The sequence below is a fragment of the Eutrema salsugineum genome, unplaced genomic scaffold, assembly GCF_000478725.1.
Source record: "Eutrema salsugineum unplaced genomic scaffold, Eutsalg1_0 scaffold_1, whole genome shotgun sequence".
NCBI classification, from domain to species: domain Eukaryota; kingdom Viridiplantae; phylum Streptophyta; class Magnoliopsida; order Brassicales; family Brassicaceae; genus Eutrema; species Eutrema salsugineum.
Genome location: NW_006256909.1, coordinates 11,580,539 through 11,652,627, shown reverse-complemented (window position 1 = coordinate 11,652,627; position 72,089 = coordinate 11,580,539). Strand labels below are relative to the sequence as shown.

General features: G+C 32.8%; 5 protein-coding genes across 5 annotated transcripts; 3 read left to right on the top strand and 2 right to left on the bottom strand.

Moving 5' to 3' along the window:
* Nucleotides 1–18,391: 18,391 nt before the first annotated feature.
* On the top strand, nt 18,392–19,937 carry LOC18028131 (transcription factor MYB119). The gene is made up of 3 exons (XM_006414425.1): nt 18,392–18,678; nt 18,849–18,975; nt 19,110–19,937. The coding sequence occupies exons 1-3, from the start codon at nt 18,392–18,394 to the stop codon at nt 19,935–19,937; spliced, it is 1,242 nt and encodes a 413-aa protein (XP_006414488.1).
* Nucleotides 19,938–21,738: 1,801 nt separating this feature from the next.
* Nucleotides 21,739–23,810, top strand: LOC18028130 (uncharacterized protein At4g15545). The gene is made up of 9 exons (XM_006414424.2): nt 21,739–22,150; nt 22,242–22,310; nt 22,479–22,532; nt 22,624–22,663; nt 22,742–22,837; nt 22,917–23,141; nt 23,232–23,274; nt 23,364–23,442; nt 23,527–23,810. The coding sequence occupies exons 1-9, from the start codon at nt 21,839–21,841 to the stop codon at nt 23,617–23,619; spliced, it is 1,011 nt and encodes a 336-aa protein (XP_006414487.1). The 5' UTR covers nt 21,739–21,838; the 3' UTR covers nt 23,620–23,810.
* Nucleotides 23,734–25,446, bottom strand: LOC18028129 (UDP-glycosyltransferase 75D1). The gene has a single exon (XM_006414423.2). The coding sequence runs from the start codon at nt 25,359–25,361 to the stop codon at nt 23,925–23,927; it is 1,437 nt and encodes a 478-aa protein (XP_006414486.1). The 5' UTR covers nt 25,362–25,446; the 3' UTR covers nt 23,734–23,924.
* A 3,459-nt stretch (nt 25,447–28,905) lies between these two features.
* On the top strand, nt 28,906–32,505 carry LOC18028128 (1-deoxy-D-xylulose-5-phosphate synthase, chloroplastic). Its single transcript, XM_006414422.2, has 9 exons — nt 28,906–29,365; nt 29,662–29,787; nt 29,874–30,189; nt 30,277–30,548; nt 30,636–30,909; nt 30,998–31,305; nt 31,390–31,671; nt 31,751–32,035; nt 32,124–32,505. Exons 1-9 carry the CDS (start codon nt 29,222–29,224, stop codon nt 32,262–32,264), a joined length of 2,148 nt encoding a protein of 715 aa, XP_006414485.1. The 5' UTR covers nt 28,906–29,221; the 3' UTR covers nt 32,265–32,505.
* Nucleotides 32,506–33,009: 504 nt separating this feature from the next.
* On the bottom strand, nt 33,010–33,538 carry LOC18028127 (heavy metal-associated isoprenylated plant protein 18). Its single transcript, XM_006414421.2, has 2 exons — nt 33,511–33,538; nt 33,010–33,398 (listed from the first exon to the last, which is right to left on the bottom strand). The coding sequence occupies exons 1-2, from the start codon at nt 33,536–33,538 to the stop codon at nt 33,010–33,012; spliced, it is 417 nt and encodes a 138-aa protein (XP_006414484.2).
* Between the last annotated feature and the right edge of the window lie 38,551 nt (nt 33,539–72,089).

Here is a 72,089-nt window from a genome sequence, read left to right as displayed (position 1 = left end):
TGAACGGATTCAAGGCGACATTTGTGGACCTATACATCCACCATGTGGACCATTCTACTATTTTATGGTAATGATTGACGCGTCAAGTAGATGGTCACATGTTTGTCTATTATCATCTCGAAATGTGGCATTTGCGAGATTTCTAACTCAAATAATCAAACTAAGAGCTCAATTCCCTGATTATTCAATAAAGAGAGTTAGACTAGACAACGCTGGTAAATTTACATCCCAAGCATTTAATGATTATTGTATGGTAACTGGAATCGAGGTTGAACATCCTGTAGCTCATGTTCACACACAAAATGGTTTGGCAGAATCATTAATAAAACGTTTGTAACTTATTGCAAGACCATTGATCATGAGATCAAAACTCCCGACCTCTGTATGGGGACATGCTATTTTGCATGCAGAAGCACTTATTCGGGTAAGGCCAAGTGCATATCATAAATATTCCCCATTACAGTTGGCATTCGGTCGAGAACAAATATTTCTCATCTAAGAATCTTTGGTTGTGCAGTATGTACCAATAGCACCACCACAACGCACAAAGATGGGACCACAAAGAAGGTTAGGGATATATGTTGGTTACGATTCTCCATCAATTATACAATACTTAGAACCGCAAACTGGTGACGTCTTTACGGCACGGTTGGCAGATTGTCATTTTGATGAAAAATTATTCCCGGTTCTAGGGGGAGAAAACAAAAAGATAGAAAGAGATATCAAATGGAGTGTACCATCTCTGTTACACCTTGATCCCCCTTCTAAACATTCAGAACTAGAAATTCGACGAATTATGCATTTACAAAGCATAGCTAATCAACTACCTGATGAATTTGTGGATACCAAAACAGTAACAAAATCACATATACCAGCCGCAAATGTTCCTGCTCGTGTAGAAATACCACAGGAACGCGAAAAAGCAGATGATACACGTGAGTCTAGAACACGTTTGAAGCGTGGTAGACCTCTTGGTTCCAAAGACAAAAATCCTAGAAAACGGAAGCAAGTTGAGAAACATTATGATCCTAAAATGATATAATCTGTTCCAGAAGAAACAAATCATGAATCAGAAAATAACGTCGAACATTATGAATCCAAAGAAAATCATGAGATTTCTATTAACTACATTCATAATGGAAAGATATGGAATCGAAATGACATGGATGAGGTTGACGATGTTTTCTCATACCTTGTATCAAAAGAAATAGAAGAAGAATGAAGATCCAGAGCCTAAGTCTGTATTAGAATGTCAAAAGAGACATGACTGGATAAAATGGAAAAGTGCGATTCAAGTCGAACTTGATTCACTTAACAAACGAGAAGTATTCGGACCAATTGTACTCACACCAAAATCGGTAAGACCAGTGGGATACAAATGGGTTTTCGTTCGGAAACGAAATGAGAAAAACGAGGTTATGAGATACAAGGCTCGCCTTGTAGCTCAGGGCTTTTCTCAAAGACCTGGGATCGATTATGAGGAAACGTACTCTCCGGTTATGGATGCGATCACATTCAGATTTTTAATGAGTCTAGCGGCTAACGAAAATCTGGAGATGCGTCTTATGGACGTCATTACAGCATACCTATATAGATCATTAGATAATGATATTTATATGAGATTTCCTGAAGGATTTAAGATGCCAAAAGCATTAACTTCCAAACCAAAAGAGTTATGTGCAATAAAATTGCAAAGATCATTATATGGACACTACAAGAAAACAATCGTTTTTCAACGGTCCATTACGACGGTTTTTAAATCATCGCAAACTTACAACGATTTTACGACGATCTTACGTCTAATTTTAAAACCGTCGTAACACCGTCGTATAAAAAAATCGTCGTAAACTCGACGTACAATTTACGACGAATTACGACGATTATACATCGATAACGATAGATTTGCTAGTAAATGTAAAATCGTCGTAAATTCGATGCAACATTACGACGAATATACGACGACTGCATTTCGATGTACATATTACGACGATTTTACGTCGAAAAAGAAGTTAGGTGAAAAACATTTAAAACATGTTTACCTAACAATTGTAGATGAAAGATTTTAACGCATAATCGTCGTAAACTCGTCGTAATATTATTGTTGAATGTAAAACCGTCATAAAAAGTCGTCGTAAAAGCGTTCTAAAGCCCGAAATTTTCCTATAAATAGATCTTCATTCCTTCATTCAATCACAACACATCATCATTCAAACATAAGAGCATCTTCATCTTGGAGACCCATTGTAAATCCTTATATATTGGGTTATATTACTTTGAAAAAAAGAAGTAATAATATTATAAGGTTAATTTACTCCATTCACGTGACTAGACGTGACACAAGAGACCACCTCCTTTATTGTCTAATCAATAAAAAGAGATATTATTTTGAGTTTATTTTCAAGATGTCTATATACGAGCTAAGAAGTTGGATGTATATGCGTAAAGATTCAGATGGGGCATTGAAAGAAGAGTTCAAGAATGGGTTAGAAATATTTATGTTTCAGGCTACAAATATGGAGAGAACGAAAGATAGTGGGAAGATGTTTTGTCCTTGTTTGAAATGCAAGAATACGAGGTATACACTAACCAAAACCGTGTGGACGCATTTATTAAATAGAGGGTTTATGCCGCAATATTTTGTTTGGTATCTACATGAAGAAGGATATGGCAGTAATACTCATGGGAATGCTGGTAGTAGTAGTAATTATCAAAGTCATGTTGATATTGATGAATCGAATTATGGTCATCAGCCTAATCAGTATCAATATGATCAAAGTGTAGATCATGATAGGATGCACGAAATGGTGACTGATGCATTTCATGAAACGCATACTGGTAATGCTGTGGAGGAACCTAATGTAGATGCCAAACGATTTTATGATTTGTTAGACAATGCTAATCAGCCAATCTACGAAGGATGTAGAGAAGGCTTGTCTAAATTATCGTTGGCAGCTAGGATGATGTCAATTAAAACAGATCATAACCTGGCTGAGGTTTGCATGGATGATTGGGCTGATCTTTTGAAGGAGTATCTACTGGAGGATAACTTGGCAGCGGGAACATACTATGAAATTCAGAAGTTGATTTTTAGTCTTGGTCTACCTTCTGAGATGATAGATGTATGTGTTGACAACTATATGATGTTTTGGAAAGATGATAATCAGCTGGAGGAATGTAGATTTTGCCAAAAACCAAGATACAGGCCGCAAACTGGTGAGCGTAAAAGGATACCGTACCAACGTATGTGGTATCTCCCTATAACTGCTAGGTTAAAACAGCTTTATCAATCTGAAAGGACAGCTGCATCAATGAGATGGTATGCAGAACATACACAAGTAGATGGAGAAGTTGTTCATCCATCAGATGCAAAGGCATTGAAACACTTCAATATGGTATACCCAGATTTTGCTAAGTTCAAACGGAATGTCTATCTTGGTCTGTGCACTGATGGTTTTAGTCCATTTGGTATGTCTGGTAGACAATATTCATTATGGCCAGTAATCCTAACTCCTTATAACCTTCCTCCAGATTTGTGCATGCAAAGGGAATTTCTTTTCCTAAGTATTTTGGTTCCAGGTCCAAATCATCCGAAGCGAGCTCTCGATGTATTTCTGCAGCCACTCATACATGAGTTGAATCAGTTATGGTATACTGGCGTTCGTACATATGACTGTTCTACGAGGAAAAATTTTACTATGCGGGCTGTGCTTATGTGGACAATAAGCGATTTCCCCGCTTATGGTATGCTATCAGGATGGACTACACATGGGAGGCTATCTTGTCCTTATTGTCTTTATCGAACTGATGCGTTTCAGCTAAAACATGGTAGAAAAACTTGTTGGTTTGATTGTCACCGGAGGTTTTTACCGGATAACCATCCATATCGGAGGAACAAGAGGTTATTTATCAAGAACAAAAGTGTACATGTCCCTCCACCCGTTAATTTAACAGGGCTGATATACAGGCGCAAATCGATCATTGGAGGGCAGAGGAAACAGTAACGCGTGGGGGAAACTGGCACACTCCTGCAAATATGCCTGAAGGTTATGGAGTTCATCATAATTGGCACAAGAAAAGTATCTTTTGGCAACTACCTTATTGGAAAGATCATCTGCTCAGACACAATCTTGATGTCATGCACATTGAAAAAAACTTTTTTGATAACATCATGCATACAGTTATGAACGTAGCGGGAAGAACAAAAGACAATGGTAAGTCAAGATTGGACTTGCTTGATTTATGCAACAGAAGTGAGTTGCATCTACTGAGAAACGGGAAAGCACCAGTTCCTGTATTTCGGTTGAGTGCAGATCAAAAGTCAGCATTGTTCAGATGGGTTTCTTCTGACGTTAAATTTCCTGATGGGTATGTCTCTAATCTTTCCAAATCTGTTGAGAAGGGGGTAAAGTTTGCTGGGATGAAAAGCCATGACTGCCATGTGTTTATACAACGATTATTTCCATTTGCATTTGCTGAACTCTTGCCCAAAAACGGCCATGAAGCTATTGGAGGCATTGGTGCTTTTTTCGGGATCTTAGTACACAAACATTATCAGTTGATGTAATATCACAACTGGCAATGAATATTCCAATCTTGTTGTGCAATTTGGAAAAGATCTTCCCACCATCATTTTTGATGTTATGGAACATCTTCCTGTTCATCTCCCACACGAAGCAGAGCTCGGTGGACCCGTTCAGTACAAGTGGATGTATCCGTTCGAGCGTTTCATGAAGCATCTTAAAGGTAAAGCCAAAAACCTAGCTAAAGTGGAAGGCTCAATTGTGGCGGGAAGCTTGACGCAAGAGACTTCACACTTCACTTCATACTATTTTGCACCGAAAGTACGAACACGCAAAAGAGCTACTCATCGATATGATGATGGAGGAGTTGGCCATACATATGCCGTTGAAGGTGTACCTGACATATTCTCGCCGATCGGACGTCTTAGTGGAAAACTAAAAAATGTTTGGTGGTCCAATGAAAAATATTATCACAGTGCACATACATATATCCTGTTAAATTGTGAAGAGTTGTCATCGTATGAAAGGTACTTTTTAATTAATAATATCTTTATATGAGTTGTCAGTATTAATAACTATATTGTTGTTTTTCTCAGCACATTTGTTGATGAGGTCAAAGAATGCATATCTGGGGTTTCTGAAACTGAAATCAATGATCGTAAAGATCAACACTATGCCCAATGGTTAAAAGGACAAGTACGTATAAAATTTTAATTAAAAGACTACTTTAATTTGCTATATATCCAAATCAAGAAATTAAAGCGGAATTTATTTCTTATTAGGTGGACCCGAATGATCCGGATGAATTTCCAACATGGTTCCATGAGTTACTACTAGGTCCGATGGCAAAAATAACTACAGCCTCAATGTATTTCACTCGGGGCTATGTTTTTCACACATACCGTCACGGTGCAAAGCGGGCGACAACTAACTATGGAGTTTGTGTGAGGGGTGAACTCGATTTTTATGGAGTTCTGCAAGAAATAATTGAAGTAGAGTATCCAGGATTGTTAAGGCTGAAAACTGTTCTCTTCAAATGTGATTGGTTTGATCCAACTGTTGGAAGAGGGGTACGTCTAAACAAGTTTGGAGTTGTTGACGTGAACAAATCACGACGGTACAACAGGTTTGAGCCATTTATATTAGCTTCTCAAGCAGAACAGGTAACGTTTCTGCCATACCCCCGAGTTCGATCAACAGGAATTTCATGGTTAGCTGTAGTTAAAGTGGCTCCGAGGGGCAAGATTGTAGGGCTTGAGGATGTTCCACTTCAACAGGACACTTGCGTAGATCTGTCTGAACCAGATGTTGATGAGGAGATTTTCTTAATAGACCCTCGGAACAGGCAAGTTGAAGATCTTCCCGAAGATACAGAAGAAGAAGGTGATGATGAGTTTGCTGAAACCGATGATGACGATTTGGCGGAAGAAGACGGTGATGGTGATGAAGTAATAGAGGAAGATGAATCTGATTGAGTTTCATGCATTGTATTTAGTGAATGTTTGGGTTTATGTAATTTGTAACTTTGTTTGTTTGAATTTTTTTAAAACCCTAAAATTCGATTTTACGACGGTTTTACGACGGTTTTCTAAACCCTAAACCCTAAGTCTAGGTTTTAAGCCCTGAATGAATAGGGTTTCAACATTACGACGTCGTTACGACGAACCATCGTAATATCGTCGTAAGGTTACGACGGTTTTACGACGAGTACACTATTTCGTCGTAAAATCATCGTAATGTTGAAATCCAAGAATTTGAATCTTTTATATCTTATTGGTTGTAAGATATTTCACAAATGTTTTTGATTGGTTATCTTTTTTTATATGAAATGCTATCAATCTGATCAAAATCAAAAATTTGAAAAAAAAACATACATATTTACAAGTTCATGCATGTTTTCGTAAATGTTAAGTGAAAGGTTATATATTAGATTACGGAATTTCAGTTTTTACTATCTCATGTCACAAATCCATCATACATGCAAAGTTGTAAACCTTTTGTTATATGTTAGGATACAATAACCTTTGCATTGTTCTTCATTCAATATCCCATTTATAAAATTTAAGGTTTACTCACTTTTTTTAAAAACTTCGTAAAACCGTCGTAATATAATCGTAAATTTACGACGGTTTTACGTCGAAGTTCTCTAAAACCATCGTAAAACCGTCGTAACGTTTGCACCGGATAGGCTCTTGATCCGAGGTACGAGGTTATAAATGTTTAGACGTTACGACGATTTTACGACGGTTTTGGGTAAAATCGTCGTAAAACCGTCGTAACGGTCAAACGCTCCCATCACAACACGTGTCATGTCATGCAGTGGACCGACTGTTATACAACCGAATCGTCGTAAAATCGTCGCAAAATTACGACGATTTTACGACGATCACAAAATTTATTTAAGGGACGCGAGTTTTCCCCATTTCGTCGCTCATTCCTCTCTTCTCCCCTCTCTCTCTACAATACTTTCTCTCTCTAAACCCTTACCCACTCCCTCTCTCCCTACTCTCCCAGCCAATACTTGTAAGTTTTTTTTTTAAATTAATTTCATTACATATTCTTTTAGATTTAGGTTCGGAATTTAGATTTAGGTTCGGAATTTAGATTTAGGTTTCGGAATTTAGATAGGCCCGGATTTTGTAAATTTAAATAAATATTTGCAAAATTAGTAACAAATTTTTTTAAATTTTGTAGATTCTGTCGATATGGCTCCTCGGGCTAAGAGATTTCACTACCGACAGCTGGTCGATTCTGACGGTTCGGCCCCGTCTACCTCGGCGACCGGATCAGCCATCCCGGAGTCCTCGGGCACACAACGGACGGTTTCCCAACCGGTCGTTGTACCGCAGCCGGCACCGCCTCCACCACCACCAGCCCAACCAGCAGCTCCCGCACAGGCCGAGCCTGAGGCTGATCCGATCCCGCCTGTACCGTATGCCCAGTTTACGGTACAAGATCTTCTGGCACAGCCGGGTCGTGAGACCATGAACAAACTCGACCCGGATCGAGCCCTGGGCACATTTTGGTACGTAATTTTTTTCCTACAATATTTTTAAATTAATTAATAATTATTCTTATATATTTGAAATTAATTTACTTTTGTCTTTCTATTTGACTAGGTTTACGACCGACAATGCCGTCGGTCGTAACGTTGCGGATATCATCAAAGGGTTTTTCGTACAACCCCATACCAGCTGGAAAAAGCTGGATCAGGCCACACTTGACACTTGGTTCAAGTGTTTTGCGATAAGTAATTTACAATTTCGTTTAATTTTAATTTTAAATTTTAACTTTTTACAATATTACTAACTTCTTTTTTTTTCCTAGCAAAACTGGCATTGGGAAACATCCGCACACGGACGTGTGGAGACGGCCTTCAAAGAGAAGGTTGACGGCGACAAGGCCAAGCCGGCGCCTATGGCCAATACCGTCTAGTACTGGTTGGATCCGCACAACCAGACTACGGCCGCCAAGTGTTCCGATTGTAGGTAAGTAATTAATTCCAATATATTTACATTATTTGTTTTCATTAATTCTTATAATAGATTCTAATGAAAATATTTTTCAGGAACGCTACTGACGATGCGGGAAATCGGAAAAACGTTCCGCACACCTCCGGCCAGAATCCTTTTGCCGGAAGACGGCTTATGATGGTAAGTAAATTAAAATTACTATTTTTTTTGTTTTCAAATAATTAACCCTTATTTGTCGATACTAATTTTTTCATTTTGATTTTGTAGGTCGAAGATAACGGAGGAGAACTTCCTCCGATGACAAAGGTTTTCGCCGAGACGCATAAGAAGCGGAACGGCGAATTCACGGATCCTCGGGTGGAGGAGATCTACAACGCCGCCTGTGCGGCGATCGAGGAGCGACAGACGCAGCTGACTCAGCAGGCGCGTCAAACGTCTCCCGGAGGTAGCTCGGTCCAATCGACCCCGGCGCTGACGGTGGCGACGATGGACCAGATTTTCGAAGAGGTAAATTTAATTACTATATTTAGTTAATGTAACTTTAGTTTTAAATTGAATTTCTAACCATAATGTTTTTAAATATTTGTAGATTGCTCCAAAGAAAAAGGGGCGGGTATTAGGAATGGGGTCCATCCGTGATACCCCAAGAGCTACGGCGACTGGTCACGTCCGGGTCCCGGATCCGGTTATCCGCTAGGAGATCGATCAGATGCGGACCCGTTACGAGACGAGGATCGACCAGCTCTACGGTCTCTTCGAGATCATGGGAGCCGATAACCCGGTGCTCATGGCGCAGTTGGAAAAGCTGCGGGCTGATGGGGTTGTCGGATCGTCTGCCGCTGGGTCATCCACTAGGACGCAACCGCCGGTGCAGACAGACGAGGAGATGTTCTGATCTCTCGGGGTTGAGCCTCCTAGAGCCGGAGATCAGGCGCCGGCAGAAGCATCAAACCGAAGACCCGGCAAGGAACACGTCCAGGACGATGGGGAGGAGGACGGTGACGGGATCGACGATATTGATTTAGATTTAGATTTAGAGCTGTAGTGTTTTTACGTAAATTACAATTAATTTTAATTTGAAATTTTAATTTCAATTTTTAATAAATTTTAAATTGTAAATTATTTTTTTTAATTTAAATTTTAATTCGAATTAATTTTTTTTTAATTTTCAATTATATTAAACGTCGTATAATCGTCGTAATATCTTTATTTAAAACCGTCGTACACTCGTCGTAAATATTACGACGAATTTACGACCAAAATGTACGACGACAAATACGACGATTATACGTCCGTGCTTTACGACGATTTTACGACGAAATGATTAAATACTTTACGATTGATTTACGACGATTTTTGCGTCGTACATTTTACGACGATCTTACGTCGACCATTAACGACCACTTAACGACGGTCCAGGCGAAGACCAAGTCGACGCAATTCGATGTAAACTCGTCGTAAATTGTACGACGCATTTACGACGATTTTGTTTCCCTCGATGTTACGACGAAATGAAACCGTCGTATACTATACGACGATTTTACGACGATTTGTCTATTACGACGATAACTTTACGACGATTTTAAAATCGTCGGTAGTTCGTCGTAATAGCCCTATTACGACGAAATAACGACCATTTTGGCCGTTGTAAAATGATGTTTTTTTTGTAGTGGGATTAAAGCAGTTTGGACGCATGTGGTATAATCGTCTCAGTGAGCATTTAACAAAAGAAAGATACGTGAACAATCCTATATGCCCATGTGTTTTCATCAAGAAAACAATATCCGGATTTGTAATTATTGCGGTATATGTTGATGATCTAAACATTATTGGAACTAAGGAGGAAATACAAGTAGTATCGAACTACTTAAAAGGAGAATTTGAAATGAAAGATCTCGGACAGACAAAGTATTGTCTCGGTTTACAAATCGAGCATTCCCAAAAAGGTATATTTGTACATCAATCTACATACACAAAAAGAGTGTTAAATCGTTTCAACATAATAAAGCAAATCCTCTTAGTACTCCTATGGTCGTTAGATCACTTAGTGTTGAAAAGGATCCTTTCCGACCACATGAAGAAAATGAAGACTTACTCGGTCCTGAAGTACCATATTTAAGTGCAATTGGAGCTCTTATGTATCTCGCAAATTGCACTCGACCTGATATATCATTTGCCATTAACCTTTTGGCTAGATTCAGCTCATCTCCTACACAGAGACATTGGAACGGAATTAAACATGTTTTTCATTATCTTCAAGGGACAGTTGATTTAGGATTATTTTATCCTAAAAACTCAGATGGACAAATGATTGGCTTTGCTGATGCAGGGTATCTATCTGATCCTCACAAAGCCCAGTCACAAACTGGATACGTTTTCACAGTTGGGGGAACTGCTATATCATGGCGCTCTCAGAAACAAACGTTTGTGGCTACTTCCTCAAACCATGCTGAAATCATTTCCCTCCACAAGGCAAGTAGAGAAAGTGTATGGCTTAGATCAATGAGCCAGCATATCAAATCAAGTAGTGGACTTTGCGTTAGTACAGAACCGACCATATTATATGAGGATAATGCTGCATGTGTTGCCCAAACAAAGGGAGGATATATCAAAAGCGACATGACCAAACATATTCCACCGAAGTTTTTCTCATATACCCAAGAGCTTGAGAAGAATAAAGAAATTGAAGTGAAATATGTTCGATCATCTGACAATGCTGCAAACCTTTTCACAAAGTCATTACCTACTTCGATGTTCCGAAAACATGTCCACAACATTGGAATGCGTCACCAACGAGATCTATAAAACGGTTCTAGTCACTCGAGGGGGAGCATGTGAGGTTGTACTCTTTTTACCTTTGCTATAGTTTTTCTTACTGGATTTTCTCTAGAAAGGTTTTTAACGAGGCAACTGAAGATGAACCACAAGGGGGAGTGTTGCAAAGTCAAAACTTTGCGTAAGGATTTGATGATGGAGCCCATTTACTTATCTCTTACAGTAATACTTGTCTGATTTTCTTCTATATATAGCATGTACTTGTCCATTGTAAGATACACCAAAATAAAAATACAAAATCTCTCTCTCCCTGTTTGGTACACATCTCTCTATTTTTATTTTCACGTTCTATTCAAATAACTATGTTAATATTATTCACATATTATGTTGATATAATATACGATATATGATATAATTAAACATGCTGAAGGTTCTCCTCATAACTTCTATTTTTTGTTTCTTTTCCTATTTTATCACTATAATATGTTTCAACACAACATTTCATTGTGCACAAATCAGTAGTGAAGCTAGCCAAAACTTTTACGAGATCGGTTACAATGTATTCTGAACAAATCTTACAGAAGTTATTAAGCTAAATTTTTAACATTTAATTTGTTTTTTTTCAAAAAATACATGTTATATTTTTTTTTATTTTTTTTAATTTACATGGGTCAATTGACTCACCTTTTAATATGCTGCTTCTGCTACTAGCACAAATAATACAGTCTTAAAAGATGTATTAAACTACACCTGAATGAAGGGATCTGCTTTGCAATATATGTCTATGTCTAAGATCTTTAATGTTTTATAACAGTGGACATTTTTCTTTGGTTGGTTCATATGTACTTCACTTATTCAAGCCCCCAATTTTATGACATCCGTCCATTCGTTTCATTTACTCGACTCAACAGTACTCATGATCAATTTTATTTGTTCATTTTTCTTGGCTTGTCTGAGTCACTTCGAATTTAAATGTTATGTTACCAAAATTTAGTTAGAATTTTTTTTTGCTAATTACAAATACATGTTTATCTTTTTTCGGTTGTCAACAAACGCAATTTATATATATATCATTTTGCCGCACATTTCTACAGCATTAATACCGTATTATGCTATTATTCTCTATGCACAACTAATTTATGATATAAAATCTATTTCTGTCGCATAAGCATGTTGATAACTTTTTAGGGCTCTAAATTCGTATTCAAAATATTGCTATATCCACATTTACAAGAATACCAAATTAATATACTTTCAAAAAATCATTTAATAAAATTACATGTTATATTTTCACCATATTTTTTACTAATACGCTTTTGTTAGTTTCTAAAAACAACTTTGACATTTGTTATTTACCTGAATAAATCTTCTTTTGCTTAGTTAATTCTACTAAGTGTGTTTTGAGTTTTGTATGATTGACTGCCGATCTATACCTGTATCAGATCGTTTGATAGAGCTACAGCCTACATAGTAGGACTGGAATTATTATATCCGGTCTCCGATCCGATATCCGGTCTTATCCGTTCCGTAAAAACCGAATATCCGTGTAGTTTGGATCCCGATCCGGATAATGAAATTAAGTATTCGATTATTTCGGATACGGATCCGGATAATAGAATATTTTGAAATCGGATATTCGTTATCCGTTTATTAAGTATTTATTTTGATAATATTTATTGAAATTCATATTGCATGATAATTTTCTATTTCAGATTGTGAGATAAGAACATGAAAATGGATAACACATGGATATGAAGATAAATTAACTTCTCTATTACTTTTTTTTTTGATATGTAAACTTTTAAACTTTGTGCTATTTGAATGCTACTTGAATGCTTTTTAATTTTTGGTATTTATAATTTTTGTTATATTGATACATTTTAATTATATATATGTTATCTCATTATAATTTTTTAAAATTGAAGATTTTTTTGAAAATCAATATCTGGTCGGATATCCGTAAATATTCGGTTCAAACCGGGTGTCCGATCTCCGGATTTCCAGAGTTTTTGGATCCGGATAGTAAAATTGATTATCCGGAGAATCCGGATACCTTGAAAAGTCTGGATATCCTGTTCCGTTCCAGCCCTACTATATGGTAGGAGTAATTAAAACATTTCCCAAAATAGTTGGAGTTTCGTGTCTTAAAACTAACTATTTCATATCTTAAAACTAACTACATCTTGTTACAGCATTGCTTTTAGTGTCATTTTGTCAAGCTTAAACATCTTCAACCAAATTGTTGTTTGGTCTTCTTTTTTGCAAAACCATAACATTTGATAAGAAATTCTGAAATGTTAAGGTTTCATTTGAAAATAGTTGCACTGTTTATTTTTCAAACGAAAATTCTGAAAATATGTAGAGCCTTAAAACTCAACTGGAAGGATTGCTCTTTCAATCACTTCATTATTCATGTAACAAAGTTCCAGATGCTCGTGAATATTAGGGATTATAAAACTTTCTAGAGACATGATCCTGCTGTTTTTTAGCAGAAAAAAAAAAGACATGATACCGCTGCTTCTTTAGCCTTACCATAATAAATAACTTCAGTTTCTGAATAAATTACCTTAAAAAACATCCCAACATGTTTATACTCATAACCCATGGTTAGATACGAATTCAATGAGGCTAAACTAATGGTTGGAAGTAGAATTAAGTAAGTCCTTTCTGCATAGGATTGCTGCTACGTACAAACGAAATAGGCAATGTCTTTATGGTTGCTGTGGATTATATACTCTTGGTTTCCAGCTAAGTGTTAGAGATGTGGGCAGTTAGGTCACAAAAGTCTAGGTGCCTCCTCCTTCATTAACAAAATGCAACTTTTCAACGAACACAAGGGTCTCCTTCAGTACTTGCTCCTGCTGCTACTATGGATTTAACTTCTATACTAGCCATTAACGCTTCAACCACCGATGTTGTTGTACCAATTGCAGCTACAATCACTTCAGACACATCATGTAATGAGGCTGAACCATCAACACCAACCGCCCTTAAAAATTATATTTATCCTTCTACTGTATTATTAAACGCTAACATTACTCCAACAACAGTAGCCTTTGTCCCAACTGAGACAACATCAATCACTAATGTGTCGAGCAACACTACTCCCATCGCCACAGAAACTTCACTATCAACTGGTACTCCTTCAGGTTTGGTAACTTTTTTAACTCCTATATCAGATTCGTCTATTGATGCTGTGTAAAGGAATGTCTTTGGTAGCAATTAATTTGCTGCCTTAGATTCAGGAGTTTATACAAGTTTTGAAATGGATGACACATCTCTAAAAACCTGAGGATGAAGACTAATAAAACCTACGCAAAAGATCCAAAAAATGCAATGGATAATGGTAGGTAAGCAAGAGCATGTTCAATGCAGATGCTTAGGAAGAGTGCTTAGATAATTTTTAAAAAAAATTAAATCATAAAAATAGAATAATTTGAGCATTGATGTTTAAACAAGAGTTGTAAGCAGCGATGCTTAACAGATACTAGCAGACATATGTTATAAAATGAAGATGATTTTAAATTTAATAATTAAATAATACTTAAGCACATTTTTTAGAGTTGCTACCATTGAACATGGTCTAATAGGGGACATCGTAACTTTCTAAAACTAGGTATATGATTTGAAAGTTCTTTTATCCCAAAAAAACAAAACATAAATTTTAAAAAGTTGGCAATACATAACTTAAGAGATAGCCTTTGTAAATGGTAATGTATATTATTGTTGTGCAGCATTCAAAAGTTTCTTGCGATGCTTGAGTAACTCAACAGCGTCATTCTTCTTTTTCTGCCCCATCTTCATGGCTATATAGAGCTTCCTCTGCTTATTAGACATCATCACTGTGGACATATCAGTTTGCGTATAAGGTGCATCATCAATTGATTCTTCACCCTCGCCTTCTTCCTCCACCACATGAGGCGCTACATCAGCTGCACTTCCCGTCAGTTCCATCTTCAGCTCCTCATGGTATTGCTTCTCCAACGCCGCCATCATCTTCTTGTTTCTAGCAGCTTCAGCTTCCTCAGCACGGCTCATAACACCTTCGTTTTTCTTTTCCTGCCCCATCTTCATGGCCTCGTAGTCGTAGATCAGCTTCCTCTTCCCTCTGGACATCATCACCGTGGACATATGCCTAGAGACATTTCCTTCCTTTTTCTTCATGGTGAAACGCCACCAAAGAGGGAGGAACGGATCACAGATGGAGAGAGGAGAAGAAAAAGTTAGGGTTTTGGACAAAACCAAATAGTTAAGTTGGGTGCAAGAAGAACTATATCATGGGCTTCTTAGGGCCAATTGACTCCTCATCTTGTTTCTGTGTATTTTATTACGACAATGGTTGTCAAGGCCCAATAGTCTCATTGTCTCCAAAACAAAGTCGGTTCAGAATGAAGCTGAAGAGAAGCGAGTCGGAATTCATCGACTCAGACACCAAACCACACTTGAGCTAAATCTTGAGACACCGACTAAATTTTTTTTTTTAATATCTGGTAGTAATCTTAGGCCTTCCAACTCAGACTAATCCCCCTTAGTTATGCAAGCTCAAGCTCAAGTTGCAGCTTACATGGTTGGGTAGCCAAAAACTAAATGTGATAATTCCGCATCTAGAGAAATTTTATATTTGGTCTGGATCCACATAGTTGAATCTTTCACTAAAAGAAATCACCCCACTACACCCTTTTAGTTCTGAATGAATTATTTTTCCTAAGAACTCTAGTAAAAACACGATATTCACCTAAAATTTGGGTCTATAGCTAAATCTACATTGTTTGTAAGTTCTATCCTTGCAGAATAAAACAATTCTGTTTGTTCGTTCTAGCTGCCTTAACATTGGAAGACAAATTATCACATTTTAAATATGTATTAGATGTACTAATACTTTACCCCATCCATCTAGAAATTTTGGTTTAAACCCTAAACGTTACTGGGTTAAAGATGCCTCTTCTTTGCATTTTTTTTGTTCTGTCTATACGAGTATTGCAATTGAAAGAATTTTGATATATAAAAAAAAAAATTTGGATCCAAGATTTTTCTTGTTCTTATATAATTCTCATTATTTAGTATGGTAAGAACATATTCTCTCCAAAAAAACACAATCTAACCTGTAATTCCAACAAAAAGGAAGCAGCCATTTGGTCAGTGCTGTATCAACTTAAGCTCTGCTCTGAGAGATGCAACATAATCTTCTTCAGACTATCAACATTAGGTAAATTCAGTTAAGAAAAAATGAAGAAAAGGAAATTTGATAAACTGTTATTTCTCTGCCTCTTTAACTTGAGCTCAAAGATCCTCCTGTAATCAATAGCTGTACAAATCAAGGGGCAGCAAAACAACTGAATTAAAGAGGATTTTTCCATAATCGTAAAATTACACTTAATAATGACTCTTGACTTCTTTATAGCTGTTTGTGCGAGTCATTCAGAATCAGCAACCATTACCACTTACCAGAAGTGTGGTGATCACACATAGTGGATTTGTTAAAAGTGTATTTGCCCAATGGAGACCAAAAAAATTGCAAAGCCTAAGGAAACAAAAGAGGTCAAACACAAGAATTTATCGATGGGATTTAAAAATTTGGCTCAGATGTCATGACAAATTTCCTCCTATCACATCAATGTCAGAGGAGGAAGTTGAAGGATTCGAGAAGGCGACAAACACAGATCCTAATGAGTGCGCATAGGCTCATGCAGTTATAAATTATTTGAGCCTATCTAGGCCCATCTCAAATCTACTAAACATTTTTTACTCTTTTTTTGTGAACATGTTAAAATTCATACCAATTTTCGTTTACAATGTTGTTGATGAAATCAACTTATCACAAAGAGCAAAAGATAGACGGACAGGAAAAAAAGAAGCAGAAATTACAACAATTAACTAAGAGCACACATAGATTGAAAAGAAAGCTCCTGTAGCGAAGGCGATCTGATGTTACTTGACGGGAACGATAGCAAGCAATCTCTCATTAACCTGTCAACTGAGCAGCGACCGATATTGTAGAGGATATGGCTGTGAAAATGCGAGAGTTGCGTTCCTTCCATAAAAGGTAGATGATAGTTTGACACAGCAGCTTGATGATGGATTTCATAGGAGAAGACAAAGATTGTCTTTGATTGACCCAGACCGCCACAGCTTGAAGAGACAAACATTTTTTTACTTTTGGGACCAACACTGAAATTATGGTGATTAACATCTAAAGTTGAGTTTGTTTTTAAACAAGTTTTCTTTCCAAATATATATTAGATACTTTTCTATAAATCGACTTATATTCTTTTAGTCGTTCGTCGATATTGTTTATAGATTATAATATCGCCACATAAAGTATATAGAAAATTACAGAGGATTTTGAAAAAGAAAAAAATGAATTTGAAATTTAGTGACTAATATGTATGTAGATCCATATAGTAACCAATTAAATATCAATATATTCTAGTTATCAATATTTCTTGTCTTTTCAGCTTATTGTTTTAAACTGCAAGCGATATATATAATTTTCGTTTACTTCTTTTTCTCTTCTTTTATAAACTAAAAAAAATATTTGAAAACTATAAGGTCAATTTAATTTTATTAAGAAAATATCAGAATTAATGGAACCTAGTGGATCATTCATCTATTTTCAAATGTACATAAAACAACTCATTGAGCAAACATCAATTAAAAGGTATCTATTTTTGGGATTACAAGGTATAGTTAAAACTTATAAGCAATAGATAAGAATTTCAATAATACGTTATACAACAACAATTAAATGTGTTGGATGGACTTAGACTACTCCTAAATTTATCCTTCTAACTAATTGCAGTCAACTAAGTATATTACAACTAGCTAAAGATTAACTCGGTACTCCGTCCCGCCTTTTTCTCCCTCCTCTTAACTTCCACATTTGTTACTGTCTGAGAGAGAGAAGCTCAAAAGTTACAAATTAGAGCTTATTTTTATTAGCCCTTCATCTGTTCGTTAGCCTTTAGATTCTCTCAATTTACACCATATTATTATTAGCCTTAGGAATTTAGATATTATCGATTAGAAATTTTTTTACGTATACTGCAAAATGAAAATAAAAAAGACTAAATTCATGAGTTTTGTTACCAAACAAATGGTCTTTACAAAAATATTTGAATATTGTTCTATAATCAACTTATATTATTTTGGTCGTCGTAGATATTGTCTTTTCAATAATAATGGCGTCATATAAAGTATATGTAATGAGAAATGAGAGAAGCTTTTGGAGAAAATACCAAATTTAAAATTTACTGACTAATAGGTCAAGATCCATATGGTAATCAAATAAATATCAATTATTTTTCCGTTATCAAATTATGTAGTCTTCTTAGCTTATTGCTTTAACTTCAAAGGCACATAAAAAAAAAATTCATTTCATTATTTTTTCGTATAAACTTCAAAAAAAAAAAAAAAACTCGAGAGCTATAGTTAAGGCTATTTATATTTGAAAGAAATTATTAAAATTAATGGAATTTAATGGGTCATTCATTAGTTTGAATTTGTATAGTAACTCATTAAGTTCTCTCGTATTCCTCCTTGTTACGAGCTAAACTCTCTCCGTCTTTGTACTCTTCTCTCCATTCTACTAAGTTTTTTTTTCCATGGAATATCGACGCCTTGTCCATGGAGAGATTCTTATATGGCCAAAAGAATGATGCCTTGTGTTCCAAGAAACAAGAGTGTTCTAGAGACCGATCGATCGTGAAGAAGACAAGGGAGATGGAGATTAAAAACGACAACAAAGAGAACATGACGTTTGGCCCGAGGAAGGAGAAACACTTGGTCGTTAATGGCCGAAGCCCTACAGAGGACATGGTCATTAAAGATGCAACCAGAGATTATCATAACACTTCGAAGAAGCGACCATACAAGAATCTTATCAAAGGGCAATGGACGGCGGAAGAAGATAGGTATTTAACTATACATATACATAGATATCTGTCTTTTCAGATTGATTCATGCGTCTATATACGAGAGTCTATATATATATATATATGCGTTTGTAGATTGATTCATGCGTCTATATATGAGAGTCTAAAAATATATTTATGCGTTTGTAAATCCGAAAATATATGTATAGGAAGCTGATAAGGTTGGTGAGGCAACATGGGGAGAGGAAATGGGCAATGATCTCGGAAAAACTTGAAGGAAGAGCAGGCAAACAATGTCGTGAGAGATGGCATAATCATCTCCGTCCTGATATCAAGGTTTTTTTTTTTTTTTCTCTAGATCTCTCTATGTATATATAAATATATTTTCTTTGGTTTTATATATAACATAGTATTGTCTTGGTCTTCTAACATAAGTATCTCTTTACGTTTTTGTCGATTTTTTTTCCCAGAAAGATGGATGGAGCGAAGAAGAAGAGAGGATTCTTGTAGAAGCACACACGAGAATTGGGAACAAATGGGCAGAAATCGCTAAACTCATACCAGGACGCACCGAGAACTCTATCAAGAACCATTGGAATGCGACTAAACGACGCCAAAACTCAAAACGCCAACAAAAACGCCAAGCAAACGCAGTTAACAACGATAGAGATCTCTCACCATCAGCTAAAAGGCCATGCATTCTCCAAGACTACATCAAAAGCATCGACAATAATGACACTAACAAGGGCAATGGCGAGAACAAGTATATCATGAATACCAACAGTGTTGTTTCTACACCGAATCTTGATCAGATATATTCTGATGGAGATTCATCATCGTCTGTCCTTGGCGATCCATATGACGAAGAGCTGGTTTACTTACAAAATATCTTTGCAAACCATCCGATTTCTCTTGAGAACATTGGTTTGAGCCAAACTTGTGATGAGGTAAACCATTCTTCATCATCTGGATTCATGATCAAGAACCCTAACTCGCACAGCAATGTTGAGACGCATCATCATGATCAGGCAATGGTCGCAGTTCCTAGTAATACACCGCACCTTGCGTCAGATATCTACTTGTCTTATTTGTTGAATGGTACGACGTCGTCTTACTCCAACCCTCATTTTCCGTCTTCCTCATCGTCGTCCGCGTCATCCACCACCGTAGAGTACGGAGGCCACAGCGAGTTGCTTGTTCCTCAAGCTAACTCTACAAGTGAAAGAAGAGATATGGATCTGATAGAGATGCTTTCTGGTTCTATTCAAGGTAGCAACACCTGCTTCCCATTGTTCTAGGCTTCTAGCTACCCATTTATGCTCGTGTGATGTCATATGATCATCATTATCATTATGATCATTCTCTATCTTTTTTTTTAAATAATTGATTATCTTAGAACTTTCTATAGATCATAAGATTTCAGCTTAATTCTTTTGGTATCAAAATAATGAATTAGGGTTTATGTGCTTCTTTGTAGTCGAAAACTGAATTTCTTCAATTTCTGGTTTAATCTTTCGGTACTTTTTTTTGTTACTTTTCATTTTATTAAGTTATTATGTTATTCAATTAATTTAGTGGTTGTTTTAGCTAGAGATGAGTGAGATATTGATTCCCACTTACGTTACGAAATTGGTATTAATCTAAATTTAAGTCCATTAATTCAATAAAATTCATACTCAAACTAGACTTTTATTCGAAAAGAGTTGAACAACCTTAAACAAACAAAGACATAATAATCCTTATATCCCTTTTCCCCTACATATTTTTCGAAACCTCGGTTATAGATAATATTTTACAAACCACGCGTAAACCGTTTACACAAAACAATGAACTGATATCATCCAATAAACCATAATATACAACCTATTAGACCATCTCCAATGGTGAGAGACTCATAAAGATTTTCATCTTGTTTTTAATATATTTTGTGTTACTTACACATATATGTATATTTGTGAGAGATTTTTAGTTTTTGAACTTTCAATGGTAGGTTTTTTAAACAGAGTTTCTTAAAAAAAATAATTTTTTAAATTATAAAAATATTATAAAATAAATTTAATTCATTAATTTAAATTGCAAACACATACAAAAATACATTAATAAACACAGAAAAAAATCGAAAAAAGAAAATTTGAAATTTTAATCCAAATGTGTTCCACTAAATCACTTTTCAATCATCTATGCGTCCTTCGATCACAAACATCGTCTCGAATAACTCTCGATTTCACATGCATGAAAGAGAGAAGGATGCACCGATAAATAATCTTGAAGCTTCGCCCGATATGTTCTGAAACTTTTTTTCTTTTTTTCCAGCAATAATACCAAAAGAAAAGAGATAGATAAATGGAAAAAAAAAACAAAAAAAAATTTCATCTAATCAGACCTTGCCACATCATAGTCTTTTATGGGTCTCTCAATTCCTCTCATGAGAATCGGTTCTCATCAATTAGACTATTTAATCTTTTTTTTAATGCCAAATTAACATGAGAAACTCTTAACACCCCATTGTTGGAGATGGTCTTAAACCTTACCCAATTTGAAAACCGACTCGAACCTTTTAAATCATTATCTAACACAATAATTCTGAAATCATTTTTTCATATCGAGAAGAACCAAAAGGTTTGAGTTTAAAAAAAATCGAAGTTGATGTGCTGCCTAAGGCGATGCTCAGTTTATTATTTTTGTTTTCTGCCAATTTGGACGTTTTTCCCTCAGTTTCTTTGTCTATATCTCTTTTCAATGGGTCCAGTGAGTTATACTAATTCTATCCATTCACAGATCACAAATTTGGCTCACCCAATCAATACCACACATTATTATGTCATATCACAAACACACAAAAGACAAAGCATACGTGACCACATTCTCTATATCCTTCACTTCTATCAATCATATCAACCATTACATAACCGAACCGGTATCATAACCCCGAACCGGAGTCCTGTTTTCCAGAACCTTTAGCATACGTTAGCAATGTTGCGTGATAACGTATCTAAGTCGATGAATATAAAATTACATAACCAATAAATTGTTTTGTTTAGACTCAAATTTCGTTTTGGAATAAGAAAACCACAATACCGGTCTATACCGTAAGATAACCGAATACGTATAAAGAAAAGTAACGATAAAAACTGAAAAAGAAAAAGACCAAAGAGGAAATTAAAAGAAAAAAGAAAAATCAAAATACGAAAAACGAAAAATGTCAGAGGTAGAGGAAGGAGAAGAAGAAGAAAGATCGAGTGCGGTTACAGGTTCGAGAAGTTTCGATCTTCCCGATGAAGTTCTTCAAGTTCTACCGTCCGATCCATTCGAGCAGCTAGATGTGGCCCGCAAAATCACATCCATTGCTCTCTCGACACGTGTCTCTGCTCTCGAATCAGAGTCGTCCGATCTCCGGGAGCTTCTCGCCGAGAAGGAGAAAGAAATCGCCGAGCTCCAATCTCACGTGGAGTCTCTCGACGCGTCTCTCTCCGATGCGTTACAGAAGCTTTCCCTCGCCGACGGTGAAAAGGTCCGACCCGATTTTGACTTCTGACCCGACCCGAATCGATTTTCAATTTTTCCTTTTCAAAAAATTGTTCATTTCAAAAAAATATCTGCAGGAGAATCTGCTGGGAGAGAATGCTTCGTTGTCTAGTACTGTGAAGAGACTCCAGAGAGATGTCTCAAAGGTAAGACTTTTTGGTCTCTTCTCTTTCTAATTTTGGAATTAGCTGAGTTTTATTTAGTGTCCAATTAGAAATTAACAAAAAAACGATTTTAAGTTTTTGGAGCTTGAAAGATGTTTCAATGGAGGTTACATGGAAATTTGATTGATATTTTTTGCGAAATTGGTGCAGCTTGAGGGATTCAGGAAGACGCTTATGATGTCTCTTCAAGATGATGACCAAAATGTATGAAAATTTCACTTTCTTGAATTTTCTTTGAATTGAAAATTCACAATCTTGAATTGATTTTGATTTTGGTTTGGTTTGGTTTTAATAGGCAGGAACAACGCAAATCATTGCTAAACCAACACCAAATGGTATATACATAGTTCTTGCTTTCTGCTAAATTTGTGAAAAAAAATCTTGATATGCTGATTTTCTTTTGAGAGTTTCAGATGAAGATTCTCAATTTCAACCTTCAAGACATTCATCAATCCAATCTCAAGCTTCTGAAGCTATTGAATCAGCTACAACGGACAACGAAAACGAAGGTAAATCAATCTCAAAGTCTCTTAGCCATTATGTTTTTTGTGTGAATAACGTGCAAGATTTTTGTATTTTACATCGCAGCTCCTAAACCGGGTTTAGCAAACAGTCTCCCATTAGTATCTCAAACCAATACTCCTCGGCTTACTCCTCCTGGTTCACCACCAACACTATCTGCTTCCACTACTCCTAGAACCACCTCGAGACCTCTCTCTCCTCGTCGCCATTCTGTTTCATTCTCCACCACAAGAGGCATGTTTGATGATACTAGATCTTCTATTTCAATCTCAGAGCCTGGATCCCACGCCGGTAAGTTTAAAAAACCATGCTTTTTTCGTGTAGAGGTTTTGAAACAACGCGATTTGCTAACCGGTTTGTTTGTTATCTCTCTGTTTTCAGGAAGAACTCGTGTTGATGGAAAAGAGTTCTTCCGACAAGTCAGGTAAAAAAAAAAGAATTCTGATCAGAAACATTCTTACCACATAGCATTGTCTATAACATATCCCCATCTTGTTCTTGATTCTTGATTAGGAGCCGGTTATCTTACGAGCAGTTTGGTGCGTTTCTTGGAAATGTGAAGGATCTTAACGCTCACAAGCAAACAAGAGAAGTAAGGATCTTAACGCTTACAAGTAAACTTCTTTCGATTTCAAAACTCAGATTCTGAATCGATTCGCAATGGTTTGTTTTCCAGGAAACGCTTAGGAAAGCTGAAGATATATTTGGAAGTGATAATAGAGATCTCTACGTCGTATTCGAGGGTTTGATCACTCGCAACGCTCACTGAGAGTTTGCTTCTTTTATTACACGTAAAAAAATTACTTAAGATTCAATCTGCAAAATATTCAATTTCTTTGTTTTCTTGGCCGTCAAGTAAGACCAAGTGAGACTGACAATTTGATTGTATCATACTATCATTTATGTGCTCTTCGTGTATCTATCAATCTCTCACATCTTCAATAAATTACATCTCATCATCCAAATGATTGTTTAAATTTCAAATGTGATACAAATGATTGACTTGAGTAACTTTGAAAATTAAACTAATATAGTTTTAAATAAGGAATTGATTGAATTCTCCGAGACCGAATCTCACATGTGCTCATCAACAAAAGCTTTGAGATGGTTAAACGAAGATCCTCCTTCTCTCGCCGTCTCCGCCGCTAAATCTCTCCACCTCGCCGCGTTTCTTCTAAACTCCTCCGCCTTCTCCTCCATAACTTCCTCAATGCACCGCCGTATCTCTTCACTCTCCACCACAACCACTTCTTCCTCTTCTTTCTTCTCCACCACCCTCACACCTGTCTTCCAACACTCTTCAAGGAGCTTCGCGTTCGTCATCTGATCAGTCCACTGAGGAAACGCAACCACCGGAACTCCCGCGACCAAACTCTCAAGCGTCGAGTTCCAACCGCAATGCGTCACGAAACAACCGATCGATCTATGTTTCAAAACGCTAAACTGATCGCACCAAGAAACCACCATTCCTATCTCATCGAGCTCTTCTCTGAAACTCCTTATGATCTCTTCTTCTTTCTCTTCACCGTCTTCTTTACTTCTGTACGATTTATCCGTAATCACCCACAAGAACGGCCTACGACTCTGTATCAACGCCTCGCAGATCTCCAAAAGCTGTTTCTTGCTCAACACGGCAAGTGTCCCGAACGAAATATAAAGCACAGACGAATCAGCTTTTGTATCCAACCACTCAATGTACTCAGCTCCAGTCTCCGAATCAGTCCTCGAGGTTATCAACGGACCGATGGGGACGATCTTGGCATGATCAAGAACCGAGCCTAGAGCTTCTTGTTCAAGCTCTTGGAAACTGTTGACGAGGATCTTAGGGTTTTCCTCTTGCTTCAATGACTCCATCTGTGCTCTAAACGCCGCTAGAATAAACGCGTAGGCGTTTGTAGGGACGATGAATGTTGGAAGATCACGGAGACGGAGCAGTGGCAGAGACGGTAATTTAATGTAACCGGAAGGGTTGTTGTTAGCCATCTCTGAGATCGCTTCTTCGTAGCCGTTGAAGTAATGGTAGAAGATGGAGAAGACAGTTATGGGTTGGACCCAGAGAAGAGCAGAAGGGATGTGAAACTCACGCGCTAGCTCAGCGACCCAAGTGAGGAGGAGCGTGTAAACCACGCAAGTAAAAGGCCGGTTTTGACTTCGGTTATCTTCGATAAGTTCGGTTAGGGTTTTTTTGCCGCGTCGTCTTATATCGGACATGTATTGTCCTGCGCTGTCTCTGCGAGATTTGTCGGAGGCAGTTGAGGATTTGTAGCCGTCGTCGTGGCCGTCGGAGTAAGTGGAGAAGATTAGGGTTTCGGGAACGTTTTCTTTGGAGAACATGCGGCGGTTGTAGGCGGAGATTGGGGCGGCGAAGGTGACTCGAGCTCCGGTGATGGTTCCGGCGAGGCGTTTGGCGAGCTCGAGAGATGGGTTGATGTGGCCTTGTACTGGAAATGTCACGAACAAGAAGTGTGGTCCGGTGTGTGATGATTTCGAATCATTGTTGTTGTTATCCATTTTTCTGCTTTTTTTTTTTGATCTTGGATGGTATATAACTCATGAAGATAACAAGTTTGGATTTATATAGAGATTATCACTGACACAGATCTAAGTGAAATGTGAAAGATATTATTATATATTAGTAAAGAAGCTAGAGCAACCCACTAATTATGTACGTTGGACAATTCAATTTTTGTGACGTTAGTGATGACGAAAATTAAAAGATAGATATGAGTAGTACAATACCATTTTGGCCAGCAATATTAAATTATAAATATATGTATGCTATGTAAAGATATTAAACGAACGAGAACATTCAACGTACGTGAAATAATAGGATTCTATAACACTAATTTCGAGATCAGGAATAGAAAAAGACCGAATTGATTGAGACAGTATTTAAAAGTGACCATTTATCATTGATTCACCAAGTCTACTAGTCTTAATTGGCTCGTTAAATCTAAAGTAGGAACTTATCAAAAAAAAAAAAATTGAACAAAAAAAAGAACTTATCACAAAAAGAAAAAATCTAAAGTAGGAATATGTCAAAGAAAAAATACTGTATGCAGAAAAAGAGTTACACCAACGTTTTTTTATAAATAAAGAGAACGATTGGTTAAGTTATGGTCGAAGATCCGTGAATATATGCTTGAGTAAAAACAATGTATTAAAGTGTAAGTTATCAAGAATTTTACAATATTGGTTGATTAGATGACACTAGCAGTAGCAGCAAAGAGAATCACCACTAACTCAACTCAGAAATTATTTAAGATTAATTGAACATGGACATCATATATTGTGAATCGCGTTTCAAAAAAGTGGTTCTTATTATAGAAAAACATGCATCGCAAAACGGCAAAACCGTCTCATCATCATAACATTTGCGGAATTTAATGTTGTTGGTCTACTCTAAAGGTAAATTGTCATGGCCGGTTAATTATTTCACGCCCACTTTGATCAAACTAGTCCTTACATAAACTTTACTTGCAACCTTTCAACGTCAACAAGTCCAAAGCACTGGTAGTACGCCCCTGTATTATATAATAGTCTTAGCATAGTCGGCATGTAGTATTTTAAATTTAACAATCGTAAGATCGAAATGACATTTAGAATGAAACCAAAATATATGTTTTTATTCTAATCTGAAATTAAACGAATTTAAACTTAAAACTTCTTCTTAATCATCATAAAAACTATTATAATAAAGTTTTTTTAATAGAGTTTTTTCAATATAGTTTGTTACAATGCCGTTATAAATGATTATATGTTGTTTAAGTCTAGTTCTCATTCGAAAGTATGGATTATACAGATCTTAGAGTTCTTTTTATGTCGGCAATCCTAGAAATTTTAAATTTAACCAAAAAAGTTAAATCTCTAAAAAAAATTCTATATTTAACAAGAAATAGACACATAACTCACTAGATATCAACTGTTAAAAGAAAACACATTAAGACATCTAAATGAGTACTAATTAAGGATTAATTATTATTTCGGGATTCCTTTGTCATATATATATATATATATATATATATATATATCTTTACTTGGATAAGGTTGATAGAATTAACTTTGAAAGTAATTTCTTTTCTTATAAATTTTTATAAAATTACAATCGTCGACATATTTAAATTCAAATAAAAGATATGATTATTTTATCAGTTTTTTTTATTTTAGCTAAAATCATTTTGTAATGCTGGTGATATATTATCATCATTTGAAATATATAAATGAATATTTTTTAACCGGATATGTAAGTTATGTATTAGATTGTTGTGTTAATTTTGATATATGCATGTACTATCATACTATATATCATTTTAAAACTATTTTCAAAAATAATAATTTTGTTACAATTTGAAAAATTGAAAAAATAAATTAAAAGAACATGTAATGTGAATCCTAATCTAATATAGACTTGATATGAACATAAGTTTGCTCAGTAGATTTTTAAAATTTGTTAGAAATGGGAAGACATAACGTACATTACCAAATGTTTGCAAAGTAAACTCAAGTCTCTACAGTATAAAATTTTGAAGTCTGCAAATATGCGTAGACTTAATGTAAGTCTGTTAGCACATCTCCAAATGCAACTTAATTCTTTATATGAGATTTTGTTTGCTCTAAAAACAATTTTAAAATCTTAAATTTGGAAGTTTTGAATAATAAAACTTTATATTTAAATTTTTATTATTCAAAACCGCAAATTTAAGGTTTGCAATTTTTATTTGCATTTTAGGCTTTACAATTATATATTTCATAAATAATTATTTTAATTTTTATGTTTATCATTCTAATTCAAAGAATTTTATACCTCATAAAAATTTCATATTTATCTTTATAAATTTTATATTTGCATATAAAATAAATTATAAACTGAAACTAAAAATATCAATTTAAAATTTTTGTTGAAATTTGGAAGTATTATGGAAATATTTTTGTATAATAATTTGGTGTAATGTAATAATTTATAATTTAGTTGTGTGTTTTATTTATTTTGTTTGTGTAATTTTATCTTATGTAATGTTTTATTTTATTATAAAGTTTATAATATAATTGTAGTTAATAATATTTTTGAATGTATGATTTTGTTATTTATAAAGTTATATAATTTTTATTAATAACGATTAAAAATAGAAACTATTATATAATATTTTAAATTTTGTGAAATTAGATTTGAAATTTTGTTTTCGGAGATTGGCCAACCTCAAATTTAAAACTGCTTTTCGAGATGTCTTTAAATGTGTGAAGGCTATATATACATTAAGTAGATTTTAAATCAGCAAATAGTAATATTGAACTATTTTTAAAATAAAAATCTTTAAAGTTTTTAACATGTATATTAGCTATTTATAGTATTTTCCAGTTTAGAGTAGCAAATTTTCCCCTATATTTATTTGAGAAAATTTCATATAAAACATCAACTTAATTTCAATGAGCTTTTTAAATTCTCAATTTTTTGTGTGCCCAGAAAAAACTTCAAATATTTTATCTACTTATTTTAAATCCTCAATAATTATCCGTGTGATCATTTTACTTCAATTTGATTTGAGGATTTTGCTTCAATTTTGTCGAGATTTAGTTTATATCGAATTTTATGTTAATCATTGCTTAATCATGACGAGTACTATAGCTAGTTTGTTAACGGATATTTTCGTTTAGTATCGTTTCGTATATAGTGTAAACTAACTATACGAATAACAATTGAAGATTTAAAATGGGTAGAAGAAATACTTGAAGATTTTTTTTGGGCACACGAAAAGTTGAAGATTTGAAAAGCTCATTGAAATTAAGTTGAGGATTTTATATGAAATTTTTCCTATTTATTTTACCTTTCATTTTAGAAAACATATACAAAGAAATTGTACTTTAATACAAATGGACGACAAAAAAAGGAAAACATACATAGAACGAAAGAAAATAGGTAGTATACAACGTACATATCACATATCTATCCAAAACTTGGATTTCTTGGTTGACGTGGCCCAACCAGAATCTCAAATCTCTGCGGATGACGAACCATCTTCAATATCTTTGAGCTTTTTCTCCTTTTCTAAAATATTTAAAACACCGTTACATAAATTTCGTAATACATGAAGTTGGATTTTTTGTCGTTTTATCTCATCACCATTTAAAAAGTCTCAATCTTTTTCTTCTTCTACTCTCCACCATTGTCACCACTCACCACCACCTCCACCACATTATATCAGCACTTAACTCATTTTTTTAAGTGGATTCTAAAGTACAAATTATTGATTTTTCACTGTTCTTGATAATCTCAATTTTTCTTTTTCCTAATTAAGATTCTCTTTGTTTCTTATAAATCGTTTGATTTACTGACATTTTCCTAAGTTTTTTTCAAGACTCTTATTCTTCTCTTGATGGCTCTATCTGCATTTGCTTTTCCTTCTTACATAATTGCCAAAGGAGTTTTAACAGATTCTTGTAAATCAACTTCTCTGTCTTCTTCTGGATCTTTGGTTACAGATCTTCCATCGCCATGTCCGAGACCCAAGAGTTGCCATGTAAGATTCACTTCTCTCTTTCTCTGGTTCATCGTTGGAAAATATTTATTTTGGAACCTTGTTGAATTCTTGGTCAACTGTAGCTTGTTTTTGTTGAGAGTTTGTAGTAGCCCATTTACTAAAATCGTGAATTAAATAATGGGTTTACTTCATTTTTGACAGAAGTCTAACAAATCCGACCCTTTCTCTATGTTAGTTTATTGCAAGTGTTGTGAAAGTTTGCCTCTTTAGTTGTGATTTCTGCAGAAAAAGACATTTTTTGTTCTTATGTTGTTGTCGATTTGGGTTGTGTACAGTCAAACAGAAAGGCAAAAGTGAGTGCTTCACTTGCAGAGAAGGGTGAATATTATTCAAACAGACCACCAACTCCATTACTTGACACAATCAATTACCCAATCCACATGAAAAATCTTTCCATCAAGGTAAAAAACTGAATCGCACCAAAAGCCTTGATCCATCTTGTTTTCAGCTTCGTGTATTGATGTCATTTGGTTAACTCATGTTGCAGGAACTAAAACAACTTTCTGATGAGCTGAGATCAGATGTGATCTTTAACGTTTCTAAAACCGGTGGACATTTGGGGTCAAGCCTTGGTGTTGTGGAGCTCACTGTGGCTCTTCATTACATTTTCAATACTCCACAGGACAAGATTCTTTGGGATGTTGGTCATCAGTCTTATCCTCACAAGATTCTCACCGGGAGAAGAGGAAAGATGCCGACGATGAGGCAGACCAATGGTCTTTCCGGTTTCACCAAACGAGGAGAGAGCGAACATGATTGCTTTGGTACAGGACATAGCTCAACCACAATATCTGCTGGCTTAGGTAAGCAATCCCTTTGATGTCTTCATTGTCTTGCTTCGTGTTGTGGTAACTAGAAAAAGAAACTGAATCAGAACTTTGCCTTTACAGGAATGGCGGTAGGAAGGGATTTGAAGGGGAAGAGCAACAATGTTGTTGCTGTGATTGGTGATGGTGCAATGACTGCAGGACAGGCTTATGAAGCCATGAACAACGCCGGATATCTAGACTCCGATATGATTGTGATTCTTAATGACAACAAGCAAGTCTCTTTACCTACAGCTACTTTGGATGGACCGAGTCCACCTGTTGGAGCATTGAGCAGTGCTCTTAGCCGTTTACAGTCTAACCCAGCTCTCAGAGAGTTGAGAGAAGTCGCAAAGGCAAGCAAATCCCATTTCTTTTCTAGAATGCTAATTAATCCTGGTCTTTATGGAGTGAATAAAGATTTTAGCTTTTGTTGTGTATAGGGTGTGACGAAGCAAATAGGCGGGCCAATGCACCAATTGGCTGCTAAGGTAGATGAGTATGCTCGAGGAATGATAAGCGGGACTGGATCAACACTTTTTGAAGAACTCGGTCTTTACTATATTGGTCCTGTTGATGGGCACAACATAGATGATTTGGTAGCCATTCTGAAAGAAGTTAAGAGTGCAAGAACCACAGGACCGGTACTTATTCATGTCATAACGGAGAAAGGTCGTGGTTATCCTTACGCAGAGAGAGCTGATGACAAATACCATGGTGAAAAGTGGACTCAAATGGATAACGTTTTTTCTTTAGAACCACAAGACCGGTACTAAAACATAGATATTGATTCTCTTTCTTGCAGGAGTTGTGAAATTTGATCCAGCGACTGGTAAACAGTTCAAAAGTAGTAACAAGACTCAATCTTACACAACTTACTTTGCGGAGGCATTAGTTGCTGAAGCAGAGGTAGACAAAGATGTGGTTGCGATTCATGCAGCCATGGGAGGTGGTACCGGTTTAAATCTCTTCCAACGTCGCTTTCCAACAAGATGTTTCGATGTCGGAATAGCTGAACAACACGCGGTTACTTTCGCTGCGGGTTTAGCTTGTGAAGGTCTTAAGCCCTTCTGTGCTATCTACTCGTCTTTCATGCAGCGTGCTTATGACCAGGCAAGTTTCAAACCATCTTCAACGTTTTTACTTTCAGATGAAACAATTTTAGAAACTAATAGAGTATGTGACTGTTTTCTGTAGGTTGTACATGATGTTGATTTGCAGAAGTTACCTGTGAGATTTGCGATGGACAGAGCTGGACTTGTGGGAGCTGATGGTCCAACACATTGTGGAGCTTTTGATGTGACGTTTATGGCTTGTCTTCCTAACATGATAGTAATGGCTCCATCTGATGAAGCAGAGCTCTTTAACATTGTTGCAACCGCTGCTGCTATTGATGATCGTCCTTCTTGTTTCCGTTATCCAAGAGGTAACGGTATTGGCGTCGCGTTACCTCCCGGAAACAAAGGTGTTCCAATTGAGGTATAGCTAAAAATCTGAACCTCTCATATCGGTCTCTCTTCCTTTGATCATTTTGACAAAACAAGAAACTCTCTTTCAGATTGGGAAAGGTAGGATTTTGAAAGAAGGAGAGAGAGTTGCTCTGTTGGGTTATGGCTCAGCGGTTCAGAGTTGTTTAGGAGCGGCCATGATGCTCCAAGAACGTGGATTGAACATAACCGTGGCAGATGCAAGATTTTGCAAGCCGTTGGACGGTGCTCTCATTCGCAGCCTAGCTAAGACGCATGAGGTTCTGATCACTGTTGAAGAAGGTTCGATAGGAGGGTTTGGATCGCACGTTGTTCAGTTTCTTGCTCTCGAGGGTCTTCTTGATGGGAAGCTCAAGGTTTTACAACTTTTAACATATATATTCCTGATCATTTTCGCTGTCTTTTCGAAATCTATGGTTTTCTGATTTGATTAATTTGTTACAGTGGAGACCAATGGTATTGCCTGATCGGTACATTGACCATGGCTCACCAGCTGATCAAATGGCTGAAGCTGGGCTCATGCCGTCTCACATTGCAGCAACGGCTCTTAACTTAATCGGTGCACCAAGGGAAGCTCTGTTTTGAGAGTAGTTAATCATATACAAACACTCTACATGCAACCGAAGGTTTCTTCTTTGCAAAGATTAGTTATATGTTTGGTTTTTGTAATGTAACTTTGTTTAGGGGTGTGATTGAGATCGAGCTGTAACAACCATCTAACATCTTGTAAAAAAAAAATCAAATACATTTCTTTGTCTATCTTCATTAACCTTTTGTTGGAATAGTTGAGATTCTAGATTCAATAAGAAAAACAGTGTTTTAGATATTTTTTTTTTTCTCCATTTTCTACTTTACATTGTAATTGATTTATTATACTTCATCAATTTGTTATTGGGACTCTTTGTTATACTTACATGCTTGTGTTTTGTTTTAAGCTATGGTGTCGTTAACTAAGTTTTTGTTTTCTATTAATAAGAAAATCAAAATACAGTTAAAAATTGATACCTAAGAAAAGTTTCAAATATAATTTTCGTTTTTCTATGTTAATGAGTTTTTAATTTGATAATTTATTTAAAATAGCTACGATAATTTGATGTTCATGTTTAAATCTACAATCTAAGTAGATGAAAAAAAACAGAGAATTCATAATAATTTTACTCGAGTTACAAGATGAGAAGATATGGGAATGCAATACTTGTTATTCTATATCATCTTTACGACAAAGACATTGACTTAAGAATATTCTAAAATGATTTCAAAATTGAAAAATGAAATGAAGACGAACGTATTGCCAAAAACCTTGTAGAAAGGTTTATTTGACAAACTACGCTTACATTATAGTACATTTAGCGTTGGGATTTTCATCACTGAACATCGTATATATCTCACTTTCGCTACGGTCATCACTATTTGGTTCAATAACTATTTCTGGTTCTGCATCTTCTTCCGGTCTCTCATCGTTTTCTACAACCGTCTCATATTCTTTCTCTTTTTCTTCTTGAACCATCTCGGTTTCTTCATTTTTCTCCGGTATAGTTTCAAGTTTCTCATATTCTCTTTTTTGAATGATTTCAGATTCAACATCTTTCTCTTCTTGCGTCACAATCTCCACTTCTTTATTTGTTTCTTTCATGAGCTTTTTCAACAACTTCTCCAGATTAAAACTTCCAGTGACCAAAATCGTTTGTTTTTCTCTATCCACCACCCGTGATTCGACTCCTAATAATCATACATCATTCAAAAAAAATATTACAACATGCATTGCATACCATCATATTACTATCAGTTTTGTTTACTGAAGATTTTGATCAATATAAAAAAATGTTTCTACCTTTGAATTTGGAAATAACGGCAGTCATGATCATCTCACATTCCTCACAATTTGGTATCTTTAATTCGACATCCGATACACTAGAAAATATTTAAGAATTGAGTTGGTTATCAAAAAAAAACTTTCTCAAAGATGTATAAAAATATAAATCACGCTTACATGTTAGGAACCTTTGTTGGTGAAAAGCAACTAAACATCTTCTTAAATTTGAAACTATCAAAGAAATCAAACACTAAATTTTCTCAAGGTAAAATCTTTTCAGAAGCCTAAAACGCTTATATACACGATCACAAATATCAAGCACATACTGAAAAACTATATATTTTTTTTAAAACATATATTCACACATAAAGAATGAAAGAATACTTTAACCAAAAAATAAGATAAATTCACAATACATTATGTAATCATTAATTAGTACAATATATGTAATATTTTTTTTTTCAAATCACATGCACTTATATACACATTATTTTTAAAAGGAAGTTTATCTTTAATTTTCAATTACATTTGATTTTCTAATTATTTGATTACCAAAAACAAAATTTCTCAAATAAATAAAATTTAATATATTTGGAAATTAAAACATAAAGTTTCCTCAATTCTCTTTCTTATTTTACAAATAAATCTTTCATAATATATATATATATATATTAGCTTTCTTGGGTTTTCTAATTTGTTTAACTTAAGAAATTTACTGATTTTTTTTAATATTTCTGTACGTACTAAAGAATATATCATAAAAGAGAACTTGTTTTGAAGTTAAAAAAAGGATGCCAATGATAGATTTCAAGAAAGTTTTTTCTTACAATATAAATATATATATATATATAATGCTAGCTTTGCTTTATTTTTATTTCTGCCACCTCAACCGCCACCTTAAATATCTAATATATATATTTTAAAAAAAATATAAAATAAAACTTAAAATATCTACTTTAAAAATTGGTCCACTGAAACTAAATATTGATTTCAGATTTAAGGTCCAATATCTTAAAAGAGAGAAAAATGCAAAATTCGATTTGTACCTTCTCAAAAAGAGTACATTGTATTCAAATTTCTTAGTCCAAAACGATGAGTAGATAAAGAAAAAAAAATGCATTTCTACAAGTTTCTTTATATCTCCATAGCAAAAAATCTTTAACAAAAAGTTAAAAACTTTTGGTTTGTAAATCCTCCTAAATAAGCCGTATGAGTTGTGTTAAAATAATTCATCTATACTAATGAATTACTGAACTAATTATACAAATCAACTAAAAATAATTCACTTTTCAAAACTTAAAAATTATAAGAAATTTTCTTTAAGAATACCAAATAATTGCAAACACACAAAAGAAGAAAAAAAAAACAAGTAAAAATGAGTACAATGCACTAAAGAAATACACAGATCTTCAGCTAACAAAGACAAATCTATTATCTATGAAATTAATAAGATTAAAATAATATTAGACTATAAAAAAGTTTTAAAAACTTGTTACAATGTCTGTTCGTGACACGAATCACACCCTAGTAAATTATAAACTAAACATGTGTCTACAAAAACCAGAAAAGTATTTTAACAAATCTCATGAAAATCTATTATCCAACCAGACGAGCTAATGATAAATAACTTTATTAGTTGTAGAAAATTATTTTACTATTTTATTAAATAGGGATTATAAAAATAACGCATTTTAGGCATAATTTCCAAAGCCCAATCATTTTGTTAATGAGCTTCCTAAGTTTGCTAGTATGATCAGATTTGAAGGATTAGTTTGACTTATCACGACACTACTATAAAATCTCGGGACGAAAGGGTATGGTCTTTCTAATGAAGGTTCTCCAAAACTCATGGGTAATAACGTTTTTTAGTTTTGTGCAAATCTTTTAGCACTATTTTCTTCTTCTTTTTTTTGACCACAATTTAGCACTATTTTCTTAACTTAACTATTGCCTATTGGTCATTTAAGCTGATTTTATGGTTATGTGTTTCCAATCCTACACAAATTCGATTGATAAGGTCACACGTTACTTAGGCCCCTATCCATACGGTAGGGTGGCTGTGATATTGTATGTCTATCTGATCTGAGTGGTTAGACCGCCATAAGTTAGCAACATTTCTCGAACAAAGTTGATATGTAACATATATGTCTTAAAAGATCTGGGATGCTCCTAAGAGGAGAAATTTTTCATGTTGTAATTTGTAAATATATGACATTTTCTCAAGTATGAGTCTTACACGATTTGAATTAGCCTTCTATCTTTCACACGTGATAAGTTATATTCTTAAAAAAAGAATAACTTTCTCATTGCCTTTTCGAATACTATATCGATGAATAAAATGATTAACATAATATTAAATAATTTTTAAAAGATATATATAATTTTTAGTTTTCCAATAGAAAAATCTTAAAAAATTTAAAAAAAAATACATTAGAATAATCTTCAAAAATACAGGTTTTACTAGAATAATCTTTTTCCAACTTTTCAAACTAAACTAGTCTTTAAAAATTAAAAGTTGGTAAAAGACCTTCAAATCTATATTTTTATTTTTAATAACTAAAATGCCATTGATTTAATTTATTTCCTAAAATTTTGAAAAATCAAAATATTATTAATTTTTATAAAAATGAGAAAAGTAAAATCAAAATATTAAAGAAAATAGAAAAAAAAACTTTTCCTAAACTTTTCCTAAACCTAATCCTAATATCCCAACAAAGGAGGCGACGACAAAAAAAAATGCGATTTCGAGAGTTCTCATCCTCTCCGGCGAGGTTTATGGCAACTCCGGCGACTTCATCGACTCTGTTTTTGTCCTCGACGACCATTGATTCCGGGTAAGAAACCCTTCGAATTTACTCCTTCAAAACCACATTCGACCATTGTTCGAACAGATTCTAGTAAATTTCACTAGTTTCTTCTTTTCTTTTATTTTGCTTCCGCGAGTTTTGGTCGCGAGGGGCGATGCAAAGTGGACAAAACTGCCGCAAAGGATCTAACAGGTGACACAAAGGGTCTGAGAGGCGACGAAACTTCCTTTATCGATTGGCCTTGCCATGGAGCAATAGTGGCCGTGGCGGCTGAAAATAACTATTTTTTTGCGAAAGAAGTAAACCATAATTTTTTTTTTGTTGCAGGAATCTTTCTAAATTGTTGATTCCGGTCAATAGATAGAAGTTCCGGCAAAACTCAAGAAATTTTCGGTGAGCTTTGCGTAAATATATACAAATTTTGCTGACTTTTAATCTTCATCATGTGGTAGATTTGATGTTTGATATGGTAAACTTGATTAAGTAAGTGTTAGTTGGAGTATATGTGGTAGACTTGTTTTTTACTTTTGGTATACTTATTGGTATTTTTTGTATTTTTTGCTTACATGTGTGGTAGACTTGTTATGTAGTTTTGGTATAGAAGTGTATGTGGTATACTTGATTTCTTACTTAGGTAGAATTGTTTTCTTCTGTAGTTAGACTTGTTTCGTGATTATGGTACCTAATATAATGCTCACATATTATATGTTACAGGTTTAGAAAGATGGCTACATCTAGCGACTCGAAGGACTATCCTTCGAGAATTGTATCTGCCATTTAAGTGTTCCTTGCAATATCATAGTTTGAATTATGACTGCCACTTAACTGATTTCTCAAAACTGAGGGAGACATTAGGCGACAAGGTCTTCATTGATGTTATGAACACATCTGTACTAAAGCTTGCAGTGAGAAGCTATACCTAGAGTGCACACCTGGTTCATCAGTTCTTAACGAACCAATTGGATATTGACAGAAGGTATGAGTGCACAAAAGTGTAGAAGTAAATGTGGTAAACTTTTTTTTTTACGTAAGATAAACTTATTTTATGTTTATGGTAAACTTGTTTTATATTTAATATAAGGATTTAATGCAAAAAAACATTCATCTTTATTTTTTATTTTTAAAATTGACCATCACCTTTGAAAACTGCAAGTCAATTCTCTACTTCAAAAGTTACCCGTAATATAACCTTTCTGTCAAATAAATGTTATATCAGTAACAGAATATAAAACGAATAGTTTTAATCATACTGATTTTACAAACATCATGCCATTGAAATATCTTATATATAAAAGATGATCAATTCTCTCCATATGAGTGACACATCATCATTTTAAATTGATATGGAGATGACATGTGTCATTTTTATAATTTAAAGTTATCATTTATTAAAAAAAAAAATTTAATATCAAGTTTTAAAACACTCAAAGAATATGAACAGTTTTTTCATTAATTGATTGATAATAATTGATATTTATTGTAATTTTATATAATTCTTAACTTTTTTAAGATATTATATTTTAAATTGATTTTTAATTCTTTTGGATAAAATTTTTAAAATTATTTATAATAACATACTAATACACATCTCAAATAATGATTATATTTGTTTTATATTTATGATATTGTATTTTAAATTAATTTTTAAGATTGTTTCTTTTATATATAAAATTTTTAAAATTGTTTATAATAACATACTAACACACATAACAAAAAATAATTATATTTTTTTTTATATAAGATTTGAAAATAGTTAAAAAGAAAAACCCGCACGTTATGTGCGGGTATTCACCTAGTTTTATTTAAAATTAAAAAAGCATAAATGGAAAAAGAAAAATAAAATAAAGCTTTCTTCTTTTTTTTTTTTACTTCGTAAGTTAAAAGATTTGTTTTTCCTTCTTAGCTGAATGCAACTTAGAAATCAAACTCCAAATCCATCAGAAATCATACTCACAATTCGAACCCAGAAATCCATCAGATAACCCTAAATCCATCAGATAACATTTCCGTCAAACAAATGTTATATCGGTAATAGAATACAAAACGAATAGTTTTAAAAGTAAATGCCTCAGATAACTACGTTACTATTCATAATTACGTAAATAGGAAGAGACACTATTTAGACATTGTGTCTTTTTAATGACACTTTTATCCTCTAACTCTCTCTCTCTCTCCCACGATCCTCTGATCTCATCTCTTATATTTTTCTTTTCTTTTCTCTTTTGTGCCCTGTAAAAAAAAACAGCTTCTCTTCTTCTTCTTCAATGTCACCGTAAAAATCAGAAGATAATCTCCAGTCTTGAAAGTTGCTGCTTCAAGCTCCAGTGAATTTCTTTTTTCTTTAATTTTCTCGCCGAATTTCATTTGGGTATTCTCTGTTTCTTCTTCTTTTTACTGGGTTCTGCAATATGATTTTTTTCTAGTTTGATTTTGATTTTCACAAAAGAACTAATCAAAGTTGCTGATTTTATCTAATTCAGAGTTTATGTTTTGTCTCTTCTCTAAAATTTTGTATTGAAATTATATTTCTTCTCTGAAATTTTGGATCTGAGATTGGGAAAGAGATTGTTGAAGGCGGAGATCTCGATGAACATTGAGAAAGAGATTGTTGAATATTGTTAATTATTGTTTTAGTGTAATATATAAGTTGTTAACATGTTAAATTTATTTGTATTGCGTTAAACAAATTAATATCATACTTTGAGTAATCCAGATAACATATTAAAAATACATAACATGTTAGCGAATACAATATTATGTTAGAGATGATAAATAAATGGTTAGCGGATAAAAATAGTATATTAGAAACGATAAATAAATTATTAGCGAATACAAATTTAGTGTTAGCAAGATAACATATACTTTACTGATGTAAACTTAGTGTTAGCAAGATAACATAACATTTATCTTGCTAACAAAGTATGTAGTATGATAACAAGTTACTAAGTTATATAACTTATATGCTAACGAAAAAAAGATGATGAGAGAGAAACTCTATACAGGGAAGGAAGACTCGTAACAAAAGAAAGGGGGGGGTAAAGAGTAATAACACATTCAAAGTGTCATAGCCATATCCCACCAATTTACTGTTTTTCCCATTTAGCAAATTTTGACCAGATTTTAGATTTTTTAGCAAATTGTCTCTAGTTTTAATCATACTGATTTTACTAACATCATGCCATTGAAATATTTTATTTAAAATTAAAAAAGCATAAATGGAAAAAGAAAAAGAAAATAAAGCTTTCTTCTTTTTTTATTTATTTTTATTTAGTAAGTTAATAGATTTGTTTTTCCTTCTTAGCTGATTGCAACTGAGAAATCAAACTCCAAATCCATCAGAAATCATACTCAAAATTCGAACCCAAAAATCAAACTCATCATTCAAACCCACAAATCAAATCCAAAAATTTGACTCAGCAATTTAACTCTAAAACCCAGAAATTAACCTTAAATCCAACAATCAAATTCGATTGCAAATTAGGCAAAATGATTGAAAGTTCATCTTTCCTCTGCAACATCACCATATGTTTTGTTTCTCAATCATAAGCTTAAACCCCGTTTAAATGAATTCACGGACAGCTCATCCGAACAATCAACCGGAATTTCATAGTTTGTTACAGTCGGAAGAGATTTCGATTCTGATTTAAATTAAGATAATCAATCTGTTGTAATGAATAATTTCATGTTCATGATGGATTGCTTGTCGTGAATTCATTGTCTTATAAATTAATTCTATATCATATAGATAAATCCTTTTTCAAAAACTTCTCAGAAAAATCAATTCAAGAAGTCAAAACCCCTAAATTTCTCTATTCTCCGTATATGTTAAAATAAAAAATGAAAAAACAAAATCTGTGTAGTTTTTCTTTTTGACAGAATATGTGCAATTTTTAATTGTAAAAACGACATAGAGTTAGAATGTCGTTGCCACTATGTTTTATCAATAAAATGATGTGTTTCAGTATCTGTGTGTTTTCTCACAGACGTTAAAAGATTGCCACATCATCGATATACTTATAGGCGATGGCTTATAGGTTATATTGCAGGTGACTTTTGAAGTAAAGGAATTGATTTGCATTTTTTAAAGGTGGAAGTCAATCTTGCAAGAAAAAAGAAAAAGGTAATGGATTTTTTGTAGGACCAAAATAAATTGAACATTACAAAATAGCGATTGAAATACGAGATTAAAAAAACATTAAGGTAAATAGAAACGAGTGGAGGCGAGATTATGATCTCTTTCCTTAACTCTTTGAATCGCCCGTAGCGTAATGGGTTTCTGTGATCCAAGAATCGCAGGATACAACAAAACTTATCCGTTTTCAACAGCACTAAAAACACGGATCTAAACGAACTAGTTCTACTATATTCTCGGCAGAGGACTTACGAAAAATAAAGAAAAAGAGAGAGAGAAACTGTTGCGAAAAATTTCTGAGAAAAAAATGAGAGGTGTAAGGTGTAAAAAATGAGAGGATAAGTCATGTATATATAGCGGAGGAAGAGACTTGAGGAGTCTTCAAGATTCCTAAAAATCCGCGAGTCAAACACGAATCTCAGCCATAAATTTAGCGTAGTCAAATGCGAAAAATCAGCAATCTGTGATTAATCACAATCTGTTACGTTTTTGTGGGGATAATGAATATCTAATATTCTTTTGACTGAATCAAAAACATATGCAGAAAATTAACCTAAAACATTTACCAAACGCTCATAAAAATATGGCCCAAAAAGAATACCCACCTTAGACCCGAAAGCCCATTCGACCAACATGATCCCTGCCCAACCCGGCCCGGCCCGGCTTGGCTTGGCGGCGGCAGCGGCGCACGCGTGGGGCTTCCTCTTTTCTCTCACCTGTTATTCAAACATGTATGAAACAACTCTTAATATATACTAAAGCTTTTCACCCTTAATGGTCGATGTGGGACAAATCCCATTTCCTCTTCACCATTTCCTCTTCATCCTTATTGGGCTTAAAATTTTTGGCCCAACAGTCCCCCACATGAAGAGAAATGACTCTAGACATATGAAGACTCAACTGGCTTGATAAACTTAACTCGACTAGACTAGACACGACTCTGACTAGACTAGATAGACTTCCGAGAGTATGTGAAAATGCAATTGTATCTGAGAGGTAGCATTTTTCAGCTTTGAACCCATCATTTTTAATATCCGTCGGGTTTACTCGGCTAGGAGGTGTACATGATGTCTTGAACCACCAAGACTTTGATGTAACCGAGACAAGAGTTATCGTGCAACAACATTTTCTCGTAGAACTTGAGTTCTCTATTGTGTTCATTTTGGCCTTGAACATTATTGGTTTCATGAGTAAACTTGGAGAATATAGCCTTCCTTTCATTCTCCAAGAAACGGCCCCATTTCACACTCATTAGGTGATCTGCCATTAGTTTTGTTTTTATGAAGTAACCTGTAATACTTCATGAATATCTCAAAACTATGGAATCATTAAAAGCTATTAACCTTAACACTCACAGGTAGCACTGTTTATCATCTTAGAAACTGGGAACAAACATAGTTTCATAGTGCTCACTTCTGAATCCGCTTGATTACGTTTTTCCTTTGAACCTAGATCTTGGGATCTCCAGTCACATAGGTAGGATTACCATCAGGCGTCACTTTTATCTATATGCTTTAAACCCATTCCTCTTGATGATTTAACAACTTGATTTCGCGCCAGACTTTTCGTAAACAGGTCGACTAGATTTGCAGCTGATTTGATGTAGTCTATCGTGAGTACACCAGTCGAGATCAAATGTCTAATGGTTTTATGTCGTCTTCTAATATGACGAGATTGACCATTATATAGCTTATTCAGTGCCCGAGATATAGCCGTCTGACTATCACAGTGTACATGTAATGCTGGCACTACTATTATGAGCATATCCGATGAAAATGCAATATACCGTTTTTGGTCCAATTGTGACCTTTTTCGGAGATGGAGCTGCAACTTTTGCCAGACACCCCCACACTTTTAAGTATTTATACAAAGGTTCTCTTCTCTTCCAAAGTTCATTCGGGGTTTTTTCCGTAACTTTATGCAGTATTTTGTTGAGGATATAATTTGTGGTAAGCAAAGCTTCCCCCACATGTTCTGGGGTAACCCATATTCCTGCAACATTGCATTCATCATTTCTTTTAGAGTTCTATTTTTTCGTTCTGCAACTCCGTTAGACTCTGGTGAATAAGGAGCGGTAGTTTAATGAATAATTCCATGTTCCCTACAGAACGCATTAAAAGGTTCATCAAATTCTCCTCCTCTATCACTTCGAACTATTTTAATAGTTTTATTAAGTTGGTTTTCCACTTCCAACTTACTCATTCCGTTTCACAATGAGTGTCATTCTGACATTTTTCACACTTATTAATTAAACTATTAAAAATACTACTTTGCCCTCTATTAATGCATTAAATAACATTTTTCTCTAATTAATTCATTAAATTAATAGGGTCAAAATTGGATATTGTTTAAAATTCTGCATTGAAAATATAAAACGACACTCTTTGTGAAACAAAAATAAAACCTTCAAACGACACTCTTTGTGAAACGGAGGGAGTATATTCTTTGAATTTCTCCAAAGCTTCATTTTTACTGCTTAGTAGATATACATAACAGTATCTTGTGCAATCATCTATGAAGGTTACAAAGTACTTCTTCCCACCTCTACTTTGCACATATTTTAAGTTACATAAATCAGTGTGAATTAAGCTTAGAGGTTCAGTTGTTCTTTCCACGTTAGGTGATGGCGTTTTAGTGAGTTTAGTTTGAACACAAATCTCACATTTGTCTTTACGTATTTTGTGTTTAGGAATCATATTCATGTTCATCAATCTACTCATAGTTTTGAAGTTAACATGTCCTAAATGTTCATGCCATAAAGTAAAAAACTCAGACAAATAAGCAACTGGTTTCTTATTTTCATTAATCTTCAAGGTGGAAGCCTCGGTTACAACATCCCTGCGAATAACAGCTTCAACACACATCTTAAAAAGACTATCAGTAACAAACCCTTTCCCCAGATACATCACATTCTTAGATAGCACCAGCTTTTCCGCATCTAACTTAATAGTAAATTCATGCTTACTCATGAGAGATCCAGAGATCAAATTCTTGCACATGTCTGGCACATGGACCACGTTTGTCAGGGTGAGCTCACGTCCAGAGATAAGCTTCAGAACAATTTTTCCATAACCTTCAATCTTTGATGTTGCAGCGTTTCCTATAAAGAGTTTTTCGTCACTCTTATTCTTGGTGTAGGAAGAAAACATTGACCTGTCCAAGCAAATGTGTCTCGTTGCACCAGTATCGAACCACCAAGTCTTTGGATGGCTCTCAGCAACATTTGCCTCAGTGATCATCGCACACATGTTTGGATAGGCCATATTTGCTTCATTCTTCTTTGGAGCCTTTTTGCTGCTGCACTGTTTTGTGGCCTGTTTTGCCACAATCTACCTATAATATATAAATCTATCATGTCGGCTCTGATTAGTAACATGTAGTATTAAAGTTGAGTTACAAAAAATATTATAAATTGATGTAATTTTCAGTAAAAATTATGTGGTACAAATTATAAGTGAGTTTGCTGTAAAAATGTGAGTTATTATTTTTATAAAAATAACTGAATGGTAACTTTTTTGCTGTATAAATTGCAGTAAGTGTTATTTTTAAATACATTAAATTTTAAATTATTAATAATGACAACATTTATTACAAAATTTAATAATAAAAATAAATTTAATAAATTAACAATTAACTTAAACATGGTAAATTAAAAATCTATAACCTATTTATAAAAAAACAAACGATATACTTTCAAAATTCGTACAATTTAACCTTTTTTCTTTTGGTTTGTTATGTATGACTTAATTTTTGAAAAATTATATATAAAATCATCAATTAAAACTATAGTACCAATTTTATTTTGATTATTAAAATTCAAATAAAAATAAAATTGACCAATTAAAAAAAACAACGTTAGAAAAAAATAACTGACCAAGTCTTGCTAACAAAAAGAAAAGTGGAAGTAATTATTTAAAACTGAATTAACAAAAAAAAACACACATTAGAAAGAGAAATGAAAATGTAAAAACAAACTTCAAAACTTACCTACTTCAACTTCTAGTTCATCAATTTTTTCATTTTTTCATGATTTGAGTTAACTTTTGAGTTAGTCAATTTTACAAAGGATATAACTCAAAATTGTAATTCAACCATAACTTATTTCTAACTCAAACTTAAACCAAAAACTTTAAGTTAGACTCATGACTGGTGACATTTTTGAGTTATCAATGAGTTAGACCCTTAACTCAACTTAAATCAATGATAATAAATGGCGATTTTGACTCATTTTAACCCGTATGTGCTGATCTTTTTAGAGTCTTTAGAGTCTTAGTCTGTCTGTTTCAGATAACTAGGAGGCTTTAGACGAGGATTGGAGCAGCTGGAGCTTTTGGAGCAAAAAGAAGTTGAAGTCCAAAGCCGCCTAATTGGATCATCACACTTTATTTTACAATTTCTACCTTTTGAGTTTTTGCTCGTAAGAATAGGGAGAAGAATCTCTGCAACACTTGAGGAGAATTCTGAACCCTTTGTTATCTCTGAGTTTTATTCATGGATTCATTTTCATCTCTTGTTTTTTTTTCTTTTCGCTATGTCTGAGTAGTCTTCTTAGCTAGATTGAGGTTTTCAAAGGATTTTCATAAGTTAGTAAATTAAATGCAAATAGGGCTTAAATAGATTGTCTTCACCACTGGTAGTCTTAATGTTTAGGTTGAATTGATCACTCAATCTGCGATTTTAGGTAAATATATTCATCAAAAGCGTAATAGGTTGCTAGAAGAGACTTTGGTGAGAGATTCGTCCTTAGCCAACAACAGTTGATGCTAAGGCGGACTGTGAACATATCAAACCTGCTTGTTAACGTTTCTCTACATTTTTTAGGCTCAAACGGCATTTTAGAATTTAAGTTGTTAGACAAAGTTATCAAAGCCACGACAGTGCGTTGATATGCATTTATGTTTGAGTTCGAGACTTTTATTTAAACTGTGCTCTGAATAGTCATTTGATTTCTATCTCTAAAATTCATGTGAATTTCCTTATTTGTTTTATTGAATTTAAATCGTTATTTATATTCTCTTGCGTGTTATGTTACAACCAAACAAAACATCTTTGTTTTAGCTTTGTTTCAATCCTCGTATAGTCATAGTGTAACGCTGGTCCTCTGAAATTCGAATCCTTTATATTACAATTATAAGATGTTATATTGCAGTAGAAACTAGGAGTTCATATCCAGTAAATCATAACTCATGTTACCAATCAAAGCCGACGTAACGAAAATCTACTGCCACTTGAAATTGGAAAACACAAGTTTACTGTGTTTTAAACTCTCGTAATGAATCAAAAATCTACCAAGTAAATAATAAATCTAATGTCACAAAATTACTATACCTCATAATAATAAATCTACCGTCACTAAAATTGTTGACATCCGACAATAAGTCTCCCGTCATTAAAACAAAATCTACCAAGAAAAAACTTTGTCAACCGTCACATGACATAAATCTATAATTCTGGTCAAATATCTACCAAAAAGTCAATTTATCTCTCATAAAATCTACTAGTCTCTACCAAATCTGTCGTCAAAACAAATAAATCTACTAATATTATAACATATCTACCGTGCAAAACTAAATCTGACACTTCGTAAAAATATGTCTACCAAAATTTTTTAAAGTTTACCATCCCACAAAAAGATCTACTGAACAAAATTAAATCTGCTCACCAAAAATTAAGTATACGGTTAATTTATAAAATTTATCAACTTTTTCAAATCTACCGCAATAGGATGGTAGACTTATATTTTGAAATGCACTGATGTGGATTTTAAATAATAATGGCAGTTTCGTATTAACGTTTTTTGCCAACAAAAAAAAATGGTATGCAAGATTATTCTAGTAATAATGAAAAATTAGCATTATTTTAGTATTTTAAAGTATTTATAAGATTAGTTTGGTTATCTTCTCAAAGTATAAATGAAAGCATACTTCTATTTTGTCCCATTTTATAATAATAGAGTAAATCACTCAGTAAAATATTTTAAATTCACCATCTTTTCTTTTGTCACAATCTCCACTTCTTCACGTTGCTCTCATGAGCTTTTTCAACAACTTATCCCGATCAAAACTTCCAGTGACCACAATCGTTTGTTTCTCTCTATCCACCACCCGTGATTTGACTACTAATAATCATACATCATTCGAAAAGTTACAACTAAATTGCACATCATATTACTATCAGTTATAAATATTAGTCTACCTTTGAATTTTTTAATAACAACATCCATGATCATCTCGGCTTCATCACAATTTGGTATCTTTAATTCGACATCCGATACACTAGAAAATATCCAAGAATTGAGTTGGTTATCAAGAAAACTTTCTTAAAGATGTATAAGAATATAAATCAAGCTTACATGTCAGGTACATTTGTTGATGAAAAGCAAGTAAACATTTTCTTAAATTTCAAACTACAAAAAAAAATCAAATACTAAATATTATCATGGTAAAATATTTTTTTCAGAATACTAATACACTTATATACATGATCACCCATAGTACACATTGAATAACCATAATTTTTTTAACATCTATTCACACAGAAAGAAAGATACAATAGTTTAACAAAAAAAAAAGGAATTTATTATATATTATCTAATTATTATTAGTCATTACAATATATGATGTCATATATTTTTATATATTATACATATGCACTTATAGTTATATACACATTTTTCAAAAAGAAATTTATCTGTTTATTTTTTTTAATAACTTTTGATTTTCTAATTATGTGATTAGCAAAAAAAATTTCTCGATTAAACAAAGTTTAATATTTTTGAAAATTAAACCTCCAAATTTATTCAATTAAATCTTATTTTATAAATAAAATTTTCTTACATTTAAATTTCTTAGATTTTCTAATATTTTTTTCTAAACTTAAAAAATATTATTGAATTTATTAATTAATATTTCTTCTGATATTTTTATATATATTAAAACTGTCATAAAAGAGAAATTACTGTGAAGATATCAAAGAAAATGATATGTGATTTTTATAAAAAAAAATATCGTAATAATATTATATTAATTGATAAACTAGTTAACTTGTGTCTCTAAAAGCCAGAATAAATATTTCAACAATAGTAATAAGAAATTATCAAAAATACCACAGTGTTAGGGATAATTTGCAAAACCACAATCATTTTGTTACATATGATTTTTCGGATCATTTGAGATGGGATCAGATGACGTGAGCTTTATAAGTCTGCTAGTATTTATTATTATTGTATCCGAGGGAATAGTTTGACTTCTTGCATAAAAAACATTTTTGGTTAAAGTTTTGCATAAAAACATAATTGATTTTTCTTTTTAATGATTTTTTAAAACTTAAGTAAAGAAATTTTGACCACACAATTGGTTGTAGAACGAGGAGAAAAATGAGTGGTATGTGAGAGTTCTAGGCCTGGTTGAGAGTCAATTCACAACTCAAGTTTTTCTAAACTACTGAGCAAATTTAGGTTCGTGGTGCTTTCCTGTGGAAGGGAACTGTGGAAGGTCATCATTCAGCTAGAGTTTCTTGGGAAACAGTTACTAAAGCAAAATGTGAAGGAGGTTTGGGTATTACCGTATTAGAGACCTTTCTGTTTGGAATAGAGCTTGTGCTTTGTAATTCGAGTAGGGATCATATGTTCTTCAACTGTCCCTTCTCATGGAGAATCCCATAGCCTCTCGATGCAATACTATCCCAATTAGAGACTGGAATTCAGCAATATTAGCGCTTCAAAACAACCTTTGGTCTGAGAGAAACAACCGCCTGCACCGTCAGCAATTCCGATCTGCTGATGCGATCATAACCATCATCGATTCGCAGATCCGTAACAGAATTGCAAGTTACCGTGACTCCAACTCTGACCTTGCTTCGAGGCTCCTACAGCGCTGGTTCCTTACAGCTAGTACTGCTCGAACGACCAACCACTAAGCATCTGATTCAGATCGTGTGGCCTCTGCAACTTGTTCGTCCGTGTCCTCCTACTTCATCTTCTCGAGCTCTCTCACTGTCGACATTAATTGATTATTGTGGTTCATATAATTTCTTTCAATATGTGTTTAATTTGGGGCTATAATCTTTCTGCTGGGCTGAGTCCCCAAAACAATCTGCCTGGGCTGGGCTGTAACATTTTCTTTTCTTATTTAAATAGCAAACCCTTTCTCAAAAAAAAATTTAGGTTCGTGCTAATTTTTTAGCACTACTTTCGGTTTTTTTGACCAAAGTTTTATCGTCTTTATTCTTTAAAGTTCTGGGGTACTCATCTGAGGGAAAAAATTTCATATTGTAAATATATGAATTTTCTCACGTATGTGTTCCACATAATACGAATTAACTAACATTATCTCTTTCACATGTGATAAGTTACTAGTAAACATTTTTTTTTCAAAAAAGCTTTCTCTTAGCTTCCTCGAATATTATATCAATGAATAAGATGAATTATATAATATAAAATACTTTTCAAAATATATATATTATTTTCAATTTTACAATAAAAAGGTTATAAAAAGATGAAAATGAAAGATATTTCTATTTTGTCCCATTTTAAAAAATAATAGAGTAATCACACATTAAAATAATTATTCAGCATCTTCCCATTCTTCCGGCACAATCTCTATTTTTTCACCAGTTTCTCTCTTGAGCCTTTTCAATAACTCATTTAGATCAAAATTGGGTTTTCCAGTGACCGTAATCGTTTTTTTATTTCTATCCACCGTCCATGAGCCATGTCCAGCTCCTAATAATTACATTACTCGGAGAAAAGTTACAACATGCATTGCATACCATCATATATATTACTTTCAATTATAAATATTGTTTTACCTTCCAATCCGTTAATAATGCAACCCATCCTCAACTCGGCTCCGTCACAATTTGCTAGTTTTAATTCGACTTCTGATACACTAGAATATCCAAGAATTGAGCTGGTTATCAAGAAAACTTTCTGAAAGATGTATAAGAATATAAATCACGCTTACATGTTAGAAATATAAACCATGCTTACATGTTAGGAACATTTGTTCGTGAAAAGCATCGAAACATCTTCTTAAATTTGAAACTACTAATGAAATAAAATACTAGATATTCTCAAGGTAAAATATTTTCAGAATCCTAATACTCTTATATACATGATCACACATTGAAAAACCATAATTTATTTTTAACATAAATTTACAAATAAAGAAAGATACAATATTTTGACCCAGAAAAGAGATATATTATCTAATTATCATTAATCAATACAATATATGAAGTCATATATTTTTATATATTATATGCACTTATATACACATTTTCCAAATGGAATTTTATCTGTTTATTTTAATTAACTTTTGATTTTATAATTATGTGATTAGCAAAAACAAAAATTTCTTAATTAAATAAAATTTAATTTTTATGAAAATTAAAGCTCAAAGTTTCCTCAATTACATTTCTTATTTTATAAATAAATCTTTTTTACATTTAACTTTCTTAATTAGGTCTTCTAATTATTTTTCTTAACTTAATTATATTATTGAATTTATTAAATAATTTTTCTTATGATATTTCTGTATATATTAAAAATATCATAAAAGCTAAATTATTTTGAAGATATCAAAGAAAATGATGATTTGTCATTTTTAGAAATGTTTTATCATAAAAAAATTTATATGAATTTATAAACTAGTGAACATGTGTCTTTAAAAGCCAGAAAAAAATATTTCAATAAAAGTAATAAGAAAACTATTATCCAACCAACTAATAATACATATGTTTATTAGTTAAGAAAATTTATTTTAACTATTTTATTAAAAAGAAATTATCAAAAATACAACAGTTTTGAGCATAATTTGCAAAACCACAATCATTTAGTTACATGTGATTTTCGGTTCATTTGAGATGAGGTCCATTTACTTGAGCTCCCTAAGTTTTCTAGTGTCATCATATCTGAGGGACTAATTTGACATCTTGCATATAAACATAACTTGAACCACAACAAAGTTATAACATCTTAGCACAAAAGTGTATTTTCTTTCTAATGATTTTCCAAAACTCAAGTAAAAAAATTGGATTGCACAATTGGTCAGAGAACGAGATATGAGAAAACGAGTGGTATGTGAGAGTTCTAGGCCTGGTTGAGAGTCAATTTGCAGCCAAATCAAGTGTTTGTAAACTCCGGAGCGTGATATCTCGTGGGAGTGAAAGAATGCTCTTGACCAGAAGATAAAGTGTTCGAAGCGAGAGTCTGATATGTGATGCACGGGACGTATTTCCTTAACCAGTTCGATTCTCTAGTCCTTCTACTGTGTGAAGTAAAAGGAGTTTTGATAACTTTACATGATTAATGTTATCAAGATTAGATAAAGATTGAACCATTCAGCCACGTTAGTGTGGTAAGTGAGATGTGCGCAGTAGTTGCTTTGCTAGTAGAAAATGTGCCTGTAGAACAATTTGTGGCAGCATGGATGCTTCTTCGCATTAAATGGTATCAAATCGGGTAAGTTTGCATGCAAAGCACTTTGGTGATATCGATGAATAAATTGATTAACATTAAATTTGAACTTATCGAAAGATGTATATTATTTTTTATTTTCCAAACAAAATATCCTAAAAAAGTAAAAATGAAAACATACTTTTATTTGTCCCATTCATATAAACTAGGTAGGTAGTCCGCGCCTTGTGCAGGCAGAAGGATTTGCAAACATTAATAACATATATAATTATTTCTAAAGTTTGACATGTACATTCATATCCATTTTGGTATTTGAGTAATTTTTTATGTAAATCATGAACCATAATTCGTAAGATATATTATAAATTATTTTACATAAATAAATTTTAATTTGTAAGATATTACAGAATATTTTACATAAATAAAATTTATTTGTAAGATATTATATACCTAAATTTTATATTAATTGATTGGGATATAGAAAATTTTATGGGTCAAAATTTCATGTCCTAAATAATAATTTCTCTGTTTTATAAATAATGTCAGAGTTTTATTTTTGTTTCACAGCTGTTCAAGGACTTCCGTATATCATTATTATGGTTGATCAGAACCTAGTCTGATTGATCGATGTCGCTAATAAGCACGAAGTCATCGGCTTTCTTCCTATGATACGACATTATCAGCGATCTTGCTTCCAAAAAATAAAGACGTACTGAAAACAGAATACCATAAGACCTTTGATCAGAGAACTATTTATACGGTATCTGCGAGACGGTCTATTAAGGAAATATTTTAAAGATAGATGCAAATCTAAAAGGAGTACAAATATTATTTTTTCCGTCTGTGTATATATCAAAATCAACTGTAATAGATTTTTTTTAGAACAACTAAATACAGCTGTTCAAGGACTTCTGTATATCATTATTATGGTTGGTTAAGTTGGATAATCTTGCATATGCGTCTGATTTTTTTTAATTAAAAAACAATGGTTGAAATTTATAAGAAACTAATTTTTGTTTTTTATATAGTAATAATAATAAAGCAATAATATAAATTAACCGAGATTGTTACATTTAAATTAAGCTTAATTTGAACCACGTTTGGTTAAGTTGGATAATCTTGCATGTATGCGTCTGATTTTTTTTAATTAATTAAAAAACAATGGTTGAAATTTATAAGAAACTAATTTTTGTTTTTTATATAGTAATATAATAAAGCAATAATATTAATTAACTGAGATTGTTAAATTTAAATTAAACTTAATTTGAACCAAGTTAAAGGCTTAATAATAAGAAATCAAATTCCATTCTTTCCGATTTATTTTAATTTTTAATTAAATTTAAACCAATTTTTGTTTTTTATGTTTTTACTAAATTTAATTTTAAAACATATAAAAAGTAGCAAAAGATAATTAGTCACCCTGAAATTGAAAGAGAGCTTTAACTCAAATTTTCATTTTGCTTATATTATATATGATTTCATCTATATAAAGAAAAGATTAACCACAGATTAAAACATAGTATTCAAAATTAATATGAAAGATTGATATATATATATAATAGGACAAGTTAGGGTTTCGGTAATTAAGAAAATTCTTTTTTTTTTGGTCGAATATGTGCAATACAATTTTTAACTTAATTAAAGCAATTTTTCGTGTTTTAATGTTTTTTAAACTTCAAACCAAATTTAGATTTTTTCTAATTTTTGATAATTTTTATTAAATTTAAACCAATTTTCGTTTTAAACTAATTTTTCGTGTTTTAATGTTTTTTAAAATTTAAACCAAATTTAGTTTTTTCTAATTTTTTATAATTTTTATTAAATTTAAACCAATTTTCGTTTTTTTAATTTTTTTTTATAAAATTAGATTTATTTTGATTTTCAATTAAATTTAAACCAAATTTTTTTTTTTGTTTTTACTAAATTTAATTTTAAAACATATAAAAAGTAGCAAAGGATAATTAGTCACCCTGAAATTGAAAGAGAGCTTTAACTCAAAATTTTCATATTGCTTATATTATATATGATTTCATCTATGTAAAGAAAATATTAACCACAGATTAAAACATAGTATTCAAAAATAATATGAAAGATTGATATATATAATAGGACAAGTTAGGGTTTCGGTAATTAAGAAAATTCTTTTTTTTTTGGTCGAATATGTGCAATACAATTTTTTAACTTAATTAAACCAATTTTTTGTGTTTTAATGTTTTTAAAAAAATTTAAACCAAATTTATATTTTTTCTAATTTTTGATAATTTTTATTAAATTTAAACCAATTTTCGTTTTAAACCAATTTTTCGTGTTTTAATGTTTTTTAAAATTTAAACCAAATTTAGATTTGTTCTAATTTTTTATAATTTTTATTAAATTTAAACTAATTTTCGTTTTTAGTTTTTTTATAAAATTTAATTATAAAAATATAAAGAGGGGCAAAGGGTAATTAACCACCATGAGATTGAATGAGAGAGCTTTAACTCAAAATTTTACTTCGTTTATATTATACTAGGATAGTACCCGTGCTGTGCACGGGATGAATGTTATCTTTTATACCGAAATCATAAACTACTATAATGTATGTATACAGGATGTTGAATGATACTTGTGATTAATTGCGCATTTTGTTGTATTTGAAACAGAATTTATTTTAAGTGTTTATTTATGTTAGTACCATATTGATATATGATAAATGGACTTGATATATGTGACTAACTATTTATTGATTTATTTAGTATTTTTTTGTTTTTAATAGTTTCCCTTTTTGTAATATACATAAATGAATGAATTTAACCGATTTCTAATTTCATTCATAAATAAATATATATTATGCTAATTATAAGAAAATGACCAAATAAATTGAAGTGTATGATGAAAAGAAAGACAGAATTAATATATTAGACTATTAATATTAATATTATATTTTGGTATAAGAACAGTCAGTGAATGTATATTAACTTGATATGCTTTTGGTTAATAGTTAGGTTATAAGAACAATTTTATATATCTGTCGCATTACTTGAATGTATATTAACTTGTTATGGTTTTGGTTATTTATAATTGAGGATGATATTATTTAAACTTTCTATGTTGTCTACATAATATAAACGTATATAGTATTAGACGAATATATATACATATATATATATCGTAATGAGCAAACATCTATAGAGAATAATGAAAGCAATCTATCTTATTAATAAATCATGAATTTGACATAAGTTCATAGAATTAAAACGTTTACTACTTCACTTGGTCACCTTTGTAGCTAAACGACATGAATAGTTGAACCTCCAACCATAATTAATAGGTCAATATGATATATGAGATTATTCTTAATCTAAATGTCATTGTTCTCCGTCTTATTGGATTTGAAGTACCTAAATAGTTATATACAGATATGTTATTACTGGCATTTAGAAAAATATCAAATATTTATATAGTACTTACTTATCTTTGAACTTGTCAACTTCAACAATATGGGGATCAAAAAGAAACCTTGACATCCCTCTTGCATCCGAAACAGTCAATGTCCCTAAAACATAGATTTTACGTATAGTTAATATTTGATCTAACAATAATAACTACTGTTATCATGATTAAATGTTAAGAACTTTGTTAGAAACAAACCATTGTTGTAAGCTATACGCCAGTCTGTCAGTACACATGTTATAGTAGAACCACAGGCAGACCACCATTGTGATTGGAAATCATCAGCCAAGTTACCATAAGCAACACAACTAATTTCAACATTCCTACAATATATTAACAAAATATATTATTATCTTGATAACATATAATTAAATGGGTAACGATTCCAATACTTACTTGAGATTTCTCAACGTAAATCGTAGTCGACTATAGTATCTACGAAAATCACAATCTAGTCCGTAATCCTTAATCCTTGTAAGTCGTCCAACGTGGACAACAGCACCAAGTAAATCTAATATCAAATAAAGTACCAAAGGATGTTTAAAAGATTTTAAATTGAAAATCAATGAGAATTATATAAGACAAATATGAAATACCAATAGGATACTTATGATCAATAGTCCCGTCCAAAATATCCTCAAACTCTGAGAAAGACATAAATTGAGTATTGGTGGGGATTTCATATAGCCTTTTGACAGTAGTATTATGAAGTAGAAAAATCCTCCATTTATGATGAGTTGTTTTCTGAAACCAAAATGAATTATTTACAACAAAATCATGTAGAGTATTCCACTGTCCTTCTTGCAAAGCTTGATCATAATATGAAACCAACACAGGATTAGTCATCGAAGCTTGAATCTTGCATCCCTGAAAAGTTCAGTATCAATATATTAAGATGTTTATGAAAAATAATACTACTATGAAGTAAATAATAATAACTTACTTCTTCATCCACTAGAATAAATTCCAAACCTTCAATTCCTTGTGGACCAAGAGTTTCCCATTTTTTTAAAACCAATATTTTGATTTTCCAGTCCGATCTCCATGAATGCAAATCAGAAACTCGGTGATAGAGTTCTATCGTGAAAGGGTACGATGTGGTATCTAGGTTTTAGACAACTGCAAAATCCAATATATATAGGAGGCTTTAGGTTTATAGTAATACAGTTAGATTAATATGTCTAATGGAAACCGAATATCTCGCATGTATATTTTCTAAGATCATGAAACTATATTTATAATTTCAAATTTAGAAACTAAATATCCATTAATAAATTCATATATTATTTTTGATTATATCTAAGTGATTTTTTTTTATTGATGATATGATAGTACTATTTATATAGAAGTACAACAATATATATAAACTGTGTAATATAACAGAAAAAACTTGTTTACATTGGTTGCATGTTAAGGATTGGTAATACATGTCTATTTAAAATTTCTACTACTCATTAGCGAATAAAAAAGCAAAAATATGACTATCAAATAATTCAAAAAATTAATATCCAAATAATACACTTTATTGAAATCAAATTAAATATGGTAGGAAGAGAAACAAAGTGTTTATTAAAACAAACTTAGGAGAACACCACTCATAACAAAATATAAATAGAATATAAAATATAAGATAGCATAACAAAAGTCCTAATCCTTTATTCCTTGAGAACTTGAAGCACTCACGTATACTTCCGTTATCTTCTTTGCAAGCCTGAGAATAATATTTTTCATGTAAATAGTCAGTAAAAAAAATCATAATCAAAAACTATTGAATGTTAATAAAGTTTATTACTTGATCCCAAAGCTTTTGACTTCATCCAATGGCGGGGCAATAGCAAAACGTGAAAGCGATCCCTCCTTGTAATTTTCAATTGTCATTTCATCTAATATATAAATAAGATAAGGTCATCAAGTTTTGAATGTCTATAAGGTTGTCTTATAAATATGAAAATCATATAAACGCACCAATGTTTTTCTTAACCAACCAATCAGTTAAGACACAAATAGCAAATGGACTCTTCCCTACAGGACCTTTGCATTTCCCTTCTATCTCGTAAGCCAAGTCATCATGTGCAACACAGTTAAGAGTACAATTCCTACACATTATAATTATTATGATTATATTGTATCTCAAATAATGATATAAAAACATGAAACCATTATATTACTTACTCCAGATCTTTAATTCGGAATCTCAGTGTTGGAACACTTTTGTCATCGGGATAAACAATTGTTACCATATTTTCGACATGATCAATGAAATCTGGATTACAAAATATTGTAGTACAACAACTGATCAATATTACACAATCAATCATACAATACTATAATCGATAACACAAACATAGTTAAATACATAATTAATAAAGATAAATCCAACTGGGTATAAGTGGCTGTAAGGCTTATTGTAAACACGGCTGAAATCAACAAAACGAAGGAAAGGATCTCCAGTCAAAGGTCAGATGGAACTGACCTTAGTTTCACCATCTAAAATTATTTGCTTAACGTGTCTTGTAGTCCGTTCTTCCCACTTAGAAGGAATTAGTTTGAATTTGGATAACTGCACCCAATTTCCTTCTTGCAAAACGTATTCGAAATAGGATAGATTGAGGTTACCAACGTAGGCAGAAATACTGCAACCCTGTTATGGTAATTGATATAAAACATTAGTAACAAAACGATATGAAGTACTAATAATATAAAACATTGATAGAGATGAGTATCAAACTTACATTCTCATCAACCAATATGAAATTCATCACACGAAGACCGTCGGCATCAAAGGCCCCCCATCTCTTTAAAATCTTCACCTTAATTGTCCAACCATCCTCCCAAGATTGTAACTCATGCACCATTTGGTATTCACGCATTTTGTTTGAGTTTCCGATTAAAGATGAATAAAATGGTTTGCACCAAAGGTTTATATAGGAGTATGTTAGTAAATTAAGTTTATGACGTCCCAAAATTATTTGCGTATATACGAAGAATTGTAAAAATATTTGCAACAGTCAGTGATTTTTGGAATATGTATCTTGTTAGTTATATCTTAGATGGCATAAATAACGATTTTCTATATTGTTTAAGAATATTTCCATAGTTTGGTTGAAATTGTTACGATACATTTAACAGATTATAGAATTAAATATTAACGTATATTTTTTGCAACTTTAAATAAGTAATATGACAAATATATGGAAGTCGCATTCGTAATTTTTTTAGAAAATGATTTGTTTCGTTCTCCTTGCATATATGTGTTATCTCGCGTAAGTAAGGAAAGATGATTATAGAATATGCAATCAAATATTAACAATGATTAATTTAAGGAATGCTGAACCCTAAACATAAAGTTTCTAATAATATTACTATCATATCTAAATTCTTCCGGAAATCTAGTCATTATATTTTCCAAATCCTGAAATATAAGGAGACAAAGATTTGGAGATATAGCAAGTACGAACAAATAGGAACAAATATCTCTATTAATTATTTAGCAAAATAATTTAATATAAATCCATTATTAAATAACTTATTAATTATTTTTTGAGGTTACATCGTTATTACTAAAATTAAATTAAATTACAAAGTTGTTAATAAATAAAATTTATAAATGAACGATTGTATTCAATTTATAAGATCATTTAGTTCGCATAAATTGTAATCTTTTGCAAATTATAATAATTATGATAACATAAAATATATTTAAGATAGTTGAAATAAAAAGGGTAATTGTTCAGGTGTAACTTCAAAGAAATCCGAGAAATTAAACATAAGTCTTAACATTCGACAAAGAAGGAGGACATCACTCCTTTTGATTACTGACATGAAATTAAAGATAGTTAAGAAAGAGAAGTTCAGGATTTGATGAAATCAAATTACACATCTCTTGTTCCAGAAGATGAAGGATGGGCCGAATCCCTTAGCTTTTGCCAAATCCTGAACAAATACATAAAATAAAAATAAGTAAGGATAACTAAAATAAATTTAAAATTAAAAATATGATTATTAAGGTAAGGAAAAATATTACTTGGCACGGAGATCGTTTACTTCATCAATATCTGGATGAACCAAAAAACGTGAGAGCTTTCCTTCTTCAAAATCAGAGATCGTAATTTTATCTATATAAAAAGGAAACTATAAGGAAGAAAACAATTTGATTAAAAAATAAATTATCAAAGCAAAAATAAATACATAATGGCTACTTACTCTTGTTCTTCTTAACAACCCAATCAGTCAATACACATATGGGATATGGTCCTTTAAGTAATTCGCAAATTGATTTATCCTTGATTTCATAAGCCAAATTACCATGTGCGACACAGTTCATTGTGTTACCCCTAGAGATAAAGAAAAATTATTACTAAATAGAAATTTCTATAATCATAAAATCAAATAAAAAATAGTAGAAGGCATTACTCTATATCGCTGATACGAAAATGTAGGGTTGGAACACTGTTCTCATCATTGAAATCGAATTCAACATTGCCAATCTCCTTATCAAAAATACCCATCAAATCTGAATAAAAACCCAATAATCAATGCATGTCTATATAACATAACTTTATTTTATTTTGTTGTGAATATATGATAAACAAAAATAGACGTATGTATTTTATACAAAACAGAATAATATTAAAAGGAAACATACCGATCGGGTAGTAGTGAGAAGGACGGCTGTAAACACTTGGAAAATCAACGATTTTGATGAAAAGATCCTGGCTCAAAGGTCTGATATAATTCACCTTTACACTCTGATTGAGAATGATCTTGTAAGCATGATTTGTGGTTCTTTCATTCCAACCGGAGTTAACCAAGCAAAACTGTGAAAGTCGAAGCCAAGAACCTTCTTGGAAAACCCTCTTGTAGAAAGAGAGTTTGAAGTCATTAACCATAGCAGCAACTCGAGATCCCTAACAAATTTTAATATTTAGTTAAATAAGCAACAATTAACAACCACCAAATAATTGAATACTGTGTACAATAACGAATCTTACCATTTCATCAACCAAGATGAAAAACATTCCTTCATGGCCTTCTGAATCAACCGTATCCCATCTCTTGAGAACCTTCACTTTGATTGTCTGTTTGAACTCCTCCCATGGTGTGAGATCTTTAACCATTGAATAGTCGGCCATTTTTTATGCAGAGATATTGATGCTTTTTTTTAGGTTTTCTCTATGTTAATGATGAAGTTATTATCTCACAGAGGAAGCTATATATATAGAAGATGTAGTAAATTTATTGAGTAAGGTCGCGATGGTTGGAATAATTGTAATTGCAATATATACAAAAATGGAATATTTCTTTTGTGAAAAAAAGGAATAAGGTAACCGAATCTAGTTCTATCGGAGTAAGAAGTTGTCAGTAGATGTATCAGTTTATATTAAGAAAGAAGAAAAAGGAAGTTACAGATGTAACGATACAAACAAATTTTTATCAAATACAATTAATATTTATGCAAAGATACAGAGGCTATATTAATTCCCTTTTATATAATTAAATTTCAATATTAATAAGTTGTGTAACATTTAATTTTCATAAAAATTAAGAAACTATATATACTTTCATATCGAGATGAATATTTTATATATTACAAAATTAAATTGAGTATAAGTTGGTTTAGTAACCAAAATGTATATAAATCAAAGTGAATTTTATGGGACGTGAATCTATACATGCAAAAATATTTCCAACGAAAATAGCAATAAATAAAAAGCTGAAATCAGATATTGATCAAATCAAGTCAATATTGTCACCTTGCATGCACAGGTCCGAAAATTATGTATTCAACAATAATCCAACTACCAAACGATATGAAATTAATTGGTTACATTTACAATGAAATAAATATTTGACAAAAACATGCACTATTATTATATTATGAATACGATTTTACCAAAGAACATAACTGTCTATATATAGTTTTATTAAACATTTAAAATGTAAATTTCAGATTATTGAGTTCATATTTATAAATAATGTATTAAAAAGTAAATTTCAGATTATTGAGTTCATATAAATATTGACAACAAAATCATAATGAACGGCATTTTTGTTACATCATAAAATCAATAGTAAATTCAATAAAAAGCAAAGTTCAAACATCCCATGAGTAAATTTATGTCAGATACAAAGAAAGAAAGAAAGACATTAATAAAAAAGTAAATAATTCAACATATTGAAATCTCAAATACATGGACCGATCAGTTTCTAGGCTTCACGGAAGATGGACTTGCCTCATCATCATTACAACCCAAATCAATGACATTTGTAGGTTTATTCTGGGTATTCCAAAACCTGCAAATAAATCAATTATTGTAAGCAAACATAGCAAACCAAATATTTGATTATATTTAAAATAAGGTGCATATAATAGTTTACCTTCTAACAAAAGTTTTGGCTCGTGGACAATCAGGATGAAACTCGATTCTAGAAATCCCTCCTCTACACCGAATATAGTATCCAGCTATGAAAATAATATAAATGTTATTTCATAGATATAACAATAAAGATATCAATAATAAATCAATATTAATAATGTAATTTCAACTAACCTTCTCTTTGTTTAACAGACCAGTCGGTTAACATAACAACAAATAGTAACTGACTCTCACTGAAGATAGTTTGCACATATAAATCAAATATATATTTATCATATCGATAAAGTTACTTACACAGCTAGTCAATATGTATTGAAGACATAAAAGGAAAACAGATTTATGTCATTGTGTTTTCAAATGAACTACAAAAGTCGTAGAGAATATTCGATGGTAATCTGTATACGCAACAATGTGTTATATAAAAAATCTGGAATATATATAACGCAAGAACTAAGGTACTAAATATTTTAATGTCTCAATAAATTATCCAACTAAATTCGAGATATTAATGTAGGCAAGTTTCATATGTGAAATACTGGATATGATTATTGAAATATAATATGGAAAGTAGTAAAGTTCATCATATGGGAAAACTCAAAAATTTCAATAATCAATTACATACAATAATTACATTATTATGCATGATGAAATATGGTAAGTCCATATTATAAAGTATAATAAATACTCTAAATATTTAAATTATAATTACAACAAAGGAATAAATAAGCTGACAGATTAAAAATCTAACTGCTTGATAAAACATTTCAGTAATCAAACAATCTGATAACATTTTTTATTTCGAGAAAATGGACTAAAACTGATTATAAAATAATTTAATAAATTATTTTCTTATTATGACGAAACTGAATGTTGAATGTTGAGATGTGGTTGTATTCGATTATTCTCAGTTGGATTGATTATAAATCCTGTAAAATGATAAAATGTAGTGAGTAAAGGAAAAATGTTAATATAATAAACTCTAAACAATTTATGCAAATTAGTACGTACAAAACCTAATAAATCTTTAATGGCTGATACATCTAATTCCTTGTAGACTCGTTTTACAAACTGCCTTAAAGATTACTGATAGTTAAGTAATCTAAAATGAAATAACCAATAGTATTACAATCTGATTACAATAAAGGGGTTTGAAATACCTTCCACATATCTGATAGGAGAAACAACAGTAGAAATTATGAACTGAATAATAAAGTTCGAAGTTGTGGTAATGTCTTCATCATGAATAGGAATAAGAGTGAAATCTTCTATTGTAACCCACAAATTTTCTACAATACTATTCTCGAAGAATTGAAGGTATTTTCTATAAACTGTAGCATAAACTGTATGGCCCTGGAATACAAACACTAAACGTGTTTCTTAATGTAGCAAATAATAAAAATACTGAAAACGAAAGCAAGGATATCATTACGATTACCTCTTCGTCTTTTAGTTTTATATTGAGAGTAGTTCCCCGTTGTGGAGTATATTGTTTCCACTTGTGAATAATTTTAACTCTAATTTTCCAATTAGTAGTAAACGGATCTAAATCAGATATATAATCGAAAATACAACTCATGACTATAAAGCATATAAGAATCAAAGTAAGGCAAAACGATATAAATATAGCATGGTATACTATTTATATAAAGTGACACCTTTGTGATAGGGTTTTCCTTTAACTATATGGAATATTATGGAAAAGGATACTGCCAAGATATTCGGAATATAGTTGTTCGATATCTACGTGAAATATATTGTGTAATCTAAAAGATTCAAGCATATCATTATATCATTAAATCAACGCTACACACTAATAAATTAATAAGATCAATAAATTTATTTGATTGAATGTCAACTCTAATGAATTTGTATAACTTGAATAATTTCTACTTGCTTGGATGTGAAAATCAGACTATAATTAAGTGAGGGGGGTATTGGTTAAGCAAGACATCAATACATATAAGAAATTATTTGTAATATACAAATATGAATGATTCCAATTAGTGTTTAATTGTATAGAAATTTATATAAAACTAAATTATATGTCAAACTTTATCAAATTATAATATAAGCTATGTAGGTATGGAGGTCAAAACAATAGCTTCGATGATATGATCATCTAAAATAGTTAAACGCAACATAATATAGTTTAAAATTCCTGCTTTTATTATACTTCAAATAACAAACCACAAAAAATCTGTAAACGGAAAAAGACAAATCCAACGGGCTAAGAAAAAATAACCGAAACTTAAACAATGAGATATTGTAGTAAATCCTAAGAAACAAAGCAAGGAGGAGAATACATAGCCTTAAAGAAACGAAGACTTCAGTCATCAACTTTCTCTTTCTTAACAGGCTTCAGAGAAATCTTTTGTTCACTCGCCAAAGCATTCATGTCCCCATTAGAAGCTTTCTTAGAAGTAGACTGCTCTCCATTATGATCATCAAATTCAATCATCTCATCGCTTTTCCTTTTTGACTGTGGTGAATTATCATCGTCGCCGCTGTCAAGTAACATCTTAGGAACCTAAAATGACAAATTTAAACAAATATGTTTATGTACAGGCATATAATATTAATGAGAGGCATCTAATTCCTAAATAGCAAACCTGTTCATCGGGAGTTATAAACCCCATTTCATCAGACTTGACATCAGGGGTAGTCTATAAATAAAACAATAAGTTAACAATGATCAAAAGGCAATGAAATATGAATAAATATTAATAGGAATAAATAGTTTAGGGATCAAACCAAAAATCCGGATATTTCTGAGAATTCTTTGACCATGTCACTTTGGGTAACAATCTTTGTAACTTTGTAAATATCACTGTTGAAAACGATGTTTGAACTCTCAATAGATAGCTTGAACAGATAAGTTTTCCCACAAATGTTAGTAATTGGAAGAGGGAGTACATCTGGATCTTGGATCTGCAAGCAATTTAGCAAACATATAAGTTTTCTAATATATATAGTAAGATTCACTATAATAGAGTTGATAGTAATCTGCATAACTACCTCTTCCACAGATTCAGTCAATTGTGCAGCTGTTTGATTTACAACTTCCATGGCAAGCTTATCAAAGATTAAGAACTTTGTTTCGCCAGTGTTGTCCATAACACGGAAAGTCAGCATAAACCTATGTTAGCATAGAAAAATATATGAATATGAATATATATAGAAATTACAAATATTCTTTTTTCACAACAAATTGCATCCAAGACTTACACTGGTACGACACTTTCAACATCATCCTTACATTTGCCACATTTCCATAACTATTTAGGAAATGGCCTACCAGGATATTGCTCTTTCAACAAATCCATATCAAGAGGAAGCACCTTTTTAGAGCACACTTTGCATGACATATAGTACCATCCAAACTCAGTGTCAATAGACATGATGGTAGCCATAGTCACACATTTTTCAACCTAATAATTGAAGCATTACTTTCTTTTAAAAACCCAATCGCCATTTATTGTTTAAGAAATATGTATACCACGCAAAATAAATCCCTCAGATGCACCAAGTATTTCACTAATTATCCGGCGAGGGGTATGTAAGAAGAAATCATCTCTTACAGAAACAGAATTGACAATGGTCAATTGGTTAGGGTGTGTGTATGACAAAGTCACATCATCTTTTGGTAAGCTGTAAAGAAAAAATATATATTGGATTTTAGTGACATGAAAGTAAACTAAATGGAAAATTGATAAAAGTTATAGATATGAATATACCGGTTTCTAAAAGAATTTATTTCAGGGAGATCAGGATCTGTCATCACAATGGAAGAACTGTAACAATTGCTAATACTCCATACACCTAAATAATGAAATGTTTTGAAAGTTATATATATTTTTTAAAAACGATATTTTGTTTGTTAACAAAAAAATTAGTTTCGTACCTTGATACAATCTTAACTTTCCAAATCTTAATACGAAACAAATGGTAGCATTAGTTGCATGTGTAGCAACGCTCTCCAAACTTTCGGCATAATTCCCCCAGAGAACACAATTCAGGCGCACATCACTAAAATACAAAAAATAGATTAGACGTCTTATTAACAATATATAGGTCTCAAAGGGAATTAAAAAACCTGGTGTCACGAAGTGTCATTGTTAGACGTTTGGTCTGTTTTTTTGTAAACATTGAGAATCTCAACCTCACCAATACTAACAATTTGTCCAACAATATCTGTAAAATAAAAACATAAACCAATAATTAGATGTAACATGCTTTGGTTCATATTAGTAATGTATGCGAGATATAAATATACCATTTACCTATTAGAAAATCAGGATTCAACTTGCCCTCGTGAATATCAGCGAAGTTCACTAACTTCAACCCAAGAATTGTGGCATCCAGATCTTCAGAAGGTCTGACAGACGTCGTGGCAGCAAACTGGATCTTGTAAACATGAGAAGTAGTCCTGAACTTACCACCATTGTGAGTGACTTGAAAATTAGTGATGATCTTAGTAGTTCCTTCCTCTAGAAGATTTTCAAATTTTTTAATGAACTGCTTCTTCATACTAACATGCATAGTTTGATTCTGCATGGAAATATAATAAGAAGCAAAACGTTAAAATATATATATATATATATAATCAAAATGGAACAGTATGAATAACGAACAAACAAAGTACAAAACAATACCAGTTCATCGACAACGACCATCTCCATCGTCTCGATCCCATTCAAATACTGGTTCCACAACTTCAGTATCTTGACACGGATCCTCCATTGAGTTTTGAATTGCTTTAGGGCAGTGAGGGATGTGAAGGTCGACATCGCAAACTTTGCAAGTGGGAGTATATAAGCTAAATATTGCTTATATGGTGTGATGAATTCGATATCAACAGTGGTAACTATATATAGTGAAATGACGAATGTGGTGAGTCTAGGGTAAATCTTCGATGCAATCTTTAGAAGAGGGAAAGTATTGTAGGCGGTCAATTATGAATTTGAATTTGAAATGACGTTGAAATTTGATGGATTTAGGCAATTTTGATATATTTAAATTGCAATATTGTTCGTTTTCCATAAAGGGTCTATTTTGTTTAATTACTCCTACATATACGGAAATACGGAATATTTTGATTTAGGTAGGTACAGTGCATCTAAAATATATCGAAATTATAGGGATTATTTAGACTATCCAAAAAATGATTTCTAAGTTGGTTATATAATTTCAGATTGATACGGTTAAGATAATATAGGAAGGTATTATTATTATGAACTGAAAAATTTGGAATATGCATATATTGATTCCATTTATGCTTAACCATATAATTGTGTCGAGAAATTCGGAGGAAAGTTTAAGGTGGAGTTATGATTTCTTCATTATTACAGTAATTAATTTTTTGAATTAAATGAACCGAGATTATGGGATCACGTATAACCGAGATTATGGGATCATGTATACTGACACATTAATATAAACAATATTGTAAATAAGATTTGAAATTTATGAAGTGGAATATGGGCTCATGTATATCATCATCATTTGTATAAATACATACCTCATTTGTATAATAGTAATTATGTAGAATAATAAAATTTGTATTTCTCAGAATATTGATTTATGATAGGAATGTGAATATAAATTTTGCATAAAAATAAGAAAATAAAGATAGTAATAATTTAAATTTAAATTTTGTTAATCAATCAATTTTGTTAATTAGTATATAGTTGTTTTGTGCAAGAAATAAGGTAGATGAGATGAAAATTATGCATGTATAAATCAAAAATTTTAAAAGAAGTCAGATGAGTTAAATAAGGAAAACGAATAAAAAAATTAGTAAATAATAAATTAAATAATAATTGGTGGAGGAATATAAATAAGGAAATAATCATAGGTGAAATATAATGAATTATTTAAAATAAAAATGGTGAGAAAAATTGTGGGAGCGACACCTCAGCAAAATGGCCTCCAAATTCTTCCTGTTTAATGTATAGAGGATATGATAGGGTGGGAAAATGGTGAAAAAAGTCTAAACTTTCAAATTTCGGCTATTTAAAACACAAACTATCACATATAGATCATCAATTTTGGTGGTTGACGCTAAATACCAAATTTTTGTTGACTAAGACAAAAATAAAAGACACGACGTTAAATTAATAAACATAACAAACTAACAGAGTTAAAATCTGTTATATCTATTATATTTAAACAGAAGCACATTAAGTGCTTGCTTCCAAACACTCCTAAAGTTTTTTAAAAATTATTTTATTTTATATTTATATTTAATTCCAAAAATTAGGTATTAATTTAGATATTTTTATAAAAATGCATAGTAAATAAATATTTTATCGTATTTTATCATAATCAATTGGTCTAAAATATTAAATATTTGAGATTAATAAATATTTATATTATACAATAATATGATCGAGATGATTAGAGTTATATATAAATATATTTAAGGTCCATGAGTTAATTTATTAAAACATGTAAGATATTAAGATGATTTGAGACAATTAAAGTAACAAGTTAGCCAGTTTATATATATATATATATATATATACATTTTTAATAGCACAAATAGTAAATAAATATCTTATTATATTTTTTTATAATCAATTGGTCCAAATATTCTATATTAGTAAATATTTATAGGGTTATACAATTAAAATTATAGTCTTATACAGGTTAGTTTGTCAGAACATGTAAGATATTAAAAATGATTTAAAACAACTAAACGGATGGATTAGCAAATTCAGATATATAGATTTTTTATGTGTAAATCTAAATTCACATAATAACAAAGTTTATAATTAACATTAGATCAATGTATACTTAATTAACGCATACTCTTCTTCTACTAATATACAAATTTTACTGTTTAAAATTAAAGTATGATAACAATTTTTTAATTTAAAAAAAATAAATAACAAAAAAAAATTATATCTAAACAAAAAGATAAATGCATTATCATCATTTTAATTCATAACATTTCTTCACGTCGAGGCTGCGTTTTTCTAAGGGTGCGAAAATAAGAGCGATCTAGGGTTTTTAGCTTCTTCGACAAGATGATGTCGCCGGCGGGTACTCCGCCGCGGCAGGACACTGGTCATCAGCCGATTTCGGAAAACCATTACGGAGGTGACGCACCATGAGTCAGAACATCGGGCAGAGGAGTTACGAAGAAACAGTGAAGGAGGAGATGTGGCGTGTGAATCAGGCAAAACACCTGAACAAGGGTTAGGATCTCAAAAAGTTAGAAGTACTTTTGCAGCAGTAGTCCAAAACAAACGGCTGATGCAGAGGTATGATTTCACGGTTAACGAAGTTGAGGGAGTACCCACGATTAAAGTCCCAAAGGAAATCTTGGAAAACTCTCCACCGCTTTGGGAGGACCTCCTCGTGGGAAAGTTTCTGGACACAGCCCCATACGTTGGAAAGGTCCACATGTTAGTTAACAAGATCTGGCCTCTATCGGATAAATCAGTGAAAATAGATGTGTTTGTGGTGGATAAAACGACCATGAAATTCCGTATCAAAGACGAGGGTGTGAGGAACAGAGTTTTGAGAAGACGAACTTGGAATCTGTGCGACGTTCCAGTAGTGGTATCGAAATGGAGTCCCGTTGAGGAAGACAGGCAGCCGGAATTGAAGTCTATTCCTCTATGGGTAGTAGTCAAAAATGTTTCGCGCTCTCTGTATGCGTGGAATGGATTATCTTTCCTAACCAGCCCAGTTGGAGAACCAAAACATCTCCATCCGGATACTGAGTTATGTAAGAATTTTGAGGTGGCACGGGTTTTTGTTGAGGTCGATCTGACGAAGCCCTTCCCCAGGCTTACAACTTTGACATGGAATGTGGGGAAAGCGTGACTGTTACTTATGAATACCCTTGGCTTCCAGCCAAATGTAATCAGTGTGACAAATTGGGTCATAAAACTTCTGAGTGTGTTACAAAAATAGCTCCTACGAGTGCTCCTGCAATCCCTAGGAGGATTCCAAAATCTTCTCCTCGCAAGCAAGATATTGAAACAAGTGAAAGAAAAAGTAGAGAACATCAGAACAACCCCATTGCCCCAGCTGTCCCAGCATCGGATTTATCGGATCCGATGGAACAAAGAGAACACCGTTCGGGTAATACACCCGGGATTGATCAAAAGGAGGAAGGAGAGTGGAGCACGCCCATGAAACCAATCAAATCTCCGAATAGAGTAACAAAGGACTCTAAATTTGGGGAAGTTAGTATACTTGCCAACTCTCGATATCTGGCGCTGAGCGATAAAGATGAGAATGGGGAGGAAGTTCTCATTGTTGATGAGGTAGCAAAAGAAAGTGAAACTACAGCCAGTGCTGCGGTTGAACACAATATCAAGAGGGATAATAGCATTGGCTCTGATGTTAACGCTGCTACTCAGTCAGTGGATCATACTTCAGTGTCGAAAGGAGTTCATGAGCAAACAATGCGACAGTCCACAAGACTTGCTGCAAAGGAAGCTCAAAAGAAAAAGTCTACTTCTACTAAATCTCTTTAATGACTGGATTTTTCTGGAACATTAGAGGATTTAACAAGAGTAGTAAGCAAGCAGTAGTTAAGAAATGGGTGCAACAAGGAGGGTTTGAATTCAGTTGTCTAATCGAAACAAAGGTGAAGGCACAGAGAGCTTCTAAAATTATGTCAGAAGTTTTCAAGGATTGGTCTTATTTAACTAATTATGAGCATCACAGACTAGGGAGATTGTGGGTGGTCTGGAAGCACAATGTGAGGGTTACTCCCATTTTCAAGTCCTCACAGATTATATCCTGTTCTATTAAGTTAGAGGACCGAACAGAGGAACTTCTAATATCCTTTGTTTATGCCTCAAACTCAGTATAAGAGAGAAAAGAGCTCTGGGAAGATATCAGGAACCATCATAACTCGGGGAAGTATAGAGGCAAGGCTTGGCTTATTTACGGGGATTTTAATGAGATATTAGATGGAGAAGAACACTCCTTGTTCGAAACTAACTCCATGATACCAATTAGTATGAGGGATTTCCAAGAGCTAGTGAAGCAATGCGAGCTGGCTGATCTGAGCTTTCATGATCCGAAATACACCTGGTTCAATAAGCGATCTGAAGGAGTGATAAGTAAGAAACTTGACAGGGCTCTCGTTAATTGCGAATGGATATCAGCAAATGCACAATCATATTGTGTATTTGAACCTGGCGGATGTTCAGACCATTTGATATGTCGAATACACTTAAACAATAAAGAAAGAAAGAAACAGAGGCCATTTAAGTTTACAAATGCTTTAACTACTACCCCGGGGATTCTTGGACCATATCAAGAATGCGTGGGATAGCACCTGCCCGCTATTTCACTCCACATCAGCCATGTTCCGGCTATCAAAAAAAACTAAAGGCTATGAAACTGATGTTGAGATCGATGGGAAGAGAAATGCTGAGTGAAATCTCAAAGAAAACAACAGCTGCTTACCAGCGTCTATGTGAGCTTCAAGAGGCCACACTGAGAACAAACACGAGTCAGGCAGTAGAGGAGGAGAGATTGGCATATGAACGATGGACTTATCTAGCAGAGATAGAAGGGAAATACCTTAGGCAAAAAGCAAAACTGTTTTGGCTCAGAGCAGGGGATCAGAATAACAAAGCTTTCTTCAAAGCTGTCAAGGTTAGAGAACTGAGTAACAAGATTGGGGAGATAAGATGTGCAGATGGTCGCATTGTTTCAGACGCAGAGGGCATCAAGGACGAGGCAGCTCGGCATTTTGAGGAGTTTTTAAATGCAGTTCCTCCAGATTATATTCCATGGGGGAACGGATGAGTTGCAGAGCCTCTTACATTTCAAGTGTGCAGACGCTGATAAGGCACTTTTAACCCACGAGGTAAATGAAGCAGAAATTCGAAAAGCACTTTTCTCTATGCCAAAGGACAAGTCACCAGGGCCAGATGGCTACACAGTTGAATTTTTCAGAGAATCCTGGGCAGTTGTTGGGCAGGATTTTCTGGTTGCAGTTCAATCTTTTTTCAAAATGGGTTTTTTACCTAAAGTCATAAACTCGACAATCCTAGCTCTGATCCCAAAGAAAAAGGAGGCGTGGACAATGAAAGACTATAGACCAATCTCCTGTTGTAATGTACTCTACAAACTGGTATAAAAAATTCTGGCCAACCGGTTAAAGATCATCCTTCCCAAGTTTATAGCTCCAAACCAGTCAGCATTTGTCAAAAATCGATTATTGATGGAGAACTTTTTGCTTGCTACAGAGCTAGTAAAAGATTATCACAAGGATACTATCTCAGCTAGATATGCTATGAAAATAGACATATCAAAAGCCTTTGACTCAGTGCAATGAGGATTTTTAATAAATGTTCTAAAGGCCATGGATTTCCCGGAAGAGTACGTACACTGGATTCACTTATGCATATCCTCTGCTTCGTTCACTGTACAGGTGAACGGAGAGTTAGCTGGCTACTTTGGAAGCTCTCGCGGATTGAGACAAGGCTGTTCACTCTCTCCGTATTTGTTTGTCATATGCATGGATTGAAGAAGTTGGATTATGCTGCAGTGGAACAGAAAATTGGGTATCATGCAGGATGTGAAGCTCTGAAACTTACACACCTATATTTTGCCAATGATTTAATGGTTTTTTTCAGAGGAGATAAAAAATATATCGTGGGTGTTCTGGATGTCTTTAATGACTTTGCAGCTCACTCGGGTCTTCATATAAGTGTAGAGAAATCTACAATGTACATGGCGGGTGTAGATGATGCAATGAAAGAGGAAATTCTGAGAGAATTCCCCTTCGAGTATGGCTCCCTCCCAATGCGATACTTAGGCCTCCATCTGCTCACTCGGAGGATGAATAAGTCTGATTATACGCCGCTGATCGAAAAAATCAGATTGTATGTAGGATCTTGGTCCGCAAGGCAACTTTCATATGGAGGCCGATTACAGCTTCTAAAATCGGTGGTTTTTAGTCTCACCAATTTCTGGATGGCTGCATTTAGACTGCCCAAAACTTGTATTGCAGAAATAAAAAAACTCTGTGCTGCATATCTTTGGTCAGGTCAGGATTTAAATGCAAAAAAGGCAAAGGTTTCATGGTCAGAGGTCTGCTTGCCAAGAAATGAAGGAGGTTTGGGGATAAGGCCATTGGAATTAGTGAATAAAGTCTGTGTGCTCAAGCTAATATGGAGACTTCTTTCAGCTCGAGATTCGCTATGGGTAAACTGGGTTAAAAGGCATCTCATACGGAAAACATCTTTCTGGGCAGTTCAAGACAAGACAACTCTTGGGTCTTGGATTTGGAGAAAAATGCTTAAATACAGAACTCTGGCTTTAACTTTTTACCGAGTGGATATTAAAAATGGCTACAGTGTTTCATTCTGGTACGAACCTTGGAGCAACATGGGATGCTTACATGATGCTCTTGGGAAAAGGGGTTGTATCGATCTGGGAATACAGAGAAACAC

Bases quoted from the DNA above. Each gene is read 5' to 3' on its own strand.
- LOC18028131 (XM_006414425.1), top strand. From the start codon at position 18,392: ATGGAGAGATTCTTATATGGCCAAAAGAATGATGCCTTGTGTTCCAAG. The intron at 18,679-18,848 runs GTATTTAACTAT...ATATATGTATAG, and splicing joins TGGACGGCGGAAGAAGATAG to GAAGCTGATAAGGTTGGTGA. The intron at 18,976-19,109 runs GTTTTTTTTTTT...TTTTTTTCCCAG, and splicing joins ATCTCCGTCCTGATATCAAG to AAAGATGGATGGAGCGAAGA.
- LOC18028127 (XM_006414421.2), bottom strand. From the start codon at position 33,538: ATGACTGCCGTTATTTCCAAATTCAAAG. The intron at 33,399-33,510 runs GTAGAAACATTT...TATGATTATTAG, and splicing joins CGTTATTTCCAAATTCAAAG to GAGTCGAATCACGGGTGGTG.
- LOC18028129 (XM_006414423.2), bottom strand. From the start codon at position 25,361: ATGGATAACAACAACAATGATTCGAAATCATCACACACCGGACCACAC.
- LOC18028128 (XM_006414422.2), top strand. From the start codon at position 29,222: ATGGCTCTATCTGCATTTGCTTTTCCTTCTTACATAATTGCCAAAGGA. The intron at 30,910-30,997 runs GTGAAAAGTGGA...TCTTTCTTGCAG, and splicing joins AGCTGATGACAAATACCATG to GAGTTGTGAAATTTGATCCA. The intron at 31,306-31,389 runs GCAAGTTTCAAA...TGTTTTCTGTAG, and splicing joins TGCAGCGTGCTTATGACCAG to GTTGTACATGATGTTGATTT.
- LOC18028130 (XM_006414424.2), top strand. From the start codon at position 21,839: ATGTCAGAGGTAGAGGAAGGAGAAGAAGAAGAAAGATCGAGTGCGGTT. The intron at 23,275-23,363 runs GTAAAAAAAAAA...ATTCTTGATTAG, and splicing joins GAGTTCTTCCGACAAGTCAG to GAGCCGGTTATCTTACGAGC. The intron at 23,443-23,526 runs GTAAGGATCTTA...TTTGTTTTCCAG, and splicing joins CTCACAAGCAAACAAGAGAA to GAAACGCTTAGGAAAGCTGA.